The following is a 72,089-nucleotide window of genomic DNA, read 5'->3' on the forward strand; positions in this document are numbered from 1 at the left end:
CATATCTGGATCTCTGGTTTGCTAGATGTTTAAATCTCATTTACTTTGGCTTTCTGTTATTTCACATGGGGCAGGTAGGTTACAAGAAGCTTGTCTGACGCTGTATAGTGGAAAAAAGCTTCTATAGTTTTACATCAGAGGGAGCTGTTGGGACTGAACCCACAGACCAAAACAATGAGATGAAAGTGGCTGAAAGCCGAACAAGCTGCAGATTTGGGTGGGATCAGCTGCGGTAGCAAATCTTTCACATTATTCCAGGCAGACACTACGACTGAAGCCAGATTTTATCCACTGCACCTGACTAATGTTGTAGTTTCGTGTTCAGTTTGAGAGCAGTTGCAATGCCCAGTTAAGTGCCTGAACCTCAACAATCTGGCTGCTAGCAGATATTGATGTTGTTTAATTGGAAGATTCATAAGTCATGTTGTTTATCAATAGATAACTGGTTACTTTTCTTGGTATGGAACAAATCTCAGATGTGGATCAGTGATACTAAGCTAAATTCTGTAATTAAGTGAGGAGCTGACTTTCAACATTACGCGTTTGCAGTTTACTTACATCAATGCAGTTTTGTTATTTTTGAAGATGATGCCATCTGTTTGAAAACCTTATGGGAATTGTCAACAGACAAAAACAGTCTGGAATCAATCTGTACAGTGTGAAGATAGAAGTGATACATTTCGACCTGCCATAAAGGCTGACTAATACTGGTACAGTGAGTTAACACAACATACAAGGTTATTAAAACTCCAGCTTGACCAGCTTTATGGGGAGTTATTTACAGTTATTGGAGCTGTAAGGCTCTTTACAGTTATCTACTAAGGCCTGAGAACTTGTCCATCACCATCTTGTAATTTTTTACTTGGATTGGGAATTTAAGAAATGTAAATTATGTTATAACATTGTAATTAAATATCTGTTGTAAAGTGTGGTGGGCTCAAACTGCTTCAGTGTCTCCATCTTGCAGTGTTAACAAATTTGCAGAGTTGTGTGATTTTCTAGTTCAACCTCAGAATCTCCTTAATGTAGCTGTGTACATAAGCATTTTTTTTTTTTTATCTCAGCAGTGGTTTTCAACCACTGACATTTAAACATTTGGGTAATCTGTACTCTTCTTATATTTCTATGAGGCACTTATTTTTGGCTGCAGGCGAAAAGATACAGCTCAGTTGTAAAGAGCAGAGGTTAGTGATTGGATGAGACAAATGAGAGGGATTCATTAGGCTCACTGATTGATGATTCAAACCAGAGTTCAGTTGGCTAATTGAATAATAAAACAAAGCCGATGAAGCAATAATGAGCAAGCTTAGCATAAGAAGGAGCGGTGAATGAAAGGTGAAAAAAAAAAATGTGAGTGTGAATTAGTTTTCTGCAATGAACTTCTGAAAGCATTTTTTAAATTATACTTATGTTTATGTTTATTATACTACTTTATAACAGAACATTTACAGTAAATGTGAAGGTATTTATGCTTTCTCATACGTTGAAGAGAACATGCGTATAGACAGTGTCCACTGTTCATCAGTCCTGGGCAATTTGTTGTCATATCAACTAAGAGTGATGCATCCAAACACTTAAAACACTCTAACTAATGACATTACTTGCTAGATCAAATTAATCAAATGATTCTGTTTTGCTTTCATGTATTTTCAAGATTTATTGAGTCTACAAGATACAATTTTTTTGATTTCTGCTATATTTTACTTGCGGCACACGTTCATATTTATGCATCATCTGACTGACTTTGCCCCAACATTTTTGCCTGCAGTACATCTTCAGAGCAGCTGGAACAGAGTTAGATTCACCACAAGGGGTACAGCAGTGTATAAGGCTCGAGGCAAGCCACAGGTTTCTTGACAGTTATGAGGCCCTAATAGCCCATGTGCAACAAAGAAGGAAGTTGACAATCCTAGAGGAAGAGACAGAGAGAGGGAGAGGGAGGGTGAAGAAAGAGAGACAGGGGCAGTATAATGAGAGGAGAGACAGCAGGAGTACTCTTGATGACGGCCTAGAGGAGACACTTTGTGGTAGTCAAGTCTCCACACAGCTGTTCTCAGCATCCTCTCTCTGTATTTTATTATCCTTCTCTGTATCTTTCTGTTGATATCACAATAATAAATTCACAAGAAAATGTGCATAATGCGATAATTCCCAAATGGACAGGTAAAATTGAGTAGTACATCTGACAATATCCAAGCAGTTGTTTAATAATAATGTAAATCAAAGAAATGTAAAGATCTTGTGGAATTTAATTTGTATGGTAACATCCATTGACAGAAAAGGCAGACACAAGGCTGCCCATTTGGGACTTCATTTCTAAAATTACATGCTTCCTCTTCATTCACAGCCAACCCATGAAGATCACAATAACCATGGCTAATATTAAACTATAGGTGTTTTCACAACTTAACTTTTAGTCCCGTTAAATCACAATTTGGTACGGACCAAAACAATCGATCCGATCCAACTGTCACATCTAGGGCCCTATGAAATCTGTTAAATTTTTTTTTACTAAATTTCCTGTTTTCTGTTTAAACATTTCTGAATTCTCTGTGTTTTATGATTGAAGCACATTTTGTCATCAGAAAGACTGTGTAATTGTGTTGTGGATGACAAATAGACATAATAGAAATATTCAAATGTTTGTGAAATTATTTATATGTATTGTGAATTGTCTCCTATTGAAAAATTCATTTCTTGAGAACAAAAGTGAATGTTGGTTAAATCACCTTTACACACAGCCTCAGACAATGAAAGTAATACAGAGTATCCAAAAAATGCAGGGGTCAAAAAAATAAGTACAGGACAAGTATACTAATAGACAGTCACCACCCCAGCTACAGCCTTCTAATCCCGCTGCCGTCTGGCAAGAGATTTAGAAGTATCTGCTGTCGTACCGCCAGACTACAGAGCAGCTTCTTCCCCACTGCACCATGTGAAATAGTTTTATATCTATGTTTTTTATCACCAATCTAGTGTATGTAATGTATGTAATATTTGCTTTTTGTGTATAGGGAACAACAAATTTGTCCCGTTATATAACACTTTGTTGTATATTGATTAATAAATCTACCTTGCATAACAATGCAATTAATAATGAAAATGCACACATATTCATTCAGCTAGACAAAACCTATCAATGAGATTAAATTTAAAAAGCACATCTCCAGATGCTATGACTGTCACGGCCCCCTTCCTGTGACTCCTGCATAGCAAGGCCTGGTATGTGTGTGAGTGTGTTGTGATTTATTTTCGTATTTTGGGATGTCTGTTGTGTGCTTGGTATGTTGTTTTTTTGTCTGTCTCTCTGTGTTCTCCACATTCTCTGGAAGGAGTTGGGTGTTTCCCTGAGCTTTTCCTGGTTGCCGTCCTCACTTAACAGTGGCCTGTACTACGAATTGGCTTATCCAGGTAACTTCAGGAGTAACTTCGGGTGTAACTTCCTGATTAACCCGTACTACGAAAGGTGGATGGGTGTTAGCCGAGGTCTGTTGCCATGGCAATTTACACTGCATCTCTAAACTGCTCCGAGCAGGTTTTGTTCGTGGTTAACTCGAGATTACCCTGTATACGTGACCTACACACCACATCTGTACTCAGTGTTAATGATGAGAAGTAGGACAATAATATACATTACCATTTGATAAAATATATTTAGATTTCATCCTGACTTGTTCCACTGCGTTATTGTTATTGTTAACACAACAACATTACGTTCATACAGCGAGCCCTGCAGCCTTTGTGATTTTAAGGAGGAGATTTAAAAAAAATTAACAGGCCAGTTTCTGAGATGCAGCCCATCTGTAGGCTATAATTGAATTATCCTAAGTGTTTTCACATATTTAGATTGACTATTTTACATGTCCAAAAAATACAGGGCCAGGATGGGGATTAATAGCCGAGAAAAAAAATCCTAGATGAAAGTGGCAAATTTACAAGAACAAAAATCGCAAATTCCCTGAAACTGAAGTCACTGAATAGTATGTCTCAAAGTCTCTAAGGTGCATGATAATATGGTGTTGTTAGCTAAACTCACTGCTAAATCCGATTGTGAAGTCTGATATAACTTTCCACTGCATGCATAATACACGGCAGACGTGTGTGTGTGATGTTGCCGCCTTGCAAAGTGAAGCGATGTGGTTCCTTGATAAAAAAAACCAACACATTTGTGAGTTTCTCTCATAAATGTATGAATGCAATGTCAGAGAATATAGCTTATATAAGTTTTTAACTTGTATATTTGTGATTATTAGTTTATTGTAAATCTACCACATTAATCTTGGTAATTCTTTCCCCCTCTCCCGTGGCTCCAATTCTTTTATTACAATGGACATAATGTGCAGTTGTACCATTACATCTTAATGATAATATGATTTAGGTATAATGATGTATAAAAGAAGAGTCTATAAAATACATAATAGGGAAGTAGCCTACAATAAAAACACTGAAAATAATGATAAATTTAGGCAATGCGATGCCAGCAAGCCTCCCTGGCTTTGTCGGCTGCCATGGTGTTAGATTTAGCTTTTAATGTGTCTTTAAACTCCTCATATCCTGACACTATCAACGTGCGTTCTTCTGGGGAAAATACGGAGCATGCACGGTAACGAAAAAATTGCCCCTTTTATGCGAACGCACAGAACTCCAATTAATTAACACCGACTCAACTAACCAACATCTTATTCATTGTTGTAGTACATCAGCTACAGTTATCTTAGCTCAGCTTAAGAACTGGAAACAGGAGGATACAGTTAGTCTGGCTATGGACTGCCTGGATGGTAGTCATCACAATGAGGAAGAGACAACTTGTGTCTTTGTATGCATTAAACAAGCAGATATAACATGTTTATTTGTGAGACTCAGATGTGTTTAAGGTGGAATTTGGTTCCTTCTAACTGAGCCAGGAAAGCTATCCACCTGTTTCCAAAAGTTTTTCATAATGTGAAACTGTGCACCAAAGTTGAGAGGAGATACTCCCACTGAGCAATACTTATTATAGTTTAGGAATGTCCAGTAATAGTGAAATGCTTCACTATCGTCTGTTTTGCATCACCCCATTCTTTTTACAACTTCCTGACTGTGCCCTACTAACTGTTTCACTTTTCTTAATGCAAGTCCAGACACCAGGAGAGCAACTGCTTGACTTGATTGATATGGAGGGTGCTAATAGAATTCATCTGGCCCTAAGGCATGCTGTAATACAGTTCCACTATTGAGTCTTAATGGACACAAACAAAGTTGAAGATGTGTAGTAAAATGGCCAACTAAAATAAAAGTGTCAAACAGACTTAGCATGTTACCTTTTGGAACAATAAGTGAAATAATGAATCATCTCAGAGTGGTGTAACTCCATTTTATATCCATTAACAGAGTCCTTCCGTAGCCAGAGCCTCCATATCAATTTATTGGATTGTTTAATGTAATCATGCATAATGCAGAAGGATTAATTGGAAATGGCTGCACCAAGAAGGGACCACTGCATTAAGGAGCTACTTAGAATCAAAAGAGGATTTGTTAAATGGTCCTTCAGTCTTGAGATACAGGCAAATTAATTCTATGCTGGACAAGAGAGACACACTTTGGAGAGTGCATTACCTTATTACAAGATGAATACCTATGCTGTCTTTTTGTTGTTCAGTTGAATGAATGTAAAGTTGTCAAAGGTGTTTGAAATGCTGAAGGATAAATGCTGCATGCATCATTAGCCCAGCTGGTGTTTGAATCAGCATTGGAGGCAATAGCACTGAAGTTGAGGGGTTGCACAACAATGTCTGCAAAAAACCTAATCAAAGTCTGGAATTAAGTGAAATTTGTGGTTTTTCTTTATTTTCATTTAGTCTGGAAATGATGAAAAAAAACCTTTTTAGATGAAACACTGAAACCCAGTTTTCTACTGAAGTTATTACTTTACAAAGTAATAAATAGGAGCAAATATCAGTCAGACAAATGTATTTAGTGGTCAATAAACGATCTGGGACACCTGCAGCCGATGTCAGCATGTAATTTAATTAATTCTTCATTACTAGGTTGATAAAAGTGATTAACTGAGATGGTGAAGTACAATCTATCATCTCCGATGCCACATTGCTTTATTATGTCCACATCATTACAAATTTCCCTTAAGGTGGGAACATTAGCTGGCCATCCTTTGTTTGAAATACATTATATTTTTGACCTCTGTGTCAGGCACGTTCAGTTGTGTTATTTTTACTCCAGGGTGGATTCCATTATCATAACACATCTAGCAGACTGACAGACGGGACATGTCCTGCCCTGGGGTGATGCATTAATCTCTGAATAACAAAACCTGTCCAGGGGAAGCCACATAAATTTTTTCCCCTGGCGGTTAAATACTGAAGAATATTAAATTTCAACATCTGCCTCTCTCCTTTTCATCGTTCCTTTACATTTTTCTGCATCTGGTCTTCATAGGTCTACCAAGAAATAGCATTGCTCAAAACTCTCATTAACATTATTCTGGCAGTAGCCAACATAATTACTTGGCTTCTCATTAGTTTGAGTCCATTTGCCAAGTGAAGTAACTCAGGCCTGCATCAGGTCAGGCCATTGTTAACAAAGTTGTGCATACTTGTTTTGTTCCATTTTGAAAACCACAGCCTGGTCTGGGGATTTTAGTGCGGTGCTGACCTCAAAGCAAGATGTAGACAGCATTGCTAAGTCAAAATAAAGTGGAGCTCATTGTCACATGCACACAAATAGTTTCTGTTGAAAACCGCACACAGAGTCTGACAATCAGACGATAATTTGCAAGTAAAATAGAGCATATCAGAAAAAACAAAGACAAATTATGGCAATATTAGTTACATAGGTTAAGGCCACATAGAGTAAAACAAAAGTCTGCATCACAGGAAAAGAGAATCTGATTACTATGATTCATTTGGCAGATTTTGGGGTGCTTATGCAAGGTAATTTAGGGTTAATTATTTTGTTTATTTATCAAAAAAAATTGCACTCTGTAACCACAAAAATAGAGCAAAGGTGACCAATATGCCATTAAATTTAAGTTTAGGATTGATTTCCATAGTAAGTCATTTTGGAATGTGACTTGCATGCTAAAAACATGGCTGCATCAGTGCTACAAAATGTTGCTAGTAGGGATGAAACGATTACCGGTTTTATCATAAACCTTGGAAAAATTCCCGACAATAATTATTAGCGTACACATTTTAATTACCATGATAAATGGGTTCGGTTACCGCGCTTTGATAAACTCACGACAAATACTGTCCCGCATCAACCAAAGTTAGCGACAGTGTCCCAGAAGCAGGCGCACATGCGCAGTTTGCAACATGGGTTTGTTTTGGTCAGTGAAAACACACAGATGACAGCATTGCGGGGATTTTTCAGTCACTCTGATGTCTAGTCGGATTTGAGTTTTTATGAGAGCTCTGAGGGAGAAATTTGCCTTATAGTGAACGCAGGGTGAGTTAACTTGGCTTTGGTTTGTCTGACTTGCTAACAGCTTGTAAACTGAAGCTCTCAGTGTTAGCGGCTCTTCGTCCACTGCACATGATAACATGTTACATAGTCACCCAACCAACATATTTTGTTCATTTAAAATCCGGCAGCTGTCAGATTAGCTGTAAAAGTGTCTGAACATGAGAAATGCTGCAGACTCCTCTGTATTTATGTCAGTTGTTGGGCTCATTGCAGTCACTGTCTTCTAAAGACACAATTGTATTCATGTAATTGTACAAGGGGTCATTGCATTATTTTTATAATATAAAATAATATACAATCTTTAATGATAATGCCCACTTAGATGGTTTTCATATGTTTATGTATTGGCTGTTATTATTTTAATGTTCAAGCAAACAAAATATTAATTTTATTTATGGTTTTTAATATAAAACTTAAAATGGTTTCAGTGTGTGTATCAGTACATTGTAATCTCTTTCAGCACATTTTAACAATACTGTGATAATACTCATAACCGTGATCATTTTGTTCACTATAGCCTATTCATGATAATAGAAATTTTCATACCGTTTCATCTCTAGTTGCTAGGCTCACACAGTAACAAGTCTAACCCCCGACTAGAAGCATTTTAGCAGCGGAGCGTTCAACCTGCCCCATGTTGTTGACTTGTTGTTTATTGTTTATTAGTCATTTTGTGTGCTTATACTATGATCACAGCTCTCTGTGAACTGTTTCTTCTCCCGTTCCCTGCACAGCTTCCGTCAAAAATAGACTGGATCTGGACCTATGTTCCGTGCAGCGGCTGCAAAGCTCTATTTATGCACAATTGTTCTTTGAGCTAAATGCTAACACTACCACGGCAACATGCTCACAATGACAATGCTAACATGCTGATGTTTAGCAGGTAGAAAAGTTCCACATCTTTCATTAGCATGCTACCATATTAGCACTTAAAACAAAGTACAGCTGAAGCTAATGGGATGTGATTAGTTTTGCAGGTACTGTATGTGGTAACATCCACAAGTATTGGACAAAATTTGTTTTTGATTGATAATTTCACTTGACTGTAGCTAATTCATAGAGACATGATGCCATGGCAAAACATTGAAGAAAACACAAAAATCTATTCACAGTACTCCGAGTCCTTTGATATAAACATGTTCTGGGCTATCTTAGAACATGAACGCAACATTTAGTATGGGACATTTTAAATATTCAAGATAGGATACAGAGGAAAAAATGATTAACTCAACACAAATATGGGAAAAACGACAACGATAACTACACTGTTAAATCACACATCATATCTCAATGAACAGAATAGTTACGAAACCACCAACCGACAGAGGGCTGGATTCAAAATCACACAAAAATCTAAGTAAAAAAATCACAGGCTGATCCAACTTGCGTAACTTTCATCAAGGCAACTCATAATGTGACTCAGTAATGTTTATGGCTCCCATGTGCCTGTATGCACTCCTGATAACGTCTGGACATGCTCCTGATGACACAGTGGATGGAGTCCTGGGGGATCTCCTCCCGGACCTGGATCAGGGCATCAGTGAGCTCCAGTACAGTCTGTGGCACCACCTGCCATTGTTGCATGCACGATATGTCCCAGAGGTTCTCAATTGGATTTAGTTCTGTGGAACGTGAGGGTCAGTCAATGACATCAATGTCTTTGTTAACTAGGAACTGCCTGGCCACAAGAGGCGGGACTTTGTCCTGCACAAGGAGGAACCCAGGTACCTCCTCCATGCTTATGCTTCAGCAAACTTTGTATCGCCTCATGCTACCAGTAGTGACAAGTTACAGTGACAGATGTTACACTGATGGTATGCTGCTGGAATACATGGAAGAGTGAATATACTATCACAAGACTTGAGGTAGATTTTGGAAGGATAATGTTTTGTAGTCTGATTCTCTTGATTTTATATTATTGCAAGTCCGGATCCAAGAAATACTTTGATGTTCCACTCTAACTCTCTGGCTAATACATCTTATAAGATGTTGGTCCCCCTCTCTCATGCACTCATATCCTTAGGTACCCACAATGCATGCACAGTCAGAGGGGCATTTTCTTTGGCTTTTTACGGCTTTTTACTTTTTACTCAGTTCTAGAAAAATGTGAGACGAAAACATTTTGACTCCATTTAGTGTGAGCATGCAGCTCTGAGAAGGAAAGGTCCAACAGATAATATTTTAAGGTGCAATATGTAAGAGTTAAAGAGATCTCAAGGTTTATAACATTAAAAATTAACCTTTTTGACATCATGTCAAAGACGTCTATATTCAGAGATATCTTCTGTTGTTAGCATGCTAACCTGCTAACCCCAGACTGTCCTCAAAATACCACTTTGTACTTTTTTGACTGGCCCCATAGGTTGCCAATAATTTTCGAAGAACCTCAAGATTCTGTAGGCATAGAAAAACATAGCCCAGATGAAAACAGCTTTAAGGCTGCGCCAGTTGATAACAATTTTCAAGAGTTAGACGTTGGCTTAAACACTTTATGGTTTGCCTGTACAGTTTATTCTTTACTGCTCATTTGGACATGAAAAAAAGTCTAGGCCAACAGTGGAAATTAGCAGTGCATAGAAATTCACTGCTTCAAATTGTAAGCAAAAGGGAAAAACCTACTTGTAACACGTTTCAGTGCAACAATTCCTACAGAATAGCAGTCACATTTCCACATTAGTGACAGGTACAATGTTTTGAGTAACTTAACATGAATCTGACCATGAACCTTTTAATAAAATGAGATTTGGATTGACATCTCATTCTTGAGGATCTTGTGTGCCTGTTTTTGCTCTCTGATCCTCATTGCCCTGACATCCTATGGCTGTTGTCTCAGCTCAAAGCCCTATAGGCCAGAGTTTTCATGTAATTACCAGCACATGGTCACCCACGAGGCCCAGAACCAGCCTGCACCTCTTTGATCATAACTGATATTGAATGGCATTTACCCCCTGGACAGAGAGAAACCTGTTTCTTTGACTCTGTGAACAGATGGCCACAGAATGGTAGAGGGTGTTGCTATTATTCTAAATATCTCACAGAGAATCTGGACAGCCAGAAGCCTTTTTACCCACCAGGAGAGCTGGGAGAGAGATCATAAATATTTTGGTGTGGATTTGGGGTGTTTGTGCTTCATATAACACTAACATTCTGTCAAACACTGAGGAAGATGCTGTCAACCTTAGACATTTGCTGGATGAAAGATATTTTTTTGGCTCAAGGCCTGTCAGGCTGAAATCTAAATGTTCAAGATGTTACTTGCAATTCTGCTCACACTCCTCAGATATCTGCAAATGAAACTGATATTAATGTCAAATCTCAAGTAATCATTCCTTTCCACTTCTCTTTGACTTGTACCTATCTGAGTTTCATCTCATCCTCTCCCAGAAGCTGTGTTTACCAGAAGCAGTGTGCATATGCTTAAGGAGAAAAGGACATGCTGAGCTCTCCACAGGCAAAGGTGAGCAGAGGAGGTTATCTACCTGCCTTTGAAAGTGAATATTAGTTACTCTTTATGTGATCTGCCGTGGAAGAAGCTGAAGACAAGATGGATAACTATAAGAAATAATTGCTGGACTTCTGCAATGAAATAATGGATTTCTCCTTGATTAACTATTTAAATATAATAATGTAGATAATACTGTAAAGTTTGGCTAAATGGCGGGTGACAGTTGTTAATTTCAGACATTTGAGTGTTTCAGACATTTGAGTGTTTCACTGTTTAGGCCATTGTGCTAGTTTGTATTATCTTATTATAACATTGACCATTTTGTTTTTGGTAGTTATTATTTAAAATGATTTGAGTCATTTAAAAGTTACTAAAATACGTGATTAGCAGTGATTGTATTTGTTGTAAGTTACAGCAATTTGAAGAAGTCATAGCAGACAGCTATGGGGCTACAGTATGTTCATTTAAGACTGTCCTTTGCTGTGTTTGCAGGTGAGGAGAGTGCACATGCAGTAACTGTAGACCTATATATGGTACATGTTAATTTTCAGGAAGTTCAGCTAACTTACCAAGCTAGTCATCTGGGGAAGTCTACCATGCTAGCTTTGTTGTTTCGCCTAGTGACTATGTAGTTATAGTTAGTCATTATTTTATTTATTAGATATATTATATATTGTTTTTTTGGGGATTGGTATAGCTATCCGACCTGCCCAAGACGCATTAAGTAATTAAGTGTCAATGGGTTCTAAGTGTTGCAGTACGGTAGGTGTTTCTGTGATGATAGAGCTCTGATGCTAACTTATCAGTAAGTTATCCAACGAAGGTTAAAGTCAAGGGCAACTGGACTTGGTTGAAGATACTGGATCCAAAGGACTTCTTCAGTTCTGACTGACTGGCAGGGAAACTCAGCTATTTAAACTCAGTGGGGTCGTTTGTCAGGGTCATCGATACCGCTGGTGTTTTAGTGTTCCTTGTTGCTGTGACGACAGTCGTTACAGTCGTTAAGACTACCTGAGGCCAAGACTGAACGACCATCGTTGGTATCTTCACCTGAGGCCAATAGGTTACGTTTGTTGAGTTGAGTTGGGAAGTGATGAAAGGACAGCATTGTAAGTGGGGGATAAGTGGTGGCGTAGACCCCCTCCCCTGTTCAATGACGGCTTCTCAACCCTGGTGTAGATGCTTCCCTGACACCTCTTTCAAACCATCCATCTTCTCTGTCTAAAATGTGCACTTGGTGGTCCTCAAACGAGTGTCCCCTGTCCTTCAGATGTAAGTAGACTGCAGAGTCTAAGTAGACTCATCACTTCCCAGGAAACTCAACAAACGTAACCTATTGGCCTCAGGTGAAGATACCAACGATGGTTGTTCAGTCTTGGTCACAGGTAGTCCTAACGACTGTAACGACTGTCGTCACAGCAACCAGGAACACTAACGAACCAGCAGTATCGATGACCCTGACAAACGACCCCACTGAGGTTAAATAGCAGAGTTTCCCTGCCAGTCAGTCAGAACTGAAGAATTCCTTTGATGAGGGACGAAACGTCTTCTAGTATCTTCAACCAAATCCAGTTGCCCTTGACTTTAACCTCAGTTGGATAACTATGACCTGGATGACTGAGAATCTTCATAGACATCTTATCAGTAAGGTGGTGGAGTATATGCAGTTATTAACATTATTTGAATTCTTCACAAACAATAACTAAACCAGATGATTTTTACCGTTGGTCTGGAATCTGATTTTCTATGTAATGTAGCCTATGTATGCTATGTAATTTACTTGCATAAAATGCATCTTTTATTGATAATATAGCTAATTTGAAATAATTAGCTCATTACAAAATAATAAGGCCGTGTCATGGAAAACTAGACAGTGCAGTGCAATAGTGTAACTGACCAGATGAGTCTCCACTGTGTTTTGGATGCAGAATTATTGTATTAACACATTTTGCCCACTTTCAGCCAACATTTTCCTGTTATGATATCATATTTTTATAAAACACACAACCACAAACATAAATACCAACACATTCTGAATAACGAATAGTAAATACTGCATGAGCTGCCAGTTTCATGTTCTTTATTATTTCTTCATTGCTTTTATGACATAAATGGTTTCATTATGTTGTATTTAGTCATGTATTAGTGTTTATGTATATGCATCAGTCAAAAAGGCAGACTGCAAGACCTCTATTCATCGAAGACTGTTGCAAATTGAATGGGCATCATCCTATGGCCTAATCACATAATTAACATCCATACACTGACACTGAGAGTTATGGGGAGTAATGAGAGTAATACCTTTAGTGATAATGGTGAGATGAGCTGCATTTCATTATTCTCAGCATGCATTTATTTAAATTCTCAGACTTTTATAGCAGAATAAAATTTAAAAGCCTTCAAAACTCAAAAAATTCAAGTACAGAAATACAGTTAACTTGGTATTAACTATTTGGTTCCTTGATGTCTTAAATGCAGAAGAGAAAGATGCAAATTCCTGTGAAAAGGAGGATTTTGAAGAACAACTCCCAAATCAGCACAATCTATCAGCTTGGGTGCGGTTTATGACCCTATTATGGTATGCAATTATTTTCAGCTTCTCATGCTCTATGGGTGATAAAACTGACAGAAATGTATACCAGAGCTAGGACAATACATTCCCAGAACAGTAATAAGAGCAGGAGGATGCAGATTCTAACATCAACAACACAAACATTGGAGTGCTCAGCAGAAATATTGCAAAAAACAATAATGGTAGTGTGATTAGGCTGGCAAATGCAAGGCTTTAAGCATTTAATTAGACGGATGGCGGCTTTCATGCTGTCATCTGCTACCAATGATACAGTCTTAATTAACCCATTTAAAAGCAGTGGTGTGTATTTATGTTCACAATGAGCCTTTCCAGTGTCAAAGGAAAACACATCATTGGCATAATGCTATCCCCAACAGCTCGCTCTGATGGTTATCACACTTCTGTCTCTGTCTGTGCACTTTCACTGGAACAAAGTAAAGCATGATACACTGTTCTCGTTTGTCAGAGTTATTGTAACTCATCATGTCATGTGAAGGCAAGTGAGAGGCTACATCACTTGTCTGTAATACATACACAAACAGGACCATATCTGTTATCTTTGGTCAAACTGACTACTTAAAGGACCAGTGTGTAGGATTCAGTGGCATCTGTGAGTTTGCAGATTCTACCAACTAAAACCCCCCCTTGCCTCACCAATCCAATCACATAGGCGAACCTACACTTGTTGCAAAAATCGTGAAAAATGCAAAAGGGCCTCTCTGGATCCATTTCACAAACATGGCAGTGAAACATGGCGGGTTGCGTGTACAAAGGCCCCGCTCCTTCTGTAAATATAAAGGCTCATTCTAAAATAAAGAAACACAAATATTCTTATTTTCAGGTGAATATACACTAATGAAAACATGCACATTATTCTCTGTTTCTGCCACATTCTACCAATAAACCCTAAGTCTAACACTGATCCATTAAGATATCGTGTGACTTTCCATCCCAGGGGTGGTGGATAACCTTACTCTTGTTCAACAGTCGAAGTCAGTACTTTTCTTTCATTTTCTACATGAGTATGTGCTGAAAATAAAAATATTTTTTAGCCAATAAAATATTTTAGGAAACCTAACCTCTTAAAAGAGCTGTATACAACATTTGCTGCCACAGAACTTTGCACTAGAGCACCAGCATCTCAGACCAAATCAAATGGGCACTAGGGCCCACCAGACTCCATTGAGAAAAACAGTTTTTTTTGGTAAGAAAAAACCTTCATGGAGAAATATCATGTTGGTATAAATAGTGTTGAAAAGCTGAACACAGGTGGCAAAAACAAACTTCCAAAATTCACTATGACATCCGTAGAGTGACTTCACATTTATAATTTAGAACTGAGAAATGCAAGGCAGCCTGTCTTCTTTGACATCATTGCAAAATACAATAGTAATGCATGTGCCTCTTTTGCCTGTGTCGACAGTCTAACAAACCCCATGTCCACTTAAAATCAATCCAATGGCATGCAAATAGCAAATAGCAAATCCAACAGCAAATAGCATGACACAATTTGATCCTATCATTCACAGAAAACGAGGAGGACTTTATACAACATCTGAAATCCTCCTCCTGACGCTTGATATTTTTTCAGAAGGGTTTTTCCAAAATGTTTCTAATTGCATGGCCTTAGATCTACAAATTGTCATCATGTCTCTTCTCTCAGGATTCCTCCCACAGGCCCTAAAAAATCGTCAAGCCACTCTTAGAAAATCTAGCCATGTCACTAAAGAGAAATTATAGGCCCACATCAAACCTCCTGTTTTTAAGTAAAATCATTGAAAAAGCTGTTTTTCAACAGTTGAACAACTTCTCGGCACTAAGCAGCTGTTGCTGTCTTCAATTCCAGATTTTGAACCCATCACAGCACTGAGACTGCTCTTGTTAGGGTCATCAATGACATCCATTTAAGAATATAGAAAAAAAACAAATAATAATGTTACCATAACTATGCAGACGACACACACATATACATAACCCTATCGCTATAATCCCATACAAGCTCTGAGTAAGAGCATTGAACAGAATTTTCTTCAAGCTTCAATTGGTTCAACCTGAATTTCAACAGCCACATTAAGACGATTTATATATCGGTTATAGGACCTTTGTTTTCATGTATATATCTTCAGTCGACTCAACTACCGTAATGGTGTCTCCCTAAAAATGCTCTAGTTCAGGGGTCAGCAAATAAGTCTGTCATCAGTCCAAATTTTTTTCATGCCATTATATGGCGGGCCAGAACAAAGTCAAATTATTTCAAATCCTTGTATACTCATGTGCATGTTTAGCTCAGTAGGTAGGCCTACTGTGCGGGACTCCCGTTAGGAAGATTGGAAGATCCATTCCAATTAATTGCGTATATTTTTCCTCCTTATTACTTGATTGTTAGGACACTTTTGCACATGCACACATAAGGCACGTGCTGCAGTGTGCGTCCGGCGTTTGATCTGCATTCATGGACGCTTATTTTCATTTCCCTGAAGAAATTCAGGGTGCGAACTACAGGGAAGCCAGGGGGAGCTTGAATGTCCTTCAGAACTCTTCAAAGTAAAAGCTTTCAATAAACTCAACATAAAGCATTGCTGCAATAAACGTTCGCAGCCACAATCACTTAAGAGGAAGTAATTGTGTGAGTAACTGTATCTGATATCTATTTCAGCACCAGCCGCTATCAATTTATTTATTTTAAATTTTTCTGCTATCAAAGCAATCTGGCCGCATATTGCCAACCACTGCTCTTCCACAGGGAACGTCTGCGCTGTAGTTTTATCCCATCTTCTGCCCAGCTTCAACTTCCTCTGGAAGCGTATCAGCACGTAGTTGGGTAGTCATTAATTTGTCCTTTTTGTGCTTCAACTAGGCCAACTGGCATCGCTCTCTGCAACCCGTCTTTGTTCCGTTCTCTGTTTTGTTTTGATTTCCTGACCTGTTTGATCTGCTCCGTGGAGAGCCGCGTTCTGGGACTGGTGGAGGCAAAAGCATTGACTAGAATGGTGATTCCAGATTGTCAAACAGCGTGCTTCGGGAGTTCAAGAAGCTCAATAGTGATGAAAGTGGCAAATTAAAACTCAAAGGTAGACAGCCTGCGTGACTCGCTGAAAAAGCTAGTCAGGGAAAACACTGTTGTGAGTCACTGTCCAAAAGCTAAACTTTCTCAAAAAAACTAAGGTCTTGGATCTGGATTATCGGCCACTTAATGACAAGAACTGAATAAATGGAAGCCAAGCTTGATTAGGTGAAAGATAAAGTGAACACTCATTTTGATCCCAGTATGTATCTGTTATCCTCTCCGGCATACATTATGAGGAACGGGGAAACCACAGTGGTAGCAGCTGAAAGACTAAGCCTTGAATAAATTTCAGAGTGGCCGCGCACATAGACGAGTGTGGACACGGGCTAATTCTGTTTGTACTACTTTCTAGAGTCAGCTTGGCGGACTCGTTCCACACATGCACAGTAAATCTCACAGAATCTTGCACGATCAAATGTGACTTCAAAAAGATGGAGGCAGACCGTCGTCATCAGCTGGTTGCACTTGTGTGTGCTATATTTTACACAGAAAACAAAAAATCTAATTCAACCATGGATGAACCGATAAACTCATAGCTGAGAAGAGAGAATTACACATTTTATAGTACTAGCAAGTACTCAACGCATTGGTGACGCCTCCCGGTGAGCTCACTCTCATTGGCTGTTGTGGGTTTCTGATCAGAGGATGGGAGGGGCGAAGCAGACTCAAAAATAGGCCAATTATTCTCTAGTGTGCCAGCATAAGGTGGACGTGCTTGCAAGAAACAACAGTGATGAGAAGTTTCAGAAAGTTTACATTCGATCAGACAAGACTCACACCGAAATACTGATTGAATTGAACCTTAGATCTCTATTGGATGAAATATCCTCCAGGCGACAGATAAATAAAGATAAAACTCAGGTTATGCATTTCAGGAAGAAGGGAGAATTACAGACTACGTTTACATTTCATTTTGGTTCAGACATCTGTCTGTGCCTAGTTTAGATGTGGTATCTTGCCTCTGGCAGTGGAAATTGGACGCTTCCACTTAATTCAAGAAAAGAATAGACAGTGTTACCTGTGCGAGCTGGGAGAGGTGGAAAAACACACTGATTTGTCTTCTGTGTATGATAAATACTGACTAAAGTACCTTCTTATAAACAAAGTGTTTCACTTAGCTCAGTTTGTGTTATATGCATTCCAACAGCGTAGGAGGATGCTTTACGGTTAATGTGTTAAAGTCACAGTTGGTGCCTCAGATGTTCCTAAGCTATGTTTTATAGCTGTATTGTCAGGATCAGGATTGTGTTATATTTGATTTGACATTGTTTGTATTATTTGTTTTTTCTCTCTCATTATGTTATTGCTCTTGTTTGTCATGTTTGCAGCGTCTTTGGGCACCTTTTGGTGCATGACACTTTAAATTGCTTACTTACTTAATATACAAAATGAAGAACTGTTGCAAACTGTCACATCTGAGACACTGGAACCAGCAAATGTTTTTGCTCCTATGGCTGTTTTGCATTAATAGTGTTATGGCTGCCGAGGGCAGCAGTCTGTGTGTCACTGTTGTTGCCGTGTTTCTCCCTACATGTGTTACACTGTGAGGCGGGGGATTGGCTGGTCTTCGGGAAGTCCGGCTGATCCCGCCTCCCACATCCGACGATCCTGTTTGGAGCGACGCACCAACCCTCCTCCAATCGCCGAGCTGCCTGCAGGACCGCCTTCGTGCCTTCTCTGTCAAATAGGCTGGTCTGCTGCTGGTTCGAGGCAGCTACCATTTGCCATGTAGTTGCCCCGACGCTGGTCCTAACTTTGAACTCTGTGTGTGCGTGTCCTCAGTGGAAACAACCATTTCTTTGTTTGTTAGATCTGTGTGTTACTGAGAGTTGGTAACTCACCTGGGCTGATCCCAGTATTGGTCTACAGAATTGGGCTAGGGGAAGCTCATCACTGATCACTCACACCTGTTAGCAAATACTTAGATACACTAGGTTTAGGGGTGCTGCGCTCCCTGTGTTTTGCTTTTGAACAACGGCTAGAGAGGTTTTGTTTATTCTTTTGCAAGTAGTTTAGTAATCCCTCATTTAGGAGGGATCTGTTTTTGTTATATTTGGTTCTTTGTTTTACGCAGCACCCACTTGCCCATTTTCTGTTTGACCTTTTTGTGTGTACCAGACTGTTTAATAAATAATCTTTCCACCCATACCAAAACCATCTGGTTTATGTTTACGTCTCTCCTACCCCTAGAGAGCGGGGGCGTAACAATAGCCAAAATAAACTGGTGCTGCTACTCAAAAAGATAAAATATAAATAATAAGTGTGTAATAATAATATGTGTAATGTGTCTTTACCATGTTTTCTTAGGGCTTGCACCTCAGACAAATCACAGTGATGCAGTATGGGATAGCAAGAAGGCCATCAACTCAATGTTTCCGTGCTCCACTTTGAAAAAAGAAGAGTCCTCAAACTTGTGGGCTCATAAAACCCTTTCAAATGTCTTCAATCCAAAAACATGGCATTCTGGAGATGGTGGTGTGGTTGGTGGTTGACACCAGGTCACTGCATTCTTTATTGTCCTCAAATTTGGTGTTTTAGTGATTAAGGTTGATTACTAGTCAAAAAATAGTGTCTCTCTCTGTTCATAGCATGTTTTGATATATTCGTGTTAATGTCTTTATTATAGAGACATTTTTATTGCAAACAAGCGGGACAAAAACTAAAAGGTAGGCTAAGTGCTCCCAAACCCCTTCTATTGCAGTCCATAAACAAAGTAGTAGATAGATGTGAATTGAGAAGACAACATTTCAGTAGCAGAGAGTGCAGCTACAACTTGGAAACAAAGGAAGTGGGACTTTGGCATGCTGGGAGTGAAGGATGAGCAGTGACATCCAGTCCTACAGTACAGGACAGAAGCATTCTGTGCCAGTAGTGATCAGGCATTGTGCATCCAGGCACCAGGCCAGCCATTGGGAATTATGGATAGGGGGACAACATTTTTCACATTGGGTCACTCATCGAAACCCACTTCAGAACCACCACTTCTTAACTCTAATACCAACACAGGCCATGTATATAACAGACAGAGACTTAAACAACCATTTCCATTTGCAGTGTCTTAGACACAAACAGGCCAAGCTCTGTTTTGCATCTACACTATACTCGACAGGATTATAAAGCGCAAAAGGTCAGTTCAGTTACTTTAAAACACACAGACAAAATGTTCTTTCAAATTGGACAGTGAGTTATAATTCCTCCTTTTAGATTAAAATAAGGAAAACAAAAATGTCCTCCAATGAATGAGTGATAAGGGAAAAGAAAAACACAAACACTGAAGAAATTAATACGGCACTAAATCTCTCTATCTTCATTTATCAAATCTGCTTTGCATGGGGATACGCACCCCTTACTCAGTTTCTGATATAGGGTGACATAGGAAGAGTCTGTTTCTTGTTCTTGCTGTGCTGTAGTGTTTCTTTTCTGAGCCCCTGATTTCTGGTGACGCATTTTGACTTAGCTAGTCAGTTAGCTAGAGGTGCATTAGCTGCCATGGGCTAGACCCCCTTTACTAGTGTTGTAGCATTCGAGACCGGTCGTGGACTTGACTGCATTTGTACTCGGTCTTGTCTTGGACATTATGGACTATGGATTTTATTTCAACACAAGTCAAGACCATAATTTTGGGAATATCAATAAATTGCTTTTGCATTGTCTGATTTGTTTGTTGACATCCTAACTTTGATTGGATGTAAAACTCGGTCTCGCCCTCCCTCTGTCCCGGTCCCGACTTGGTCTTAGCCCCTAAAAGTCTTGTCTCAGTCTTGATAAACTCTGGTCTTGGTCTTGACTTGGTCTTGGTTTGGGCGGTCTTGACTACAACAAGATCTTTCAACCAAGTCCAGTTGCCCTTGATTTTAACCTTCGTTGGATAACTATGACCTGGATGACTGAGAATCTTCATAGACACCTGTATTGACTTTATTTTGTGACTTAAATTGGTGAAGCATATCATCAATGAACAAAGTCCACATTAAACGTCCACAATCCCTCAGCTCACACTCTTATTTTTCAATTGGTCCAATGTTTGCTACTGCCACTGTGGTGTCCAAACAATAATGCTGCGATGATGTGTTGAGAGGAAACCCGCTTGACACTGTTCTTGATCATAAAAGTTTATTAAATCAAGGAGTTCAGCATCAATTACAAGCTCTGCAGCAGCTTGGAGAGTGACCCAGCCCGATGGCCACTCTGTCTCTCTGTACATCAAACATAGCTCATGTAGGATGTGTTTAGGTATCTGTTAGGTACCATAGAGGGGTTTGAGTCTGCAAAGTAAAAGGTCAAACCCATAGAAGGGTACAGTACTATTCTGAAGTAACAAAACAAGGGGTTAGAGGTCAAATTCTATTGAAGGGTTCAGTCCCTACATAACCACCAATCACTACTCTCCCCGTAGAAGGTCACTGACCCTCTGTCCTGCTGCTACAGTGCTATTTTGAACTGTTATGAGTCAAATGCACAAATATTGGATACCACACCACCCATACAGTTAGTGTCAGAAGACAGTTCATGTTCGGCCAAACTGTACCTTTAAGTCCCTGTGTTTTTTATCATAATTCTGTTTGTGTCTTATCCTGCCCTTTTTCATTCTGTCTTGTGCAAACGTCTGGTGTTCACTGAGCTCTGTACTTTCTGAACTGTGACCCTTGGTCGGAGAGGATGAAGTTGAGAACCCCCCACCAAGTGAGGATTTCCTGGGTGAGTACCTGTGATATGGTCTAGGCAGTGGCTTTTCTCACTTGAAATGTACTGTATATAATTTTTTTTACCTGTCAGCAGCTGTGCCTAAATTACAGGAGATCTAAAAATATTGTGATGAAAATAAAAACTGACACCAACCAGATAAGGATCCCTGAGGTTTATACGCCAGACTGAAGACAGATAAGACAGATCTGATTTAGAATAAAAGCTATTGTGAAAGTTCTGTTTAAAAAATCAAACGCACATCACCTTGGCATCTTTATAACCACCAAGGGTTTGTAAAACAACCCTGTGAGAAATCCAAATTATCTCTGAGAGAACAAAAACACTGACAGCATCCTTACTAATGGTGTTGTCTGTTCTGTCTCAGATCTACAGTTTCTCTGTAGATCTGAGATCAGATGCAACTGTGGAGAATGCCAATTCATACACATAAATTCTTATACCAAACAGATGCAAACTATTTAACTAACTTTTTATGGAGGCATTTGTCAAGCCGAATTGTTCACTCTATACATTTAATACATTAGGGGTATATTGGGAAACCGTGCAAGAGACTGGATAAGACACAAAACATGACTACATGGTATGTCAAACAAAAAAGTTATAGTATGAAAAAATGTTTGTTCAACTGATGCAACATGTTTAACCATAATGTAATGAGACAGGTTCATGAACAACTGAGTTACTTACAGAAACAGCCTATGGAGTCACTGCAGGGGAATGCAATAGTTTAGAGCAGGAGCACACTGATTGTACTATTACAGGCACTATTCATGAAGTATACTGAAAAGGGGAAGTCAGGTAAAATTCTGTACCAAACAAGGAAGGAGATGTACATCAGCTAAAAAAAAACAACAACCAGGTCTTGGGAGATGCAACTGTGTAAAATGCAGTAAGAACCGTGTATTTTTACAGTGTATAAAATTATAGGGTCAGATAAAGTTTTTTATATTTATGTTCTTCAGTTATCATGTTTGTTAAAGCTGCGCTAATCAACATTTTTATTTCAACATTGGATCAAATGTCTGTGTCACTTGCACAGACAACCTACAGAGGATTATCACTAACTCTCCTGTTCCCCTGTTTTTTTGAGTAGAGTGCCAAATGAAGGGTCTAAAGATAGAGAGTGTCGTATGCTGTGCAGTTTGTAAAGCTCTGTGAGGCAAATTTGTGATATGTGATAATGGGCTATATAAATAAAAATAGCTTGCCTAAGCATACACAATTGAACAACTCGTGAAGAAGATGGTTCACCATATTATGGGATTTTCTTAGCGCTAACCTAGCTCTGGTTGGCTCTGACCACCAGCACCGCAGGTATGCAGATCAGACGTCCTTCTCCAGATCATTTTTAATGATTTGTGGTGTTTTTCTCGCCCCGTGCTGTGTCTTCGGGTTGTCAATCTGTCTGTCTCATTCTTGTAAACGTGATATCGCAGAAACACCTGAGGAAATTTATTCTAATTTAGCACAAAAGTACCATTGGACTCAAGGATGAACTGATTAGAATCTGGTTGTTAAAGGTCAAAGGTCAAGGTCCCTTAGAGCTTGACCTTTGACAGTTTTGGCCATAACTCATTAATTGATGACCATATTTCACTGTTGGCACACTTTTATTCAATGGTCAGCTTCACTGAGACCTCAAAATGACCTTTGTTTAATGGGATACAATGATGAAGTGCTAGAAAATTTTACCCAAAAGGTCAAAGGTCAGCCTCACTGTGATGTTATAATGTCCTGGAAAAATACTTTTTTGTTCAACACTATAACTCAGGAACAGAAGGGGAGATTGCGACCATGTTTCACTGAACACTGGATAGCTTTGATTCAAGGGTCATTGTGACCTCAAAATAGGTTGTTAGTCATAATTTTGTCCAGATTCCAGATTTCACACACATGTTGACTGGGATGTAAACGATAACAATCACAGTACAGGCTTTCCTCCATCTCATCCATTCTGCCTTTAACATCCTGCCTCATTCTGAATTTTCGAACATTATCTGAATCACGTGACTTCCACCACTGAGAACTGGCAGGCCTGGCATCATGGCAGAAAGAAATACAGAAATGATTTGACAAACAACATATTGGACTCTGTCTAGTTACTCGTGATCCTGTGAGTGAGTGAGTTTCATCTACAGCCCAGAGAGAGGTTTCACATCCAAATGCCAGGAGAAACTAAAGCACCACATGTTGTGTAGCTATACTCTTTAAGAATCCATCTTTACAAAATTAAAAACAAGTACACTAGGACCTGTTTAGACCTAAGACAATGCTTTATTAATCAGTCCAACAATGTATATTAAGTATACTGCAGCTAGTAGGTGGAGGCATACAACTGTGGGGTGGTAATTCTAGTTCTGTGGTGTTGCATCTATTTGTTTTGCACATAATGTTCTTTTTGGTGCCACATACAAAGTAGAATACAAAGGGCTGAACATGTTTCATATGCTAGCACACCCTCATCTAAATCCTTTTGATCACAAAGTCTACTTTTATCCCCATTGACACCCCTCCGCCCACTCTGCACTATATTTTACATATTCCTTGTGCACTGTCCCCTGCCACTGTGCCGATTTTTTCACCTTCCCTCATCAACTAAAGTCCAATTCCCTCCTCTGCTTCAGTCGCCCACTTTCCTCTCTTCATGATTTTCCACACCCATGTCAGTTCTTTTAGGTTTGCTCCACAGGAACACAGGAGGCGTGTGATATATGTATGCGAGGGAACATGTTGACAGAGGGGAACAACGGGCCTTTCCAGGGATCCATATTTCCTGTTCCCAGAGGAGCAGGTGGGAGGGAGCTCAGCACAGCAGGATGGCCTTTTCCCAGTCCCTCTGAAACCACGGTTTGCGTGCTTTCAAGGTAGAATGAATTTGTCAGTATGCATGTCATTGCATGCGTGTGCATGCCTGTGTGCGGTTTCCCGGACCATATGTTCATGTTTAACTCCCTCCACATCTGTGCTGGCAACAATAGCTGCTCGCCCCACAAGAATGACCACAGTCTGTCAGGGCTCATCAGACACGTCCTAAATTTAAATGATGTGGGCGCCTCAGACCCCAGCCTCGTTTAGTTGCTTTATGAGGGAACCCAGTCACCTTTGACCTGCACAATCAACTCCATTTTCAGCTCAGGAAAATGTGCAGATCTACTGACCATATCCACAAGGTCTAACCAAACTGTGTTCCCTTACGTGACATTACTATGATGAGGTCATATTTATTCACTTTCGGCCTGCTTCCACGTGAGAACACTGTGATCATAAGTTTATGTTCTCCATTCATTGTCTCCTGTACTTGTCAGGCTAATTCAAACCAGTTGTACGGAACAAGAAGAATCCATAAATGAATAAACATTGTTGGCTACATATTCATTAGGAATGTTTTTTCTCCCCATTCATAAGCAAGTTTCCATCCAAATGTAGTGCACATTTTAACTGGATCTCCAGAAATAGTAAAACCAAAATGTTAATGAATATGTGTTTCCATTCATTGCCTTTAGGTGTATATTAGGAGTTGGGTCAGAAATGCAGTTGGTGGCCTCCCTAATCTTCCTTTTGTGTGCCACTAACCCAGAGAGGGACCAACGATGTGATTAAAAGGCCACCAGTTGAACATCAGACAAACAAAAATGATGTGTAAAATGTGATGGAAATATGGCATTTATAAATATATAATTTATTATAGGATCATAACAGTTGTTGTAACAGATGTTTTTGTCTGTCAAAGCTTGAGTGATGTCACATGCTCCATGCAGGCGACATAATTTTCCCTTAAGCCTGTTGCAGTTTGATTTTATTGACAACTTTTCCACATCCGACACAAAACTTTTTTGCTATAATGCCACTTTTAAAAAAGTCTCCAGTTTTTTAGGTATTTAAATTATTATTTATATATTTTTGAAAGTATGCATAAAAACAGATGGACATGCATTTCAAACTGTTTCATGATAAAAGAGCGTTTATACTAAAGAAACCCAACATTTTAGTTGACTTCCAGGGTTTCTGCAGTGTTCTGTTTAATGTAGCCTATGAAAAACAACACACCGTGTAAATCTGTAAAACTACTATTCAGTGCAGCCAGAGGGGGAGGTAGGGAGAGATTAAGAAAGACGGGGAACTGCACGTTTATTCTTTGTATTTTGATTTTTCCATAATGGGACTGAGGCCCATGTTCAGCCCCATGGGTAAAAGATCCCTGAAACTTTAACCGCATCCTCCCATCCAGCCTGTTCAAATATCAGTCATGTATCTCTATTATGTCAGCGGAAAGCTGTGAAGAGATGGAAAATCTTCTCATGTAGTCACCTTTGATTTGCACGTTGTGTGTCTGTCCTCCTCAGTCTACTTACGCAGTCAATTTATTCTGACGCCATATGTCAACCAGTGAAGGACATGCTTGACTTTTGTTCGCATTGCTGTAAAAAAAAAAACACATCTCATCTCATGAATTGAAAGCTACCAGTAATTTACTTTTCATTGTGTGGTTTTGCATTCAAGGTGAGTTTAACACTCGGAATAAAACACTCTCAGCTCCTCGGTGCTGATTAGAGTATAATGACCCAATGAATGGCATCATGTTATGGCTGGGTTGTTTCAAATGAGATAGAGCGGAGGTGTTATCTGGAATGCTCCTAAAAATGTGTTTAACATCTCTTATTAGGTTTTTCATTCCAAGTTTTCAGTGAGTGTTTTTTTAATAATGCATTTTATGTGATCTGAAAGGGCAAACTGTCATAAAGTTCTAATTTTTGTTAGGTCTTTGTTATCAAATCACTGCATAGCTTCTCAGCCTCTGATAGTCTCTTTGAAAACTATTATGACTGACAACTGCTGCTTCAACTGCCCTTTACAAATACACTGCATCTGCATCTGTCAGATGTTAAGCTATTTGGTTTCTTTATAGTTTATTTTCCAACACAGTTTACAGAGGTCTATGGGATTATTTTCCTATCTTTATTGAAAAGCATGATGTTTTAGGTTGAACCGAACCCTAGAATGTTTACCCCCTTGGTCGTTGGGGTTGGCGTGAACGCTGGACTCGAACTCTGGTGCGGACCAAACAACTGCACTCTGGTCGGCCTCGTAGGGGTGGTCTCGCTTGACCTCTGTGTCAAGAGATCTCTGCAGCGGTTCATTTCTGGTACACCATTCAAAACAGTAACTGGAAGCAACCTTTGTATGTGTCATTTAAAATAGTACTTTTTAAAATTTTATTTATTTTTACTGTACTATTAATAGGAATTATTGTTAGGTGCCAACAGTGTTCCCATAATGTAGAACACTTGAAAGCCAATGTTACCATGGATGTATTCATATGTTCAAATGTGACTTTGTCAATTCAATTTGAAGGAAGTGTAATAGCACAATTAACATAAAATAAAAACTTAATTGAGGTCCTTGACTTTGGCAGTGACTGAGTCACAAAGGTAATGTTGTTTTCTCCTCCAGCACCCTGATGGGAGGCCGGTGAGCTATAAGACTATTTTTATAGCACAAAAAATCAGAGAGCAGTGATTCATGAGCACAAAGAAGATATAGGGCTAAAGCTGATCTCAAATAAATAACAAAGAAAAACAAGTTCTTCTATAAAGATATGAAAATAATCCAATACCGGTCTAGATAAATTTAAATATTATATTCCACATAGTGCATAATGTGTGCCTCCAAAACTTATATGCATTTACATACAACATAAATACATTACACAATACACAGTGTTTGATTGTTATTAGCGAGTCATGGAATTACTGCTATGGCCATTATCTCTAAATATAAAAACAAAGAACTACTACTAAAAGACAGAATGTTGTTGAGAGTATCTGATAATAGGAACAATAAAGAAATTAATGACAGTGTCAAACAGTAATAATAGCAACAATAATTATCCTAATTAAAAAACGACAGGGAAAAATATAGAAAATTAGTCTGAAAAAAATCTGATAGGAAATATGTTTTTCAGCAGCTGCAACATTTTAATTTAATCTTTTCTGGCTAATGTGTTCTGTCACTTTGTGCTATTATGGCCTGCACTGCCTGTTGCCTAGAAATGGCGCATCCACAAAATGACATATTGGAGTGTGTCCCTTCAATATGCTCATTGATTGTAAAACTTCACTAATGAGCACTGACAGGCACACGGTGTCACTCCAGCATACGCAGCACAACTGTTCATCCATTAACTATAGGATAAAGAAAAAGACTACATAATAATGAACTAATGTGGATGCAAAATAAATCCCTGTTCAAATGAGCCATCATCCCAGGGGACAACATCTGTGAGATGTTCTTTTGTTTTTCTCTCGACTTGGTAGCACCACTTTCACAGTCATTTTGGGCACATTGCACATTTCACATGGAGCTGAACATTATTTGAAAAACAAAAACAGAGATCAAATACTGCACATAGGGGCGTGATAAATCCTCACTGGGTGGCAAATGGACATTTGACAGCCTCAGTAGCTCATTTGCTAGTTGCCAGAAGCAATTTTTTCAAACTGATCAAGTCTCTAAACATGACAATATAGATAGAACACAGCGTGCATGCATTCAGTTCATCATTTGGTGGAAGAATATAATATTTATAAATAAATAATATAATGTACTTTATCACAGTATTGCATGGTGAAGAGATCAATACACATATTGCCACTTGCACAACCATCAATAAAGTCAGTCACACTGATTGGTTAAGTTAATTGTGTGTAGACCAGCATGCTGGAAGGAGAATGTCTAAAATATTGGGATCTGGGCCGGTATTTATCAGGTGCCACCTTAGTCGTGAGTACTGAGAATTCATGAAATTTACTCCTACTTTCAAACTTAAAGCAAGATATCAAATTTCTCAAAGCTAAGAATCACTCTTACTCTCCCAGTTATTTAAGACAGAGGTCTCTCAAGTGGTTAGGAGCTGCAGTAAGGGCTTGTGATGGCACTGTGGAGACAGAAACATGCGAGAGTATTTCAGGAGCAGAAGAATGTTTCTGAATTATTTGACGACGCGCACTTAATTAGACGGGGTCGGACAGCGCAGGCATAATCTTTGTCAGCGAGTTGGTGAGGGATGCCATCTCACCACTGACTTTACGCAGCAATACATTTTCAGCTAAATTGAAGGTTGCGGTGACGGTTTGTTTATTTGCCACAGGAAAAATACAGCAATGCTGATGATTTTAGCCCTTCACAACCATCAACAAGCCGAATTGACATGGCACTTACAGCTCCACACATTGTTTCATCGACTTCCCAACAACACCCCCTGTAATCCAACAGAAGCAAACGCAATTCATGCAAATATCTGGCTTCCCAGGAGTAGTAGGTGCAATTGATGGCACTCAGATAAAGAATAACTCATATAAAGGCTTTTTTATCTTTCATTTCCAACGTGAACGTGGCCTATGTACATAATGTATTCTCTTAAAAGTTCTTAATCGTCAAATGTCTGTTGAATGTAAACTCCTCTTAATTATTGCACTGTTCAATGTTAATTTATCTGAGAATATTCTTAAATAAGGAACTCTGTTCAGTGATTGGTCCTTGCCTACATTGTCATCCAAAATCACTCCCAGGTATTTGTAATCCTCCACAATGTCCACACAGACTCCCTGGATGGAAACAGGGGTCACTGGTGCCTTTGCTCTCCTTAGATCCACAACCAGCTCCTTTGACACCTTGAGCTGGAGATGGTTCAGCTCACACCATGTGACAAAGTCCCCCACCACAGCCCTGTACTCAGTCTCATCACCCTTGCTGATACATCCAACCAATGGTGTAGTCTAGTTTTTTGTAGTGAGTATACTGTGATTTTTCCCTCCCAGCCTCATACTCACACGTCCCAGAGCTACCCATCCCAGAACGACGTCCCATAAGCACCACTACACTCACTAATGTACATGTAACAGAGAGCATTCTGATGGACTGCTTAGGCTGCTTATGTGTTATCAACACTGCAAAGACTTTAACAGCCACTGACAGTTAAAGGTGGACAAGACCTCACTTTGTGTTGGGGACATTTTAGGCCTGAGATAAGAGTTGTTACAATCCAGAATATTGGGGTCACGAGAACAAGACGAGAAGATATTTTACTATTGAAAAAAATATTCCTTAATATTAATTAATATTAAATATATGACTGGGGGGTCTGGGGGTCCTCCCTCAGAAGATTTTGAGCATTAAACACTTAATTTCCTGCATTCTGGAGACATTTTAGCACGAATTTATGGTGGAAATTTTTTGTTACAGTAATGTAGTAATAACAATGAACATAGGCCTGTGTGCAGTTCTATCACCAAAACTCATTCAGTACAGAATATTATCAACAGTGAGGACACAAAAAGGGATCCACATCATCTCAAGCACACTTATCTTCTAAAACCATTGTCAAGGTTATGTAGCTACTGTATCAGCTTAAATGCATGATCAAGCACACAGGAACTGCTACTTCTACTACTGCACACACACACACACACACACACTTTGTCAGGAAAAAGGTCCCCACCAGTGCAAATTCACACACTGTAATACCATCGATGACCACTAGGGCACACACAAAGTCATGAAAATCAACTCTGTGGGGACCATTTTTTTTTTCTCAAAAAAACTTCACCAGGCATACCAGGAAGCTGTTTTCTATTGATTGCAATGCTTGTGCCCGTGGGGACCAGGTATCGGTCCCCTCGGCGTGAGTGACATGTCAGGTCAAAGTCCCCACCCGGATAGAAAAACAAGAGCACACACACAGTATCCTGCATTCACTGATCCCCCACATTAACGTTATTAAAGTTAACTAATAATAGATGCAATTCAATATACCAACAATGCTGTTATAGTTCCGTTAATGATAGCATTAATGATAACGTATGCTGCTTTCACTCACCAGGTTACGTTAGCATCAGCCTCATCTGGCTCCATTCCTGTAGTTTCTGTTACTCTAATGTTCGTGTCATCTGCAGGAGATTCAGCTGCAGGCTTACGAAAACACTAAAAGAGTATAATTAGAGTTTGCTCGCGTTTCACGTCTCCTTTACTGAATCACATTAGTTAATTTAAAACTTGCAACTGTGTTGTTGTTTGGTAGGTGACGTCAGATCCCGTTCACAGGCCACGGAAGCCCCAAACGTCAGTTCAGTGCTTCACAACACAGACGGGGGGAATTTATGAATGAACGTGTGAAAGTTCTGTCACAAAACGATGTTGTTACGCTATTTTCAGCGGGTATACGGAAATCTTTGACCGTTCCTAGTGGGTATACGGCGTATACCTGCGTATCACGTAGACACCACTGCTTCCAACCACAGCAGAGTCATCAGAAAACTTCTGAAGATGGCGGGACTCTGTGTGGTAGATTAAACTGAAATAATTTATCATTTAGGTGAAAAAGTGCCAGATGCACATTTAAAGAGGTTGCTTCACCAAACAAAGATACAAAGAGGAGTGACAATTAAATAATGCCTGCATGTGTGCTCACTCAGCAGGGATGATCTACAGGAGAAACCGATCTGAAAGCAACGCAGAATGCCTGAGAGCCTTACTGCATTATATTCTGTTATATTTTTTGATTTTGAATTGTCACATGCCACCTTAATTGTGTGCTTCCCTTTACATAAATAAAGACATTTCCACCATAAATTGGTGCAGAGAAATTCACCAGAATGCAGGAAACTAACTGTTCAATGCTCAATATTTTCACATAATTCAGTATGTCTCGTCTAGTATTCATTATGCAGAAGTGCTCGCTTTAGCATAATGTATTTTATATTATGGGATTATAAATAGTGATGCATTATGTGTAAGGGTTTGTAATTTTTAAGTGTGGTTGTATGAGTTACTTATCCATGGTCAGGATATTACTTACAGTATGCTGGTCGGCCAAAGTTTGGAGAAGCAGACAGGAGTGTCAATGTCATGTACAGAAGCTAAGCAATGTAGGCTATTGCTGTGGATAGGGCAGGAAAACATATTTAAGCCACCAGTATCAGTCTTCACTATATTTAGCATATTTTCACCACTTTACCTTGATATCCGATCCACCACTTAAAAGCCACCAGACTTCTTTGACAAAAACAGTAATTTTATCTTGCAGAACATGGGAGTTGTCTGACTGCATGGTAAAGCAGTGAAACTATTCTTAATATAGCATCTAACCCCTTCACCAATAATTCCTGTTAAGACGGCAAACAAGTCTACCCCAAAATATCAAAGTAATGAAGCACAACTGGGGTGACGAAGTGGACTGTTATTACTACAATTTATTGTAATCCACACTGGTAGTAACTGTAATCTGTAATCACATTACTGTAACACATTACTAAAGAATAAGTTAGCGCCCAACATTGTTTATTACAGTGTAATAATTTTTCTTCATGTACGCTGCAGAAAAATGCTTCTGTCCACAGGGAAATGACAGTTATGCAACAGGAATAATTTGGAACCAACAAAGGAACATGCCATGCAAACAATTACTGACCTTCATACTTTGAGGCTGTTTGTGTCATTTCCACATACCCCTCAAGTCATAAAGGAAATACAAATTGCTTTCAATACAATTATGGGAAACTAGAGGTGGGTGGAGTATATTGTTGACACACACATGCACATCACATCACAGTGAGGGCTGTTTTGTCAATTGTAAAATGTATAAAAACATCAATTTTTAAGTAGTGTTGCTTCTGCTTACAGGATGTTGGATGTGTTGGCTAGATGGCCAGTATCCAGCTGTAATACTCTAATCCTGCCAACTAAAACAGCTATGTGAGAGGAAATTTGTGTCACCAGGATGTCTTTTCTTGGAGACAGTTTTCCTAACAATGCTGGCCCCACACACCATTCCCAAGACAGGGAACCATATAAATTATGTAGTAGACTAGAGATTTTTTTTACCTAACCTTTCCTCGCCCAATTTAGTTGCTGCTCATGCACAATCCATGTAAATTTACAGCCCAGAACATTAAAGCAATTAGGGGAGACTGGGGACGGTTGTAACACGAGTCAGTTGGAACATGTCCAATCAGTTACGATCACCTGATTCACTCTGCACATGCCCAGTTTAATCCTTATTCAACATGGGAAAAAGTAGCACCCCGTGGCAGGCACAGCTACTTCTAGATGGAAAAAATATTTAGAAGTTTTTGCTTTGTAGTCAAACTTAAATCATGTTTATTGTGTGTCTGTGTAGAAATCTTTCATGCAAGTTGCTGTGCTAATGTTTTGGCTGAAAGCTGTAGATCATGGCTACAAGAGTTTGGGTAAGGTATAACAACAAAGAAAATGTTAATTTTTTTTCAGTAATCAGTAACTCAGAACTCAGTAATGTTTAATTATTTTATTACTATGTTCAAATGTTAGTGTAAGACCTGTAGGGGTCTCTGTGGGGCCATGAGGCCTGCACTCCAGGAGGGCCATATGTCTGTCATCAGTGTGACGATGCAAGACAAACAAGCACACACACACACACACACACACACACACACACACAATATTCAGGTGGTCAACATCTGCATTATTATTATGTTCACTACTGTGCCACTGCTATGCCTGACAGTAACTACTATACTTTGATCACCCCTACACACACACACACACACACAAACACACACACACACCGATTATGTAAAATAATAATTTTAAGTGTTGAATTTAAGCTTTTAACATCATATTTTTCTCATGTTCCTTGTTACATTACTTGTTACATTTAACCCAGACTATGGGTTGAATAATAACATTTTACTCCTTGTGTTTGAGACTAAACCATGCAACAGCAGACACATGTAACTAGTTTGTATCACATTTTGAACACACTGGCTTAAAAGAGCTCAGAGATAAAGACAGAAATGTTAAAAAATGTTACAACCAGCCCCGGTCTCCCCTACATCAACAATGACAATGTCAAAACTTTTACACTAAAGGCCTGGTCTGACGACAGCATTATTTAGTATGTACGTGGGTTAATGATATTATGTGGTGTGTGTGCTGTATTTTTTTTGAAAGTATAAAAAAAAAGATATACTAAAGATAAACAAGTACAGTTTGTTTGTGCCTCATATATCTACCAACCAAGTTTGGCATTAGTGGCTTTCAGACAAGGCAGTAAAGATGGGTTAGGAAAGGACTAGGGCACACTCTCTGGCTGTCTGCACAGAATTAAAATGTCAGACTATGCTGCTGAGTCTGTGACCTCTTGACCGTGTATGCAAATCATGTGAGGGTTGACAGTGAAGAAGGAGCTTGGCTCCTGGGAGGAAATAAAGCTGTTATTCCCCTCAGGTGGTGAAACGCAGGATTAAGTTCTGGATGGGCTTTTCAACACGATAAGCATTTTTGACATTGAAGCAATGTAGATGCTTGAGGCATGTGTTGCACTTTATTTTATCCCTATTATGATTAAATGTTTAATGTTGTAATGACTTCAAGTGGTTCAGAAAGATGAAGTTCTGCATGACTATAAATTATTTACAATTATTATTATTGAATTATTGTAAACATTTTAATGGCGTGTTACCTTATTTTAGTAACAACGTAATATTATTTTACAACAGCATAGCACTCATACATGCTTAACCCTTTCTTATCAGGTGAAGGTTTGATGAACATGTATGGTTTCTTTCAGATATTTCCTGTTCAAGTCACTTGTGGGTTTTCATTCATACCAGGATCTTTTCTAAAGCATAGTGCGCTGCAACATGTTCATTTTAATTAAAGTGATCATCAAGTATTCATCTAATGATGGACAACAAAACAAAATCAATGTGCTGGACAAAGTCATTGATAGCCAAATTAAGATAGTCAATACTGCTTTTGATTGACATCCCAGGTCTATTTGTGAATTACAATGGATTTTCCTTGTCTTGTCCTCTTTTTCCCCGTCAGCAATGCCATTGACTCATTGGCTAATGAATTTGGCTCATGTCACTTTGCACGACAGCTGTCACTCTCCAACTTGGCACGTTTGTCTGCATCAGGGGAGAGAAAAAGTGGAGCCAGATCGATTGACGTTAATTATGCGGATGTTACGAGGGATGGTGCACGTTGGACTGTGTCTCCTCCAAAGGAGTCGATAAAGGTCAGGCAATTAGTTTTTTCCCCTAGGTTTTTTTTTCTTTTTTTCTTTCAGAAATTCAATAATGTCACTATGGTGATGGACACTGCATCTGCACCACCACAGAAATATCTGGTCACCTCACTCCGACCACATACTTGTGCCGTAAATAGTATGCTAAGACCCACAAGCGCATTGGTTAAGATGTCTAGAATTTACTTCATTTTGAAGTCTGCTTTGCAGATATTATCACATCATTATTGTATTAAAACAGTCATGGGTTTTCTCATCAGTCCCATGTAGGCAGCTGAATTAATATCTACCTGAATCAACAATTTTATATTTATCATTGTTATATCAGTGCCTGACTTGAATTACTATTATTCTTTTATTTTGGTAGTGTACCTCAATGATGAAACCACATTTCATGAACTGTTAAGCAGACAAAGTTCCCTGTGTGTCTAAGCAAAACTGGATAATAAAGTTCTAAAGAAAAAAACAGGAAAAGTGGTTTGGTGTATTTATGATTGAACAGCCAATATAAAAAGTCCAACTTTTATTCAAATGAATGGCAACTGATGGTGCACACTCGGAGGTTTTTCTCAAGAACAGCAACATTTTGAAGATGAAATGCACATATAAAACGTAGATGGAGAGCAGGCAATACACTTAACTTGATGAGGCAGTCGGATGGGACTGTGGAGGTGGCAGCCTTACATGGATTTTCAGAAACTTCCTGTGCTGCTGGAAATCACCGAGACATGAAAGTAACCTTTATTACTATTGTGGTGAACCAATCACCCTGCTGGATCAGTTTCCGAACGTTCGTCAAAGTATGCATGTGGAAAGGGTAACAGTTTGTGAACCTCCCAGGCAAAGGCTTGCTTCCACAAGCCAGTAAAATGCTATGTCATTCCAGCCAGGTGAGTCTATGGAGGCTTGGCGCTGAGAGGATTAGTCCTTTACAGTATGATCTTAACAGTTTTCTTTGAGTTGCCTCCTACTATGTCTGCTCTGATAAAGCATGTTTCTATTACTGGATGGTTAAACATAATGCAACCTGTCCTCAAACCTATCAGTGGTGTGATTAGGAAGGTGGTGCCTGCAGCTCACGGACCCCTGCAATCCCATGTTGATGCTGAAAGCTTGGTGAGGTAGTGTCTACTTAAGTAGCCAGCTGGCAATATTCTGACACTAGCCAGCCACTGTAGCTCACCAAGCTAGTTTTCATGTGATGTTCTGAAATGTTGTAAATTATTTCACTGGACCCTTAGGCTAAAAAAAGTGATGCTTTGAACCATGAGCTGGCTATAACATCAGTCTTCACCACACTGACAATCCATAGGTTGTTTTTCTTTGGGTGCGCTGTCAGTTGAACTATGCTTCAACCTGAGACCTTGTCATTTTCTACAGCACTGATATCACTATTCTGAGTTTTGACCTCTGAACATGTGTCAGCATGATTGGAGGGCCGGCAAAATAAATTGTCTTAACTCTTTTAAGAAGGTAAGGGAAGTAAAGATTTTAAAGCATTGTCAACTCTCTGTGTATTTGTTTCTGTGTTTCAATATAACCAATGTCACGGTGGCCTGCGTAAGCTTTTTCAGCTGTCACATAACAGCAGAAGTATAAAAGTGTGAATTGACTGAGGCTGTCAATGCTCAAAACTGTACAACAATGATGTAAGGCAGTTAGTTATTTGTTGCAATCAATCAACCCACTTTTTTTTCTTACTCATGTAGGAATAGTTGTTTGACAACAGATATATGAAGATTTATTACAACTGTTACCATATACCTACACACTGTATAGGAACAAGACTCCATAGTGGTATTTGGAGTCAGGATCTAACCAGGATGCTAGTGGTATCACACTAAAAGCTATCCACACGAACAGCCCTAATATCTGTGTCTGTTAACAGGCAAGTAGGCCACACCACAAATATGGGCATTTTTTTATTGACAAACAAGAAAGAGAGAAAGTGCTATTTGTTCAGGGTTTTTCTGGCTTTTTGACCGTAGTGGTTATAATGAGGTTTGTCAGGATGACCGATTAAAACCTTCCATCACCCGGACACTGTTCCCTCTCTCTCTTGGTCTCTTTATCTCCTCCCGCCCCCACCCCACTCCACTCCACATTTTTCTCAGTTTCCCCATGTGCAGGCTGTAAATAGAATCTGTCTCCATGATCAGCTGAGAAATTAAATGTGCCCACTCTGGTCTCAGTTTGCCTCTTGCTCTGCATAAATAATGCGATGCGTTCTCAATTGCTGCAGAGCCACTGTAAGTTCTTTATATGATGCATCACATTCCAGGTGCCATACCATTAGTTTTCTACTAGCGGCTGTCTCAGTGTAATGACAGTTTTACAACACAAACTTTTTTTTTTTTATTAAGATCTATAAATATGATTTTCTTCTCAATTTCACATTTTTTGAGGAGGAAGTGGAGACAAATATTTTAATTCATAGTATACTCACCATAACTAACAATTCATCCCATCGGTTGCAATGAATGTTTTGACCACCCAAGGATCATGGTCATATCACTTGCAAGGTTAAAAAGTCACATAACTTGTAGCTGATGATTTCTACAGGAGTACACCTTCACTTCGAGTGATTTTACCAAAGCAGAGACATCTGGAGGAAGTTGTATGGGGTTCCTGATTTATCATTTATGCCATGTTTTTACTACTATAAGAGGTACTCGTTTTGCGTGTGTCTCACTACCTTTGAGCTGACAGTACCCAGTCTGCCAGCCCAATCAAGCTGAACATTTGATAAGTGGTACATGAGTGTTAAAATACACGAGAGAAGGGGATTGGGAGCAGAAAAGGGTAGTTTATTGCCGGAGGGTTTCATTTCTTCAAAACTGTATGAAGAAGAAGTGAGGTGGCTGTGACACTTTGAAAACTGAGCTTCATAGTCAGCCACTCAAGGGAGTCTTCGCAAATTGCCTCTCAGTAGTAAAATACTATTTTTATTAATACTATTTTAATACATTTATACAAAGCACAACATAAATTTTTGTCAAATAATAAATCATAGTAGGAACAGTATTTTCCCACTTTACCCATGGTACTATCAAGCCATGCAGATAGTTTTGGCTTCTTTTGCAAACGTCTACCCAATACAATAGAGGTGAATGGAATTGTGGCTGAGGAGCTCAAGGTACTTAAAAATACATTTGAAAAACTCAATAGCTTAAAATCGCTTTCCAAAAACAAACCATGTTCCAGTTTGTCAGGATAATTCACAGACAAGGTAATGTGATTTTGCTTTTTTACCTTCAGCAGAAAACAGTTCCTTAAAAGACATTAAAATTACAGCATGTGATTAAGCTCTACTTTGCGCATGCCTAAAGAGTATAATATAGATGAATTTGCAATAATTTCCAAATGTTTCATATAGAGTTACAAATTGGAGGAACCAAGAGACAATGTTACAAAGCATTTTGATGCAACCTCCAATCACAAATTTTAAAGTTCAAAGTTATTATTAGTTGCCAACAAATTTAATGATCGATTAATTAGTGATGTCATGGCAGCAGTGACACCGCTTACTGTAGTGAAGTGAACAATAGCATGATGGCAACACCTTCACTACATAAAAAGTGTGACCTTGCCTGGCGTCGGAGCACATCAGTTATGCTGGAGCATCTGAAGAAGAGGCACGTTGGCACACGTTGGTGATGAAGACTGGTCTAGGTAAGCTAGTTAGCTTGCTAGCTTGCTTAATAAACAAAACATGCTGTCTGAGAAACTAAGAAGAAAAACTGGTGGTCATAACATAATACAGGATTGTAACATTATCCTGTACAGTTCCACTTTTTATGTTAAATAACTGAAGATATTATATTAAATCTGAATCCAGAATGGCTTCAGCGGTCAACTGTTCTTTTTTATTTAACCATTTCACCTAAATGTTTATAAGATTAAATGAATTAAGATAATATATCTATATTATTGACCCAAGGCTGTTGGTTGTATTTCTGTGATCACTGGGTGAATTTATACCCTTTAGCACACTTGCTATCAAACTCTCTCTTGATGTGTGTTTTCTTAATTGATAAACTGGGAATGGGGAGAAATAAATGCATAAATAAAAAAATCTCATGGACTAGATAGATCAGAAATGTTCAGCCTCTCTCTCTCCTTAGAAGATTAAAGATAATCTTGACTTGAAAGCTTGAATTTTACATTTGACCCAAATGTGTCTAACCGTAGTTTCTGGGAGGACCGCAGGCATCGCTGATTTCGCAGGGGAAGAATGTTATTACAGCCTTGTAATGAAGACACACATGATGGTCACGCAACATACTGTAAAACTGTAAATATATCTGAGCTGTGAACTTGGCAACATCTGTCACGTTGTTAGAAGAATGTTTTCTTATCTCTCTTGGCACAACCCTATCAAACTGCAAACAGATTTGCAGATGTATCTCTAACATCAGCTGAGGTTTGCAAACAGAAAGGCTCAAGGTGTCAGGTATCGGTAGAAAGCCTTAATTATGACTGTATCAAAGCTCAAGTTAAGATAAAAGCCGTAACACCCCAGGCAACTGTTTGAAAGATATTGCGTTTCATTCATGCTCAATGAGATGCCTCAGCAGTGATGTTTTACATCACCTGCTTTATTGTATATCACATGCAACTTCAGCAGCAAAGATGTTTAGCAGGAAGGAAAATATTCCTTCCTCAGTTATTGTAATAAAGTGAAACAAGGGAACCACTTTAGCCAGTTTTAAAAATCAACAGTCATTCTTTATGTTACCACTGTAACAAATTCCCAAAATGCAATGTGTGTATCCATGAGGAGCGTTGCTGTTTCTTGGCGTGTTACCACCACCTGTAGGTCAGTGTGACAGTGTGAAACCACTGGCAGGAGTGTGTAGCTCGTCACCCACGTGCACATGACTATGATCAACAACTCTACAGGTATTTGTCCTTATTCAAATTAAGATTATATTAATGTTTAGACCTATACAACATTGTCTAAAATAGCATTAATATCCACTTTGAATTAACATTACTTCACAAAACTGTCTATTAGTTTGCCATACTGGTCATACTACTGTATTTCTCATACAGAAAGCTACCTTTTCTGTTGCACCACTTTGGTAGCTTGTGTCTAGTATTATAGAGCCCTCATCTAAGTTACCTAGTGAATCACGCCAGCTAAAGCCTATTTTTAATTTGAGGTGATTTTTCCTTTAAAGTCATTACGGCTCAGGACTATGCTGGAGGGGCGAGCTATTCCCAGACTGCTGGTGTTGGCTTTGTGTTTAATGGGGCCTAAGGGTGTTACAATAAGATTAAATGTGGCCAGTCAGGGCATCTACTCATGTCACATAAAAAAGAACAAGGGCCGTGGTGCGTGACATTTATGACATAGTTGGCCAAGCAGTGAGTGTTTGGGGATGCTGTTTGTTGTTTGTTGCAGGTGTCTGCTGCTCACTGAGAATGCAATTGACGGCTGATCATAAAATGAACAGGGTGTGTTGCAAGATAATTACACACAAGAACAGAAAGGCACACATAAGGAACAGAATACAGCATGTGCATAAACTCAGATATTACGTGTTCACAAAGAAGTTTTCTGTGTGAGAGTTAATTTAATTGTTGTTTATATAGTAATTTACAGGTACTTTGTCCAATCCACTCTGTCAAGCAGAACCAATACCTACATACGCCTGAAAATACAGAGACAAGCTATTTAAAATGTATTGGAAATCACACAAATGTTCTCATGTGTGGATCATTTCTATAGTCACAAACCTACAGGATCCTAATGGTGGCACTCAAGCACACATGAGAGAACGGTGACAGACTGTCAGGGGATCATGTTTATTTTATTGTGCAATTTTTAAGGGGCACTCCAGCAATTCATGTGTTCTCATGAAGTTCAGTTTACTGGTGACAAGGGGTACCACTCAGCCTGTGAGCACATTGCAATCATGTCTTCGGTGGCTTTGATGATGTCATGTCTTGAGATGTGTCACAGATTGGAGGAGTGGGGTTTGAAAGAAAGAGGTAGTGTTTCTAATGAAACATGTTTTTCAGGTGCAGCATAGGAAATATAGAATCCAGCATTTTTTGGAGCTTGACCCATACTAGAGACTAAAAGTCACGATACCTTTACATCTGCTGCTTTCATTTTTTAATCTGACTCTTGTGAGTCCTCAGACTTTATGGGGGTGAAATTCTAAAATCGCTGAATTACCGTTTAGAGCATGAAAAAATGAAACAGATTTATGAAAAATCTTAATGACGCTTCAACCCAAAGAACAGCGTTGTTGTGTTGTTCCTTTTTTTGACACTTACATATATTTTCACCAGCAAGGAGGAATCTTGTGAAACCTTTTTATGAAAGCCGAAGGAGTCAGATTTCTCTTACAAAGGGTTAAAATGAAGCTTCTTTGTTGTGAAAATGCAGGCTATAGGGCTTTTGTATTTTATAAGAACTTTTAGATTCAGTGGTGATTTTTCTTTTGGCATACCATGAGAGCTCAGCCAGTCTCTGAGGAAATGAAATCCAAGTCAAATGCAATATGCACTGCTAGCAACTAGACTGTGTGACTCCTCTGTAGTAGTTCATACACACAATCCTCATAAGCACCAAATATTAAGCTGCCTGAGCTCTTGTGTTGCATCACCTACGATCTCAGTAGCTATAGAACAACTTAGAGCAGAGAGAGAGATAAGGAAAAAACTCAGCAAGTTGAGTTCCCTTTCTTGCCATGATGTTTAAAGGTGGTTCAATATGGGAAAAGAGTACATGTTAAATTAGTTTGTATTTACTGTATATTTGTGTGAAGAAAGTGTAGTCTCATGTACACTCAGAATACACATTGATTCACTACTAAGAGTGGGAGTGAAAATCGGGCTTGTGCACATGCACTCACTTGCACGATGATAGAGATTTGTGAAAACAGAACCATGCATATGCATTGCCTTGAAAAAGCTGACAAGAAAGGGCATATGCATATTTTTGTCTTTGTTTGTGCAGTGAGTTTTAATTGTGTTAGGGGTTTTGGTTAAATATTGAAAAAGTAACCACCTTCTGTCCAGACCACAACCTCCCAAACCAGACTTAGCTTGCCTGAAACATAAACATAAAAATGTTAATTGTGTTTTTATCTACCACAGTGAGTATTGTAGGAAAAATAATGATATGTAGAAAAGCGTAGTCAGTGAACATTTAGCTGATGTGTTCAGAATGGACATTTTGTGATTCTTCAGTTTTCTCATTATGTTGATAAAAAACTGGGAGCCTTTAAGTTTCTTTCGGAGTATGTTTACCGTATATCAATGCAATTCTTAGGAAACAGGGTTGTGTCTTGGCTGTGCTATACCTGAGTGTACTTGAGATATGTTGGTGTGTGTTTCTACACTTTAATTTAAGGTTGTATACGCCCACATGTTCAGTATGTGGCATAGGTGGGACACCCACCCGGCTGGGTGATTTGTGGTGACATGCATGTGTGGTGGTGACAAAAAGGGACGCCATCTATCATGAAGAGAATAACTCCACCCAGAGTCATTTTCTTCTTCCCACTGGGAGACAGGAGACGCAGAGGAAACAACACCACACAAAGAGAGCTCTATACAGCTGACCTTTGGCACTCAAATCGCAAATCAGAGTTAAGTAGAGACAGCTTGCGGTAGTTCTCCCCAGTTGTCACGATGTCAGGGGAAAGACATAAACAAGATTACCAGCTTCTGTAAAGCGCAGATCTAAGATATATAGTACTAAGTTGGTAATGTCAAGTACTTGATTTATTCTGGCTACAAACAAGTGCGCTGTTTTCAGTTTTTCACTTGAGCTGAAGGTTGTTGAGAGGTCCATGTGCGTTGACGTAACCCTGGAATTTCTAACACAACCAAGGAGTGTACATTTAAGCAACAAATGTTTCAAAATGAATCACATTGTCATCCTGTTTGTCTATGTAGAAAAGAATAGCAATTTGACTAGTTTTCTGGTGTGAGAGTTGTGAGGGTGATTCACATTGTGGAGCCATTTTGGTGTCAATGATTGTTGTGACTCCCACTAGGTTTTTGCAAACCAATGACCTTGCGGCTGAATATGGTGTTTTTTTGTTGGAAAAAGCAGCACAGCAGCCACAACCCACAGGAGGTCTGTAAAGACCAGGACCAGTAAACGGTAAATTACACTTGGAATAAATGTAGCTGGGCTGCTCGGCTGGATGGTGGATGTTTTGCTGTTAACAGGGAGTCATTGCACAACATTTTACAGCCACCTTGGGAAGTTCACCTTCTTCTTTTTTTGGCCTCTGGTTACTGTTTCTCCCAACCTCCCTGCCTTTGAAACCCCTCCTTTAATTTCACCACCCCGAGTTAGAGGCTGGACCGGCGGTTAACATTCTCTTCCACACACAACAAAATGGGCATTTGGAGACTGAGTTGGCAGCGGTGCTGACAATGCAATTCCTGAATAAGCTCATACAGTCCCTGCATCTCTCTATGTGCCCCAACTGATGCGAACAGAGGCATGGAGGCATGGACGTGTTTAAATTTGCTCTCCTAATTTTTACTGCTATAAGTCACAGGTCGGGCCACGCTTGGAAGAGTGATACCATAACGGCACTGACAACTACACACTGTTACAACGCCTTCCCATACATCTGTCAACTGGTAAACATGCACTCCCCAGCGACTTTCACATAATTGCCACATTGTGACTTACTTGATTTGCATAACGAGATTTAATAAATCAGACACTAAATTGGAAAAAACCTGTGACAGTTATTGTGCCGCAAACTCTGAGTTGCAACTGTCCTCTGACACCACTGATCATGCAGTATAGGTGTGACTCAGAGATGTGCAAGGAACACTGTTGCATTACAACTAATGACTAGGCTTGCTTAGGGGAAAAGGAGAATCAGCAATGCCTAGTGAACCATCCCACACACAGGTAAACAGTGCCTTTTGCATAGATGGAGCACACGTACACTCAAGCAACTCATGTTCATGCACACACCTCTGGGCAGTAACATTCTTGACAGGAACACTGACTCTTCCATCTTACATGGCTGCTGTTTTGATTTGATCTTGTTTGCTTTAGCCTACGTTCTTTCTGCATGGATTATCAAGTCATCCAGATTTGTTACTTGAAACCTCTCGCTGTACTCCTGTTTGTCATAACCACGCTTTCCCTCCTTCCCTAATGGATGATACTTTTGTCTCTAGATATTACATCCGCACAAATAATTCAAATTTTGAATCACTCTCAGCCACCATCACACCGTATACTCTTATAAACCAACCCCCTGACTCGAGGAAACTTGTCTCCCGATGCATTGATCATTTAACAACAAATAATCCAGTTTCCATGCAATATTTAAAAGTTTGGGAAAAAGATCTTGGTGTGACAATCTGTGACGAGGGCTGGGGAATTAGCCTCAAATCCATCCATAGTTGCTCTATAAACTCAACACACCAACTCATTAATTTTAAAGTAATTCACAGACTGAACTATTCCTGCACCAAACCACACTCTTATCCTTCTGTTTCACCAATGTGCCAGAAATGCCACTCAGCAGAGGGCACCTTGGGCCATCTCTTTTGGTCTTGCCCCAAACTACATAACTTCTGGTCCGATATTTTTAAGTTCTTCTCTGCAGTATATAGCAGTGACATTACTCTGGATCCAAACATTGTTATTCTGGGTGGAACCTACTACTACTTTAACCCACTTGCAACCTGGCTTGTAAAAATGTCCGTACCCTTACATATGGAGCGAATCCGATACAATGTTTTTCTCAGCTCTGCAGCCTTTGATAATGCGTGGCAACTGTTTCTGTCTTACATATCCAAAATAACCAAAAAAGACATTTACACTCATTTACACACCTATGCTTGTATTTGTATATTTAGGCGTGCATACACTTTATTAATGAACACGCACTATTTGTATATGTGTATTCATGTGTTGCCTGTTTGTATCCCTTTTTGTCCATGTGTCAACAGAAAGTATCTTGGATCCCGCTCAAAGATTTTTGCAGATTATTTTGCCAATTGTACTCATCTTATTAAGAGCATTTTTTCGACCCTGTACACAGGATAAGCAGTTGACAAAGGATGGATGGAAGGATTTTTGGGAGGATGTGTACTGTCTCTCTCTCTCTCTCTCTCTCTTTGTTTATCTCTTGTGGGTAATGGGTAACTCCATTGCAGTTGAGCCACCTGTTCTGTTCTTCTGAACCTAAATAGTCAAAAAAAAAAAAGAAAACAAAAATTCATCTGGATTGGAATGTTGACATTTTGACAAGAGTCAGCATATTTTAGTTCTTCAAACTGGTTTAAAACTCACCTGGAACTGCTGTCATAGCAACAAGTCCTTAAACCCGAACCTACAAAAGTGCATTTTATTAACAGTTAGATCATGACCAAGATGTTTTACAGTGAATGCCATACATGAAATAATGTACATGCAGGTTATTGATCATTATTGTCATTATGATCTGTTGCAATTATTATTAAATTGGGCAATTGTCATTTTAACACTATAACATATGGAATAATCAACTAACTCATAGTCTAACCAAATTCACTGGTAACATGTAATAGTTTAACATTATTAAAAGCATGGTACCAATGCAGGAAAATTTATCGCATCACCTTCCCTGATTTCATCTGATTTGTTTTTATTCCGTTCATGGGTTTTAACATGTGATTTGCTTAGTAATTTTACTATTTCATTGCCATGTTTTTGCGTGTTTTTATGTTGTGCACTTTGTAACATTGTTTTCATAACTGCTATATAAATAAGCATTCCATTTCATACAAGGACTTCATGGGGACATATTACTCTACTGTATCTGTGGCTCCACACTCACAAATACATTAGAATGGAGCCTATTCACTGACTAAATTACAAACTGTTCACATGGGCATTTTAATAGAAGAAAAGTAATAAGACAGAAGAAAAGGAAGCAGTAATTGCAGTTGTAGCAATTGCAGCAGTTGTCTGTTACCCAAACAGTGTCGTTACCAGGGCATTGCTGATTCACATCTTCAGGCTGGCTGAAGATGTGATGGTGAAAATTTGGGTGGGGATTTTTAATGAGTAAACACTACCCTTGAACAAATGTTGTCAAGGTGCTGTTGGGGAAGGCACAAATGTTCCAGTAATTAAGTGATGCACAAAAAAACACTGGTTGGCCCAAGATGCTTGAAAGCATGATTGTGTGTTTGCAGAGTGTATTCAGCAAACCTTTGCTGGATTATTAAAAGTTGAAGTGACTTGCAGGGAACATATTGCCATAGCCTTCACCTACATGAAACAGTTGCCTGGAGAAAATAGAAGAAGTTTTTAAAAAAAGCAGCAGCTGTTTCAGGACCACGGAGAACTCTATCATCAACAGACGGGATCAGCACCAAGGACAGCACCAGTGTTTGGCTACAGCCAGAACTGTAGCAGGTTAGGATGAAGTTAACACTTTCTATTCATTCAGCTTAGAAGAACAGATTGTTTGAATTTGAAAACATAGGGAAGAAGTGTGTCTGTTTTATATAATGTTTATGCATTCCTCAGATGAAGGCAAGGAGAATGCAATTGCCAATTATTTATTTATTTCAGTTCTTGCATGGCACATACGAAGTTTACAAATATAATGTGGGCATTTCCCTCTCGAGATTCACAGTCATTTATAAAACAGTGTGTTCATGGTTTCAGACAAAGGAAGACAGAAGTAGGCTTCTATATTTAATATGGTGACCATTCATTTTGTCAGCTATAATGACTGCTGTTGCTGGCAGATATTATCAGCTTCAGCTAGCAAGCTAATTAAGATAACATTAGCCCTATGAAAACAATCTCTGTAAACGGGCTTAAATATGCTCTTGATGGCTACAGACATGATATCATGTTAAAAAAGAGGCTAAAGCTACATGTCACATGCAAAAACTGCAGAAGACGTGGAAATAAAGCAGCAACATTCTTGTATTGTATAAATTGTTAGTCCTATGATAAGTAACAATGTAAGATCAGATGTTATTTTATCTACTTTACATACTCTTTGTATGTTCAAACTGTATGTTTTCAGTGTTTTACATTATGAGTAAAAAGGTGTCACATTCTGCCTGTCTGCTCTGTCTAGTTTAATTCCTTGTGAATTTTCTTTATAGGTCTGTTCGGTATCTGTTAGTTAGTCTGTGTTTTGAGTTTCAGTCCTGTCTGTTTGTGTCTGGTGGAGTTTGTCTATGTTGTTCTGTCTTCTCCTTGTTCTGGTCTGATCTGATCTGTCTTGATATAATCTGTGCCTGCCTTAGTTCTTGTTTAGTTCTGTTTCTGTCTGATGTTTGTTATTAGTTTCTGTATTGTCGTGCTTGGGTTCTGTCTCTCTGCTAGGGTCTATTTATTTTCTCTGCCAGTTTCATTATTAATTTGATTTTGATCATTCTGCTTTTGTCTGTTCTGTTCTCATTATTAAGTTAATTATTGGGTTTACCTGTCTGTCCTGTTTTAGTTGGTCTCTGTGTTTTTGTTGTTTGATTCTTGGCCTGCACAACCTTTTAGTCTCAGTCTGTTCTCCCTAGGTTTGTTTGTAGCCTCTCTGTATTATTAGTGTTTCAATCTGTTTGTTTCCTGTTGAGTTTATTTTTGTCATATGATGTTCAGTTTCTATTCTGCATTTAGATTTGCTTATGTCTGTTCCCCCCAGTAATACCTCTGCCTGCCTGTCTGCTTGTGTCTCCTGTGATCACTGTGCCTCTGTGTGCTTGATTGTTCTGATTGCTTGTCACCTGTGTTGTTCTCGCCCTGCTCGTTCCTTTATAAATGTTTGCATGTTCTGTTCAGTCTCTGTCCGGTCATCATAGCTTGTCATACTCTCTCGTCCTGTGTCAGCCAACTGTTGCAGGTTCGCTGCATGGCAGGTGTCATCTTGTCATTTCCTGTTTGCAGTTTATGTTCTATCTGTATTTGTTATTTTTATTTATAACTGCTAACTTGAATGGCCTTGATTGCATTCATTCATTATCTTGCTATGCCATATTGAAATGTAAACGTTTTAATTTAGCTGCAAACCACTTTGACATTGTTTAACTGAAACACTCAATGAAGCACAGTGAGCTGAGCTGAGCTGAGCTGGACTGAACAGAGAGAGAGAGAGAGAGAGAGAGAGAGAGAGAGAGAGACTTTCCCAAATTTATATCAGACAAACAGAAATTCCCCTTTTTGCCAGAATGCCAAATCATTGCAGCAAAATATATCTCCTCATGCCACAAACTGTCAACCATTTGTCAGCTTTGACAACCACTGGACACTCAGAGTAGACTGATATATTAAATAATTGTACTTTCAAATTGTTATTATTTTCATTGTTTTTTATTTTTGTAATTGTTTTATTTGTTTGTTTTTTGATTTCACATTTGATACTGATTTTTTTAGTTTTTTTCATTTATATTTCTGGGCAGGTATATATTTTTGTCTACTAATATACCACACACAGCCACACTTTTCCTTCCTTTATTTTATTTATTAGATGAACCATATAAATTGAATTCACAACGCACACACACATGCTTACTGTTTTATTTATTTAGTTTTATTTTTAATATTTATTTTTACTTTATTTTTATATTTTATATATTTCATTATATATTATTTATATTATATTTTTAACACATTACCATTAACATTTTATTTATTTTAATTTTTAACACACAAACTGTTTTACGGTATTTAATTGATTTAATGAAATGTATGAAATTAATTGTTCTTTTGTCATTTATTTTTGTGGCTCTGGCAATATTGTTGTTTTACATTCATGCCAATAAAGCTGAACTGAACTGAATTGAATTGAGAAAGAAACATGTGAAACAATAATAAAGATAGTGTTCCTGGTTTGATGAATAAATGGTGGCATTAAGTAGTTAGTCAGATATGATAACATTTGCAGGAGGGATTCATTTGTAATTTAAAAATGCACATTAAATATTTTGTGATCGAATATATTCTATTCATGATGCTATTATGTAGAAACTGAGACATAACCATGATATAAGTTTCATTTATATAGCGCTTTTCTTACCAAGGTTACAAAATTCTTTAAAGATTACAAAATAACAGTGGGGAGTTGCCAATATCACTGTCTGAAGTGAAAAAGTGAACGTTTTCAGTCTTGCAGTCTGTGCAGAACTTAAAGCTCCCGCTTCAGACTGTGCCTATTACACTTGAGTCTGATTGTGGTGCATCACTCAAACTGCACGGCTGCATCAACCCCCTCCTGTCAAACCCTGCCACATGCTGAGGCTTGGGCTACTCTCTACTCCCTCACAATATGGCTGCCTGGTGCGCTGGGCACCACACAGACATCAATTAGAGAAAGGTTACCTTGTGCTGCTGCTGGCTGGTTGTCTTCCTGGCTCCAAAGAGGAAGAGAGTGAACATATGAGCGCAAGAGATGACTTCTGGGGGCAATTTAATTCCACCCTCTTACCCACAATTTGCCCCCTCCCCACCCAACGCCACCATCATCACTACCTCTCTCTCTATCTTCAAATCAAGCCAAGTGTTTTCCAAAGGTGACCTTCCAGCTACTCGTTTCCTCTCACATTGCTCCTAACCAACAAGAGTGTAATCATAGAATAGACGTGAATATTTACCTGGGAACTTTGGGGAGGTGTGGTTTTTTTTTTACCAAATGCAAGTCTAAGTCTGAGCAATGCACTGCCTTGGGTTCCAATGGTATTATTTAATTAGGCATGGTGGTATCGGGTTCAATATTTGTTTGGGAGCGTGGTTGTGTTTATGCCACTGGATATTTACTGGAGCGGTGGAGGTTAAAATCTTAAGCCTGTCTTCTGCCTTCTTTGTTCATCAGATTAGACTTCCGTGCCACCACCACAGGCAACTGTTAAAACTGGCATCAAAGTATTAATTATAGAAAAGTACTGTTTGTAGCAAGGTAGAGGGAATGTGCGTGTATATGAGCGTTTGTTTTTATTTCTTCCTGTGACTGTGTATGTGTGTGTGTGTGTGTGTGTGTGTGTGTGTGTGTGTGTGTGGACACAGGAATAGAGTGTTAGCACTAACGAGGCTAACTATCATCCTGTTTGTGCATTCCATTTCCAACAGCCACAGGGTTATCTAGTGTCCAAACCGAGACCAAGTCAAGACTATGACCAGAATTTATCGAGACCGAGACAAGACTAAGACTTTTAGGAGCTGAGACCAAGTCGAGACCGAGACTGAGGGAGGGCGAGACCGAGTCATCATGGGTCATGGGTCGCTAGCTCTGCGTTTTTCATGTGCTCAGAAAAAAAATCTGGTTTTCCTAAACAGCCCTGGGTCTGTAAATTGAGCACAAACAAAGCTGCTCCGAGCGAGCAGCAGGTGGCGGTAGCGCGCTCGAAGCAGTGGGAGAGAGAACGTAAACAAACAGCGGTACATTCGAACACGCTGGACTCATTACAGGACTCTAGAGCTGTGACAATGGCTGAGAAACAGTCACAGAGGGAAAGGTCTGAGGAACAAGTTATATGACCAGGCGAGGGAAAGACTTGTGTTAACATCTGTGAGGGGTTTCAATGCTGGATAAATCTACGAGATATTAAAGAAATGAAAAGCGATGCTGAGGACGCTCTGTTTCTGCTGGACAGGTGAGTAACATTAGCAACAACGAGTAACATAATCGACAGGGTCAGTGTTACTGTCTTATCTAACTGTTGTCATGTTTTTGATGATCCCAGCTGGTTAGCTTTGTCAGCAATAAGGCTTGTTCAGCAGTAAATGTACAGTAGAAGTTACAGTGGCCGGTGAAGACTGCAGCTTCTCCTGTGTGTTGCTGCCAACTGTTAAATAAAGAGTGAAGGAGGTTTGCCCCAAAGTTAGCTTTGACTTCGGCCCTGGAGAAAAACACTCTCCCCTGTGCTTCCCAGCTCTTTTCAGTCAATGTATTTTTATAAAAACGTCGTTCGTTTGATGATGTTTGTTCACTAATTGTAACTATTGAAGTTACTCTCGATAATCCTATCGATTAATAAACTAGACTCCGTGTCTTAGACTTAGGCTTAGAAAAGTATTTTGCTTCAATAGATATAAAAATTTTGTCAGGCTTGTTGTCACACCTTCTACTGCTAAAACATGCCCTCTTCTTGAGGCTAACGTGCTGTCGGACAGCAGACGCTGTGAAGTAGGACTGGTTAACATGGCAATGCGTGTCCATGAGTTTGGGGGGAGGAGCTTCCGAAGGAGTAGTGAAGAGAGGGGAATGTTTGTTTGGCAGTTGGACTCTAATATCAACAAAGTCTCAGAATCGCATAGTATCCGTTTAAGTTGGGAGACTCATAAGAGACATCATTTTAAAATTTAAGGAGTGAAAGCCAAAATATCCTGACTTTTTAACCCTATTGCCAGAAAAGAATGGTGATATTTAATGATTGCTTCTTTCTACAACATCTTCATATGGAAGCTCCATGGCTAAGGTTGGGTAAGGATCATCATTTAGCCTCTAGTGTGAGGTAAGCTCCAAATACTATGTTTATCATATGATTTCATAGCTTCTAATTATGGAAAACATGCTTTTTGCTATTTGATAAGACAAGTATCCAAGAAACCACCAACCAAGAGGAGAGACCAGGTAAAAAGAAGCTGTGCGATCTTAAGGAACACTCAAAGGATTTGGGAAACAATGGAAACACAGACAATGAAAGGGAGTGGGCGGGCTTTGAAAAAGATTAAAAGGATTGAGAAGAGAGGCAGAACAAAATAAAGCCTGAGAAGCTGACATGGCAGTAAAGTTTCCATGTGAGCCAGAGCAGATCAAAACTTATTGCAAAAAGCAAGAAGAAGAAATAAAAAGAAAGTATGAGAAGAGAAGTGAGGAGGTGGAGGAGGACGATGACAGCAGAGGACTTACAACTGAAGAGGGGCAGCAACCCACGGGACAACATCAGGTAGACAGTAGAGGTCCGCGTCACTAGAGGGAGGACAGAAAAGGACGAGTAGGGACACATCTGTGTGGATGCAGCCGGCCGTGTGAGACCAATGCTCCATGAGGTCGCCTGTCAAGAGTGGGGACTGCTGGGAACAGGGGCAAAGGCGGCACCACAGGAGGCAGATACCAGGATTGTTAGAGGGGAAAAAAACAGGCGAACAAAGGGTGAGGGGAGATAAATGCAGGCAGAATGGGAAACACATCAAACGAAGGGACGCTGGGGCAGGTGGAGAATGGGAGAATTTAGCCTCCCACAAAGTTGAAAGACAGCAAATATTTCCCCTTCAGTAATTTTAGCATTAACCCACTCCAAAATGCAGGAGACGCACAGTGATTGCAAAACGTGTTCTGCTTCAAATAAGCATCCATATCAACCAACAAAGTGAACACAAAGGCTATGTGCGCCGCTCAGAGGTGCTCACCAGTGTTTCTGTTTACTCTACAGATCTTGCAAAAACAGGTTATAGCTGGCTGATTAAATTATACCATCAAAGAGGAACTGCATATTAAACAATAATCAGTGTGTCACTGTTGCTTTTGGTGAACGCGCTTAGATTGGTGTTTTTGAAATGTAACAGGCTGCGGGATCTGGGTTTCACTTGTTCTACTGCCCCTAGTGTCACGTGGTGTGTACGAGGCGGCAAGGGACCCAAATGCAGACAACCAGGCAGACCTGAACAGTTCAGTGAATTTTTAATGGTTAAATGATGACACAAAGGCCAAATAGAAGTAGCCAAGAATACACAAGAATGGAGCAGGTTAAAGGTGCTGGCAGGCAGGTCTGGTATATGTACTGACAGGGTGACTGGAGACAAAGGGGTCACTTTTTTTATGTGGTGCCTCTTGTGTCCGCAGTACAAATCATACATCATACAAATACTAGTTCCATTTGGTTTTTCATGTAAGGTCAATTGTTATTGATTATGATTGCAATGAGATTGGCTTCTAAGTTTGTTTTTGTTTTTTACATTTTAAAAGCTTTGGTTTTTTTTCATAAAATAGATAACTTTTGTACAACAAAAACAAAGTTTTATGTTTGTCCCCAGCGACCACTCTCTACCCTGTTGCATTAACTGTCCCTTTAAGTGGAAAAATCTCTCTCATTAGGTGACCGGGTGATATCACACCAGTGTAGGGAAATTTAGCTTTGTGATTTTCTAGCTCTCTTACTGTCTGATTTTGACATTTTATTAAGTCAGTTTAATGTGTTTGAACATAACGTGTCCACCCTGTTAGGCCGAGGTTTTGAGGAGATCAATCAAATTAAATAATTTAAAACAATTAGATTCCTCATCTAGTATTGAAAGTCATGCTAGCCTTTATGCTCACAAAGGCAGGCAAAAGGCTAACTTTAGCTCTAAATGTCCACCCTGCTAGTGTCCAAGTTTTTTGACAGGGTGGACACTAACAGGGTGGACATGTATATAGTATATACAGGTGTTTTGCTACTGTCTACCCTGTTATGTTGGCATTTTTCCTTCATAGTTTATTGAAATTACCAAATATTAAGTGTATATTTGTATTTACATGAAGATATGGAAGAGATTGACTATACACACGTGTCGTTGAGTAATTCTTCTCTAAATCATAATTCACTTTTCTTGACAAGAAAGTGGAAAAATATGTCCCCTTTTCATAATGTGCACTTGTTTTTCTCAATATAGGCCTAGCCTATGCTGTTTAAAAAAGTACAAACAAATATTTAATAAGAGTGAGGGACATATGATTTCTATAAATGAAATTTTAGTAGCAATCATGCCCTGAAAACACTTCTAAAGAGTTACGTTAAGTTCTTAACAGGGTGGACCTGTCTCGCTTGTCACATGTTGTTAATATATCTAAATTTAATACAATAAAGGTGCCTCACCTCGATGTGTTTTTCAGGAAGTTAGATATATCCTTGATATATAATAGAACTTTAAAATATAGGTAAATCAACTATTTATTTATCCCAAGTTATGAAGACCAAATGGCACCCTATAGGTGAGCAGGTGGGATATAGTTGGGGAAGAGATGCAGGAGCCAGGGGAAGTGAGATTGTGGCTGAAGGGTGGACAGAGAGACAGAACATGCAAGACAAGACTGTTTAGTAGTAAAGTTGGAATTTTCCAAACTTGTGGTATTTGGTCTTCTAGAAAAGCAAACTTAGAAGGAGGCAACCTTGTGACACAGGTCATACTGTATACTCATATCAACCAATTGGTTGATATTACAAATTTAACACATGTGAATCATAGGGATTTCAATCAAGCTCTGTTGGCACAGTCCTGAGCAGAGGTGTAATGAGCCATAAATAACCGCCTGTGGGCATACTGCTTTTGGCTCACTGTTATTATTGGTATTTTGTATTCTCTGACATCTGACAAAATATAATAATGATTCATGTAACCAAAACTTTGCTTTTGTGCACACCAAGTATCATGGCCCTGGGAAATACAGGGTGGGGGTTAATGTGTTCAGAATATAGAAATAAAAACAGTATTTAACATGAAAAGCAATAGCCACTGTGACTAACAAAGACAGATGGCAACTTACAAAATTGAATGCGTTAATTGTTTAGAGGGAGGCATGAATACTCAAATGGAAATGCCAAAAAGAGAAGAATGTTTTATTGGGATGAGTCATGAAAAGATGACTACAAGATGAGTGTGGACTGAGAAGACATTCAGATGTTGCCTTTTATGTTTTTGTGCCCTATCTTAACCACCCACACAATGTCACAATGACTCTTGGGTGTGCTGCATAAAGAAAATAATCAGCAGATTAATCCGTAATGAAAATAATCATTAGTTGCAGTCTGATACAAAATAGTTTAAAATGATCTCCACCACAACCAACTACAACAGTAAAACCCTGCTTTCACATATTTCACGCGTAATAACCTAAAATAATTTTCATATTATAACCGTCAAAGGGGCCATTTTTCTGTATTACTTTCACTTTTAATGCTTCAAGTTCATTGTCCAGAATAAACTTAAATATTTTACTTAATTAGGGACTTTTGTTTGTAATGGAGTATTTCTGTATTGTGGTTTTAGTTATTTTACTTAAGTAAAGGATCTGAGTACTTACTATTCCACTGTATCACCAAAAGTATCAAATGAATGATGTTGTGTTGAGAACAGTTCTTCAGAAACAGGTCTGTTAATCTACTCTCTGATATATATATATTTTTCAGTTAACTGATTTATTTAACAGGGACAGTGCTCCTTGATCAACTGACTAAATAACTGTAAATGAGCCCAAGTTAGCCTGTCCCTGGCCAGATGTTAAAAAGGTTCTAGGTGAATGTACAAAAATCTCAGGCAAAGACAGATTGAGCAACTCAATCGAACTTAGCAACAGTGCAAGGAAAGGAAATATTTCTCAGGGCACAAATAAATAAATACCCCATAATATTGGAATGTGCTGCCGTTGCAGGCTGCTGTTTTCCTTAGCTATTTTGAATTACTAATACATGAATGTATAATAGTGATGAAATAGTATACTTTCAAACCAACAAATTAATCTTAAGCAGCAGCTGCTCTGACACTTGAGTAGCACTATGAGTGGAATTTTAATTTAAAATTAGGTGGTAGGTGGCTACAGATCAGGTCATTAGGTTGTTTTTTTTAAATACGTTCATATTTGTTTGCACTCAACTACAAGCAATAAATCTGTACTAATGTCCTAATTCCTGTGCCTGCACCTCTGCTCATCAGGTCAGAATTAGTAATGATGATATTAGAATTACTGGAGGAAAGGGTCAGGGTTACATTACTTGCTCATTTTGATTTTGCTTCTGAAAACCAGAACATATAAATGCCACACAGGAGCTGGAGAAAATTCCGTGTGAATGCAGCAGGCATGATTGGTACCACAGGTGAGTTGGCGGCTGTGCAAACATCCTTCAGTGGGCCTGGCTGAGGCACAGAGCCCATCTGGGGAAGAGGGAGGTGATGAAGTGCTCTGGCCTACCTGTGACCAGTTTTTGCTGACTGGCTGAAAGACGGTAGTGGAAAAGTGGAAAACAACATCTGGAGGTGTCACAGAAAAAAATGTGGGGTATTACAGCGGCAAAGGAAAGGATGTAATTTACAAAGTGTTTTTGAATAAATAAATGTTATCTGTAAAAAAATCCAAAATAGAGGGTAAGCCTCAGTAGATGAAAGTGCTGTTTGTCAGGAGGTGCATGTTGATAACGTATTCCTTTACATAGTGGAATGTACTAGTGCAGCTGCAGAGTGAATTTATAATTGTGTTTGGGGAAATGTAGTGTTTTTAAAGCAGGAAAGGTTTAAAAGACTCAGCCATAGCCAGTGATGTGAACGTGTCAATGGGTCAGCCACCTGCAGGCAGTGAGGTATGATGTTTTAGGTCAGCACAGTTGGTTGTTTTAGAAGTTTGCCACACAAAAGTACAATCATTAAAGCTGGTGCTGGTGGATTACAAAGGTAATTAGAAGTATTTAAGTTGTTTGTTGTCCCTTTACCAGCTACAGGCTATAAGCTCCTGTTATCCCGAGCTTTTATCACATCAAGAAAGACCAAATCATGTTTATCTGAGCACACCTCATAGTGACTTTTCTTTAGTGTGGGAGATAAAACCCTTCAGACCGGGCCAGAGGCCTAACTGGGCCTCCCTCTCACACTTCATTCTCTTGGATGTAACTGTAATTTAGAATTAGATGAACTGTTGTACTTTAATTATAAATGGTATTCTTTTTAATGAGACAAAGATTCCAGTAAAGTTCAAATTAACCCAAGTTTAGTAATAATTTCAAACAAATAAAACAAATCCAAACAAATGTGTATCCGAGCTGGTCTCAAACTCTGTATTAAATTGGTTAATATGTCCTGTCACGCTCCTCTTCATGTGGATCCCATGGTAAGACCCACCTTTTCCACCTCCACATCCACACATAATCACTATTCAAACAAACGTGTATTCTACCCTATCAGACTCAACCGTGACACTGATCAATAAGACATCATCTTGATATTAGCAAAACATTGTATATGCATAATATAACAATTACACAGTTGGTCAACATCAACACATGCATCCATTGTATTCATGTGTCTAGTCTTGTATTTTATCAGGCCTGAGTGCAGATGCTAGCAACAATTTGTTAACATCCATAAAGGCCCTATTATCCCTCATTCGGATGTGCAATTAATTCCAAATTATGGCCTTTGCCTGAACCTCTAATACAGCCTGCTAGTAACAGTGTGTGTGTGTGTGTTTGCAAAATGTGTAGTGTGTGTGTTCTTGTGATGTCTGTGTGTTCTTACAAAACTGTGAAGGCCGCGGCCTGAGAGTAACACGGCAGAGCAGGAAGACTGCACCCTAACGGTTCAGTGTACTTGACCAATAAACATCTGAAACATTATCATCTTAAACATTTTTATGACATTTTTAGTGTTCAAGCATTTTGCTCATGCATAATGTCATTACTTAATAAAGATGCTTGTCATACGTCAGAGTAAGAACATACGTCAGCTCTGCAATTTTCCTATTTTTCTTAGCTGTTTTGACTGCGATGGAAACGCACATAACAGTGAACTGAAGAAACCTTTTAGTTCCTTGAAAATGTAGATGCTGGGACTAAAAGTCCCGGGTACTTTTGGTGAAAAAATGCTATTGAGTGGGTGGGAGACATTGTCCAAGATGACATATAGCTTGGACAGCATTCTCCTCTCTGACACCACCGACAGAGAGTCCAACTCCACCCCCCCCACAACGTTACTGTCCGTGCAAAACATTGTTGTGTTTGTTGTGTCACAACACTACAAGGTGAGGTGGTGAGGAGGTGAGAGTTGGTGTGTTTTGAGTTTATTTGGCTTTTTTTAAGCAAGTGAGAGGTGCTTGGTGGGTTTTGGCTTGTGTCTGTCTATGTGTGTTTCCTCCCTCTTGCTCGCCTTTTCCTTCCTCTCCCTCAGGGCGGAGTTGTGGCTGTGCCTCCGGTTACTCTGGCCGATCTTCCCAGCTGCAGGCAATCTGCGATTGGCACACCTGTTTCCAGTGATCATCAGCACAGGCTCTTAGGCCCTGTCTACTCGAACACGGGTATTTTCAAAACCGTACAAACTTATTCTTTGTAGTTTGGCCATTCAGCCACACGGAAACTCAGTATCAGGTCACTTAAACTGAACATTTTTGAAAATCCCTGCCAGGGTGATGATTTTAAGAAACTGCGGTCGCAGTGTTGTCTTGTAGACAATAAAAGAGTTTTTGCCTTGTGACGTCAGAGTGCGCGCCGTTATCTGCTGTGTTTGATGTCAGATTGTGCGCCACTGCCTGCTTTGTTTACAATTTTATTAGTTTCTGATTGGCCAACATGGCTTTAACCCAAAGGAACTAAACTGAACAGTTACCTTTTGAGTTCAATGGACTTAACTGCCTGATTCCCCCTGAACACACACACATCCACACACGCCACTCACCCTCCTCCTCAAGTTGGAGGACTAGTCTGTTTCTTTATCATTTGAATTGGGGACATTCAATTTTGTATATGAATGATATATTTTGAAAGGTTATTTATTGCTTTAATGGAAATGTAAGAATTTGTGTTTGCGTACTATGTGGATTATTGTTTGACTTTGAATACAATCAACTTTATTAGGAGTGACTGAATTAGTGTTTGGTGGATTTCTTTTATTGGCGTATGTTTGTAGCGAAGGTAGCTAGTGATCAGACCATTTTAAGTGACAGGTGAGGATTAAGTTTATTCTCCTGTCTGGCGCCCAACGTATTTGGATATTTAGATAATCGTCCTCTACACTGGTGTAAGAGATTCTATTTCCAAAACAGTAATAATATTCCATTTACTAATCCAACTAACGCTGCGTTACTACTACCATAACTTACCGTCCTTTACGTGAACAAGCCGAACCTTATGTGGTTCAAGTTGGCTGCCTCATCTTTCTCAGAAAATACAGACGCTCTGACCCTTCCTGTAGATGGCTTGAATGTTCTAGGCCCAGTCCAGTTTATTGTCCATTGGAGTCCTTCACTGTGTTCACACCGACCCCCTGGATGCAGTGGCGGCTCCTGCCAAATCTCTCAATTGTTGCGATGATGGCTAAGGTGACCAGTTCAATGGTCTTAGTCTGCTATAAGACAAGAATTGTTTCTTAGGCTACATACTGTACAGTATTTGTGAACAGCTACATCCGGAACTTCATTGTCAATGTCTACAATGAATGAACAGTCCACAGTTAAGATTAACATATCTTTAGACCTTTGGATGTAAAGGCAACTTCTTTAGCATTAATGAAAGAAAGAAATGAAATGACTCTCACGATCATCTGATTTATCTGTGACAAACCTTTTTATTTAGGAACAACAAATCCAGAATAAAGCGCAGTATTTACACATAAACAACAAACCATGTAAGGGGAAATGTAAAGGGTATATTCTATTGTTTTCGGTTTATTTTCTGTGTTGCTTTCCTACTTCTTCTTTTTTACCCTCGTCTGACAAGATGCCAGTGGTGGCCACATCTTGCTACCTCCTCTTTCTTCTTCAGTTTCTGGCAATAAAAGAAAAAAACAACACAAGCTAACTTTAAATTGACTCTACCAACACATATAAAACGTGGCTTAATAACAATCACATTTAACATAAGCATAAAATTCAGCTTAATAAAAACTCACAATTAGTAGCTTAGCCTATGGCATTTTACGGAGCATAAATTAGCCTAGTGGCTAGCGGACTTTTTCCTCTCCTCATAGCTTAACAAATTACATGTTTTATTTAAACTGTGTCTTACTCACCGCTGGTAAAGTCACTGCATCTCCCGACACCACGGTTGAATTTTCAGCCTGAGCGTGTGTTTTGTACAGCAGCTGGTTGTAGTGAGAGCAACACGCTGGAGGACCGACGAGTTGTTTTCAGGTGGCAGAAGCTTAGCTCTGCTGCTGAGCACATGACGTAAAGACGTTAGTGCGAGCCCTCCCGGGACCTATAGAGATTGCATTGCAGCAACCACAGCTCGAAAAAAACTGCCTTTACATGAAAGTCTATGAGAGAGATCTGGGCGATTTACAACCAGACTGAAATCCCACCAAAACAGGTGGGACTCCACAGAACATGACCTGACGCTGATTGGAAAGCGATATTCAGAGACAAAAACAGTCACAGCTAACTAACAGTGTTTTAGATAATGTGAGAAAAATATCCCCTGTCTTTCCCGGCTTGGCGGTGCGTCGCCTGATCGCCTTAATGAACAAGCCGCCCCTCCCTGGATGGAAACAGGAGTCTCTGTTGCCTTGGCCCTTCTTAGATCCACAACCTGCACCTTAGTCACTTTGAGCTGCAAATAGTTCCCCCAAGTTACCCAACACAGCTCTGTACTCAGTCTCCTCACCCTTGCTGATACATCCAACAACAGCAGAGTCATCAGAAAACTTCTAAAGATGGCAGGACTCTGGCGTGGTGGTTGAAGTCCGTGGTGTAGATGGTGAAGTGGAAGGGAGAAAGGACAGTCCCCTGCGGGGTTCCTGTGGTGCTGGCCTCATTGCCCGACACACAGTGTTGCAGATGTACAAACTGTGGATGCGAGGAAGGCATCCCGGATGGTGTTGAACGTACTGGAGAAATCAAACATTACCCTCACAGTGCTCACAGGCATAGATGCGGTTGAGAAGGAAAATGATGCCGTTCTTCACTCCGAGTCGGGGCTGGTAGGAGAACCGGAGGCGGTCTGTCCAGGAGAGATCTGACCATGGGCCGCAGCTGTTCCAGAACCAGTCTCTCCAGGGTCTTCATTATGTGGGAGGTCAGTGCCACCACTCTGTAGTCTGTGGAGCCACTGGGACGAGGCAAGATGTCTTCCACAGCACAGCGACTCTTCTTGTATTGCAGGGTAGCCAGGTAGCCCTGTTATTGTAGTATTGAACAAACTGTTTTTATTCTGACGTAACCCAGTTTACTGCAGCAAACAATAAAAAAACAAAGATTTATGCCTCAATGGTTTTTACACTTTGACAATATACAGAAGGTTAACAAGAAAATGCTATGGTTGCTTGGAGGTGACATTCATTTATCACTCTTTGTAAACCAAGCAGTACTTTTACAGTAACCTCATGCACACCAAGGGGGGAGAGGTGTTTCAAACGGTCAATAATCCCCAATCCCAAGTGACTTTATCAAGCTGTATACCCTTTTTCTAAAAAATCTGAAATACACCTACTAACACTTAAAATAACATCACTGGTACTCAAGCAGTGACTACATAACTCATACAATATGGGTAAAATGTTATGGGGCGAGTTTGATTTGTGTAGTAATAATCTCGCATCTTCCAGGCTTTTAGTGCATTTATTCTTTATTTAGCTAACTCAATCTGTGTGTCCTATCTGGAGGTTCTCTAAATAAAAAGGGGGGAATATTTGCTTGGCAGTTGCAGTCACAGAAGGTAATGCATCATCTCATCAGGAACACCACTCTAACAGCAACAGTAGAATACTCTGGAGTCCCAGTGCTAGTGGGATGTATCGTTAGTGCCTGAATGAAACTGTGAGAAAACACAGCACTTGGTAGATATGCCACTTTATTCTCTTCAAACTAGATGTTGTAATACTGTGTAAAACACTGTAAACTGAAAGTAAAACTGAAATAAGCTGAAGTTTATGTATCTGCTTCTTGCATCATTCCACCATTCCATTTTCTTTTTTTTCTTTTTTGTTTGTTTGTTTTGTCCAGGAAGTTAAAAAAATGAATTGAACATGGAAGTTCATTCTTGAGTTTCAGAAGAGTGTGTGTGTGACAAATGATTCAACTCAAACGCCCACTTACTGGCTTTTTTCAGAGCTTTCTACCACATCTAGTGGTCTGGTTCTCTCCAAAAGGAGCTGCTGTCTTGGATGTCATCATGTCACATCATTGTGAAAAGTCGGCCATAATAACAAGTGCTCCTAACCATAAGTGGAGGTAGTGTGGGTGAATGGGAGCAGCTGACCCAGGGCCCAGGCTGGGTAGGGGGCCCCCTATGTGGGCTGCGGAGATTATGTCAGTTGATTACAGTCATGACAGGACAAGAAAGCTGCATGCAAGTCAATAAAAAGAAAAATTCAGCTGTTCTTATCAAACGTGATAGTCACTTCATTCCTGGTTACAATGGTAAACCACCACAAGAATGGCAATTACTAACAAAAAACATTACATTCTAAAAAAACATAAATCATAAAGTAACATTTGCATTTCAAACAAACAAACAAAACTCCCTTCACCTTCATGCATCATGGAAATTCTGAGGGGTGGACGTAGGCTAATATGGGTGCTTCTCAAGTCTCTTAATTGCATCCACGTTTCCCTCACTTGCGTCTTTTCCTTGTGTCAGGAGAGCCAGAACGAGGAAATGTGTTTCTAGTGAGACATCCTTTCTTCCAAAACGCCTCATGAAGCGATGTCCGTTTCTAATGACAGCGGCGATCAATTCAACGGCTACCAAATAAGGGGGCGTGTCGGTCAGTAAAAGACAGGCCAACGATCGACCCATAAAGCATGGACAGCGGTCCATTGGGTAATTTTCTATACTGACACTGGGGTAGCCCAATCACATCTCTTACTAGCCCCCACCCCCTCTGCTCTCTGTTTCTTGCGTTACGGGCCTCCCCCCAAAAAAATCCTCAGATGGCTGCCGCCAAAAACATCAGCTGCATTACCCGACGTAATGCAGCCACAGGCACTTGAAGGAGTAAAGGAGAGCTGTGGCCACTGCCAGTCTCTGGTGTTAGGGAGTGAGTGAGTTAGAGTGAAGGTGAAGCGGTAAGCATGGAGTAGCTCAGCCTGTAGGGAGGGAGCAGGTAGGGAGGGTCATTTACACTGGGGACGCTGGGGACATGTAGCCACCACTTTTTGAAAGCATTTGTTAAAAATGTTCCGAAAAATAGCTTGCACCAAGAAATGTTAATTAACAAATAAAAATGTAATGAAAAAAGTTTATTTGCACAAAAATGTGTAGTCCAAAAAAAGTAATTTAGAACAATAATAAGCTACTGATAGCTGCATTATATTCAATTATATTTTTATATTCTGAATTGTCACCTGCCACCTGAATTTTGTGCTTCTCTGGTGCAGAAAATGTCTCCAGAAAATGTCCCAAGAATGCAGGAAATTAAGTGTTTACTGCTCAAAATTTCTGGGGGAGGACCCCCAGACCCACCTATCGACTATTTCATCAATACATTTTTTTCTTAAACAGTAGGCCTATTAAAACATATTCTTGTGCAATGTTATGTCTCATGTGCTAAGGTCACACCCCTAATCTGAGCCTTAAATGGAAGGATGGGGTATTGGTGAGGGGTGTCCGACCAATTTTCGTGAGCCGCCTGGCCCAAAAATGCCAGGGGCGATTTTATTTGTCCCAGTCCAGCCCTGGGCGTTGCAGAACAACTTCCGGTTCAAGCGAGGAGCAAGGACACAACAAATAAGAGACTTGAGAAGCACCTTATGTATCACCCCGTGTAGGTGCCCAATCCGTCCTGGCTGCCTGATCCCTTCTGCAAGTGCTTCTGTCAGTCAAAGAAGGTTACCGCAAATGTGCCTATTCAAAATCATCCAACTAAATCTTTCAAATCAAGATAACAAAATGTTTTTTAATCACTGGAGATGAAACGTTTTACTATGATGTAATTACATCATATTTTTTACTTAAGTTCAAAGCATTTAATCTCTATACTTCCTAACTCTGTTTCCCCCACACCACCTCCATTTTTCTACCTCTTGAACGAACACACACACACCCACCCCCATCCACCCATACACAAATTGCCTTAAACATCCAACATGCTGTTTGAGATACAGTTGAAAGGTCCACTTCCGGCTAGTAAGTGAACCACACACAGAACAGCCACCAGTCTTTACAGCACAGTATTTTTTTGCTGGGGATTTGGAGGGCAGTTTGTATTAAAAAAAAAGACTATCTTTGGGGGACTGTATGATTGTGAAGTGTCTGGAAGAACACTTATTTCTCTAACTGTTGAAGCCTTAAAGTATAATAGACTTATTTCAAATGTGTCACTTTTTCAAGTACTGTACTCAGTGTCTCATTTTGCAGTGAAAGGACTTTCTGTCTTGTTTTGCTCATGACTAGTGGCCCTGGAAAGCCAAATGTGTGGGCAAGAAAGGAGTCATACTGGGATTTGAATGCCACCCAGGGACTGACACATATGACAAATCTCTAAGCTGTGAGTGCCATGAGCTACACAGGTGCCATCGCTTAGCAGTTACTTTATATTTGAAGTAAAAAATCCAGCTATTGACATTTGAACAGGGAAAATTATGATGACAGCACTTCGTGGTAATAAAGGCATATGAACTGCATTGTTATTGGAAATATGGTAATTATATTTGCATGATCAGAATCAGAAAAACTTCATTTAAGTTTGTGGATTTAATCAAATAATAATAACATGTATTTGTAATGCTGGATTCATTAGCAGGGAGGATGAAGACCATTACAGTGTAAGTTTGACTACTTACATTACCTAACAATTTTTTTAAATGTTAAATCAATATATAAATATCCGCATGTGGTACTAAATGTCATTATGTCTGTTGTGTTTTATGTTCTTGACCTGAAAATGTTTGAGGCCTTAATATTTTCCACAGGGTTATATGTTTAAACCCACCAGAAATGGACTTGAGGTTTGTTTGTACTTTTTATCCTGACCCTTGAGTATATATATATATAATTCAATCAAATATAAGTTGTGTTTATGGCTGCAGTTTAATTGTGCTACAGTTCTTTAATTCCTAAGGATTCCTGACAGTGTAGATAGCTTTTACACTCTTATTCCATCACTGCAGCTCAGAGTATCATGAGGCGACCTTGTGATGATAATTGGACATTTCTAACCATGAATGATTAGAAAGGAAACAGTTTTACAGCACTCTTTAAGGTGTATCACTTATTCACATATTTGCATTGACTTTGACCATTTGCTTCTTTGTCTGATCATGAACAAACTTTTATGAATATGTGATGCACATAAAAAAGTTAAAAAATAATACAAGACTGTTTCTGCTGTCAGAGGAGAGAGGAGAAAAGTAGTTAATGCCTGATGAGGTCTATGTGCTCGAAATGCTGCATTTGGAATTTAGCCGGAGCTAATTAACAGCATATGGATTACTTTTCTTTTAAAAGACAACAGAGGGTATAGTTTTTGGTTCTAATTATCATCACAAAGTCGGCGCTGCACTGATAGAATTATACTGTAAAAGCATTGACAGGAGTCTCTTCTGAAATTAAAAACCAACTTGTCTTTACTAAGGCTAAACTACCCTCAGATTGTTAGAGGGTTTAAAACCATGGTGATCTATCCCCGCTAAAAGTGAGCCAGCTTTGTGAAACTAGAAAACCTAAGTTAACCCAAAGATAAGTAGCTAATCTCGACACAGGCCCCTGCTCTCCTCTACTGTGTGGTGTTGTGTTTGTTTACACAAATGGTGTGAGCTACATGTCCACAGTCTTGATGGTCATGGTAACACGTGAACACAGCCCTTTCAAATGTCAGCTTTATTGTTAACAATCTCATTGAATGTAATGTATTGAAGGCAATTATTAGTCATTAGTAAGAGATGTATTACCGTGTACCAGAAGATACAGAGAAAGTAATCTTAAGTCCAGTTAGCGAGTCCAGTAAAGCCTCAGCAGTCTCCCAGTCTAATGATGTGCATACTGCATCAAAGTGGAGGTGAGTTACAGAGTTTGATGGCCACCGGCAAGAATGATATCCTTTAGTCTTTAGCTAATCTGCAAAGCAGATAAGTACTGTGCTGACACGTTCAATCAACCATTTGCAAAACACTGCTACTGCTGCTTGTGCTTTGGTGTGATATCCAGAGGAGTCCCCATATTTTTCACACTACTAATAATAATTCATCATTCCTCATCACTCGTCACCAAAACCTTAAAGACAAAAAAAGGAGGCGGCAAAGCAAAAGGAGGGGAAAAAATACCCAGGTTGGCTGCCAATGAAGAAAATCAAATTGAAGTGTCAATCTTACACCTCAATAGAGTGGGGAACTGGGGATGGGGACGGCCACACCACAGATGAGAGTTACCATTTGCAATTGTCATATGTGCAGAATCTACTGTACATGTCCATGGGTCCCTGGTGTGCGGTGTACTGATAACACTATAGTAAAAGAAATGATTAAACCAACAAGGCGCAGGTGCACACACACACACACACACACAGTAAGTAATGCATGAATGGCGACAGCAATAGAAAGAGAAGAAATGACAGCATTTCTAATAGAAGCATACAGCCATATGAAATCCTCTCTCAGTCATATATCAAACTTCCCTTTTATTTCCCCTGCAGTATAGCAAATGAATTGCATTGTTATTGGGAAAATGCAGTCTATTAGAAATATGGTAATTTTATCTGCATTATGTGTCATTTGTAATCTTTCACCTTTTTGTTCCCATTGAGCACAATTCATTCATTCAGTCATTGTACTGTGTGTGTATGTGTGAGAACATGTGCAAATCCATTGTAATACCTTTCACACTACCTACATGTTTCATACATGCCACAGAGCTTATTGCTTTTAACTTCTTGTCAACGCAATTACCTAAATAAGAATAAATAAAAACAGGACCAACAAATGTGGTCTGTATTTGAGGAAAGACAAGTAACATCCAAACCTGTGTTTGATTGGCAGGGACAAGTGGGATGATGTGCAATGTTGATTAATTTGCATCAGGTGTGTGTGTGTGTGTGTGTGTGTGTGTGTATGTGTACAGTGCAGCCTCCAGCTGCCCCACTGCTTACAAACTGTCGGCAGCCATCATGGAGCTAGGCCCTCATTGTGTGAAGGACAAAAGCGGTGTGTGCCACCGGTGGGAGATAACAGTGATTTATGAGGGCCTGTCACAGCAAAGGCAGGTAAACATGCACTTTGGGGGTCTGTCTGCGATCTCATCGCCATTCTGTACCCGTAAGGAGAGGCTGGCAGGAATGTGCAGCATATTCACCTAAATAATGGCCGACCAACACAACGTTCTTTTGCACTGAAATATCAGTGGAGAGCTGAAATGATGACATGAATAAAAGGACTGAAGGAGTTGCATTCAAGGTGTGTGTGTGTGTGTGTGTCACCCATTACATACAGTTTCATGACAGGTCTTCAGTTGCAAGTGCTGCTAGGGGATCACTCTTTACTAACAGACTGTCCCTTTTTGTCTGATTTCTTGTGTTTTCCACTCCTTTCGCACTAATCCAGACCTTTCGTTTAACACACCCATTCAGGCTAATCCAAAAAACATGGTAAATTAATTTAATTATACACTGGCCTCTTGCATGAACAAAGCTGGCTCTGGGAAAATCTGGTACATCGCCACGATATTAACATGTTGGAATGATAGGGTGTTTCGATGTTGCTAGTTAGATAGTAGCCCATCAGCTGATGAATAAGCCAGTGACTGTGAAGCACGAATGAAGCAACCAATCTAGTCTAGTTCAGTGCTCTGCCTGAACTAACTATGCTCCAAATAAAATTAATATACTTCAAGGCATAAGAATACTTTGAACTCTTAAGCCTTGTATTGCAATTATTAATTAATTATAGCAGTTTGATTATTGACAGGTGTTTCTATTATTTTGTCCACTCCATATTAAGGAGAGTAGGCTACATAACAGAAACACCTCTGGATAATGAAAATCAACAGCACTACATCATCCAGTTGAATCAACACCTCTCTAAAACAGTTACTTTTGAAAGAGAGAAAGATTAGAACCATCATAAAGGTAGGATTTATTGCAAGACTGTCGTATTAGACTACATTAGGTGTACCTAATGTAATAAATCAGCAAATGAGTGTATATTGTAATCTTCATCCTCAATCATCAAGACATACTGTGTTTTGTACTTCGCCTACAAAAACAATATTACACAGAAGCACAGACAGACAAATGAATATAGAGATGGTTCTTATACACATACTCACAGACATGTATACAGTTATCCTGCGAAATCTTCAGTCTGTTCAGTGGCTGTAAATCCAGTATATTTCAATCCTGCCTTCCTGGATCCTGTGACGGAGGATGATTGTCTAACTCAGAATAATAATGGAGAGCATGATGTTCCTTATTCAGATTCAGATATTTGACTGCTTTAAGACACATTACAATCAGTACTTACTACCCAAGGTAAATGGTTATTCTGTCTCTGAACAGCAATAGGTACCACAGGGTAAAAAAACTTATTTTACAAAATATCATATTTTTTTTACAGATTGAAAGTGGGGAGATGGACCAGACTCAATTGTCAAATGGGCAGGAAATGCATTGTCAGAGGATGCATCTTAAAAGATGAGAGCTAAAAAGACATTCTGGAAAGTATTGCTCCATTCATCTCAAAATATGCATACAGGTACATCTCATAAAACTAGAATATCATTAAAAAGTTTATTTATTTAAGTAATTATATTCAAAAAGTGAAACTTGCATATCTCATTCTAGATACATTACACATAAAGAGAAATATTTCAGGCCTTTTGTTATTTTAATCTTAAATAAGTATGGCTTACAGCTCAAGGAAATCAAAAATCCATTGACCTTTGACCTTCTGAAAAGTTGAAAAGTTCTGAAAAAGGTTCAAATTACGCACTCTGATGACTTTGATAGTCAAAGTCCTTCAGCTGGACTGTATTGTTGGTCTGGTGTCTTTAATTTTCCTCTTGACAATACACCATAGATTCTCTGTGGGGGTTCAGGTCAGGTTAGTTGACTGGCCAACCAAACACAGTAATACCATGGTCAGAAAACCAGTTATTTGTCATTTTGGCCCTGTGGGCAGGTGCCAAGTCCTGCTGGAAAAGGAAACCTGCACCTCCATAAAGCTTGTCAGCAGATAGAAGCATGAAGTGCTCTAAAATCTCCTGGTAGATGCTGCATTGACTCTGGACTTGATGAGACACAGTGGACCAACACCAGCAGATGACACCCCAAATCATCACTGACTATGGAAACTTTACTCCGGACTTGAAGCAACTTGGATTCTGTGCCTCTCCACTCGACCTCCAGACTCTGGGACCTTAAGTTCCAAATTAAATGTAGAATTTCCTTTCATCTGAAAAAGAGAACTTTGGACCACTGAGCAGCAGTCCAGTTCTTTTTTCTCTCTCTGTGGTTCAGGAGTGGCTTGACACTAGCAATGCGACACTTGAAGTCCATTTCCTGGACCCGTCTGTGCCTGGTGGCTCTTGATGCACTGACTCCAGCCCCAGTCTAGTCCTTGTTAAGCTCCCTAAGTTCTTGAATCTGCTTTTCTTGACAATCCTCTCAAGGCTGCGGTCATCCCTGTTGCTTGTGTACCTTTTCCTACCACACTTTAACCTTCCGGTCAACTTACCATGAATATGCTTTGATCCAGCTCACTCTGTGAACAGCCAGCCGTTTTAGCAATGACCTTCTGTGGCTTAACCTCCTTGTAGAGGGGGTCAGTGAGTGTCTGGTCACTGTCAAGTCAGAAGTCTTCCCCATGATTGTGGTTGTGTGTACTGAACCAGATTAAAGGCTGTTCTCAGGTCAACATTTTGGAATTGTACATTCTTTATTCTAATGTTCTAATATTTAAGATATGGATATTTAATTCCCATGAGCCATAAGGCGTAATCATCAATATAAAAACAAAAAAGGCTTGAAATATTTCACTTTATGTGTAATGAATCTAGAATATGAAAGTTTCCCTTTTGAATTAAATTAGGCTACAGAAATTTTTATTTTTTTTTATGAGATGCACCTGTAAATCCAAAAGCTGAATCCACTGGTTAAAGCAGATTTTTGCCAAGGTGGTAACATTCTGATTAGTATTTTTCATTCACTAATTCATTTACTACATAGTTCCAATTACTACTTTTAATACTTTCAATTTCAACAGTACAGAGTTACAGTAAACATTGCAAGAGATTGGACAGGATTCACAGTTACACTTTTACTGTATGCACTGTAATTTGTTGACAGAGCATGTCATGCATGTGATGCAGAAAATAAAAGACTATTTTACAGCACTGCATAGCACAACGGAAACAATTACAAAATAAGAAATGGAAACTTGAAAACACCCACTCAGGTTAATGTTCCTGTCTATTGGGCCACAGATTCTTATTCACAGCATAACAGATCAGAGCTTCATCAATTTACTGTAGGACACATTTACAAAACAAGTCTAATGTAGGAAAATGCAGATAATGACCTGTTCAACCATTTTGTATGTAGTGACTTACGCAATGAACTTATATCTAGATGTTTTGGGGGGTAAGACTTCTCAACAAAGAACCAGTATACTGTAATACATTGTGATCAAAATGACAAACAGTAAGCAACTGATAATGTAGGAAACAGCAGACAAATGTACATAATTATTTGCAGAAATTTGTCAAAGCATGTGCAATTTGCAATTTCTCGAAAGACTGAGAAATTGCTTTTACATATGATGTGCACAAGCGACTAGATGATGTGGAGGTTAAACAAGTAGAATTTAAATTCTGATCTGAGAAATGTATCAAAGTGACTGAAAACAACTGTATTCTATAATGAAATACTGATTTATATTAAAATATCAGTCATATTTCAAGGATAAAAGTTCAACAAATTTAAGTAATGTTGAGTGACAGTGTATGCTTTCTGAGTGGGGATTGTTGCCAGTATGTAAATTGTATAGCGCCTTTTTAGTCTTCTGACATCTGTATTCACCAGTCATACACATTCATACACTGGCAGAACAGCCGCCAGGGGCAAATCGGGGTTCAGTATCTTGCCCAAGGACACTTCGACACGCAACCAGGGGGAGCCAGGGATTGAGCCGCCAACCTTCCGATTAACAGCCAACCCGCTCTACTCCTTCAGCCAATTTTGAGGCTTATATGAAGTGTTTTGGTAGTTTGAGTGACTTTTGGAGGTGAGATTAACTGTTTGGCCAGGATGCATGTAGGTAATGCAGACTGTGTGAAGAGTTTTGAAAAAGTGGCTTCAGTTTTGAGCATTGCATCTTAGCAATTGAAAAAAACTGTAATCAAACTCAACAATTCCTGCATAGTTGTTTCACATTAAGCAGCAGTGTCACGATCCTGGTCTGGGTCTCTCTGTGTTTGTAAGTCTTTTTGCCTTGTCTGCTCTGTGTTCTGATTCTTGTTTTAGTCTGTTAACATGTTTTATTTTTTTTTGTTCCATGTCTTGAGTTTCCAAACCCCGGCCATTTGTGTTTCTTCTCTGCATTAGTTCAGTTCTTACTGTCTGTTTCATTTCCGGTTTTCTTATCTTAGTTCTTGCCATGTCTTAGTTCGTAGTCCTGGTCCTGTGCTCCTGTCCTGAGTTGTGTCCTTTTGGTAGTTCATGTATTCTGTGCTGTGTTTCATTCAGTTTGGTCTGTGTATCTGTCTGTTTAGTCTGCTCTCCTCTCTTATTTTGAAATGTCTGTGCAGGGTGTTGTTGCGTGCTTGCTTTTGTTTTGAAAGTTTACCCGGACGTTGCATATTTATTGTTGCTAACTTTACCAGAAGTTGTATGTTTGTTGTTGCTAAGCGTTGATAACTTGACCGCGGATCCCTAAACGTCAATAATTGATGCAAAAGGGCTACCGAAGTCGTTAAAAAGCGACGACAAAGGGCCTTGACCAAGCGTCAATATGTGATGTGTTGGGAGTGAGAACGTGTTGTTTTTTTTCAAAACAGTCAGTTTGGGTGTTCGTCTTGAGTTTGTTCCTGTTGTTTATGATTTTGTCTGTGAGTGCTCCTTCAGTTTGGTCTGTGTCTCAGTGTCATGCTCTGGTTCCTGTTTAAGTGGGAAGTTGTCTGTGTCTGTTTGTATCCAGCTTGTTCCCTGTTCTGTCTTGATTACACCTCATGTGCCTCACCTGTTGATTCCCTCCCTGCTCATTAGCACTGTATGTATTGCTTGCTGTTCTGTGGCCTGTACTATGAAGGGAGTTTAACCTACTCAAATTTAACCCAGTGTTATCAAGCAAACTCAGGGTTGACAAACTCTGACAGCCTTCACTGGTGTTAAACAGTACTACAACGGTGAATAAGATGTTATAAGACATTTAGTTAACTTAATTGGAGTTGGTGCGTGTTCGCATGAAAGGGGCCGTTCGGCCATGCAGACAGATTTTTTTCGCAACGGCGCATGCTCCGTATTTTCCCCAGAAGAATGCTTGTTGATTGTGTCAGGATATGAGGAGTTTAAAGACACGTTAAATATACGCTAAATCTAATATCGAGGCATCCAACAAAGCCAGGGAGGCTTGTTGGCATCGCATTGAGTATATTTGTTACTATCTTCACAGTGTTCTTATTTTAGGCTAATTTTCTATTTTGTATTTCATGGATTTTTCTTTTATGTGTAATATGACGAATATGATGAAGATGTAAAGGTACAACTGCATACATAGCAATTAGTCATACATTTATGAGAGAAACTTCACTTTTTGAACATCACACACACAAATCTCTGCTGTGTATTATGCATGCAGTGGTAAGTTGTATTAGACTTCGCAATCGGATTTAGCAGTGAGGAAATACTCGTGAGCTCACAATCATATTATCAGGAACTTTAGAGACTTTTCCATGGATTGGGCGTATTCAAAATAGTGTTGTTCAAAGAACGTTTCGTTCATTTGACCTAATCCTGTATGTGACTCTGGAGGAATGGGTTGTCTCAGTGATTAATTCGTTCATTTTCACGCATGCGTGAATTGTCTTGGAGTCTTATGTTCAATCGTTACACGGCAGCTGCATGGTCTCCGTCAGCAAAGGAAACAGAATTGATTAGTTCCCGACACTCAACTGTGGGTCTCTGTGTTTGAGTCGTTCATTTGTCACGTGACAGCTGGCTACAGGCTGTGGT

The sequence above is a fragment of the Micropterus salmoides genome, unplaced genomic scaffold (genome assembly GCF_014851395.1).
Source record: "Micropterus salmoides isolate LMB-PRFRI ecotype aquatic unplaced genomic scaffold, ASM1485139v1 Ms_hic_scaffold_15, whole genome shotgun sequence".
Lineage (NCBI taxonomy): Eukaryota > Metazoa > Chordata > Actinopteri > Centrarchiformes > Centrarchidae > Micropterus > Micropterus salmoides.